Source organism: Crocuta crocuta, unplaced genomic scaffold (genome assembly GCF_008692635.1).
Source record: "Crocuta crocuta isolate KB4526 unplaced genomic scaffold, BGI_CrCroc_1.0 scaffold231, whole genome shotgun sequence".
NCBI classification, from domain to species: domain Eukaryota; kingdom Metazoa; phylum Chordata; class Mammalia; order Carnivora; family Hyaenidae; genus Crocuta; species Crocuta crocuta.
Window position 1 is genome coordinate 4229087 of NW_027528357.1, and position 71787 is coordinate 4300873.

General features: G+C 40.7%; 2 protein-coding genes and 1 long non-coding RNA gene across 5 annotated transcripts; 2 read left to right on the plus strand and 1 right to left on the minus strand.

Moving 5' to 3' along the window:
• Positions 1-1142: 1142 nt before the first annotated feature.
• On the minus strand, positions 1143-47913 carry LOC144223102 (uncharacterized). 3 transcript variants are annotated; one of them, XM_077753804.1, is made up of 5 exons: positions 47853-47913; positions 46136-46629; positions 45746-45869; positions 41513-42553; positions 1143-3828 (listed from the first exon to the last, which is right to left on the minus strand). In XM_077753804.1, the coding sequence occupies exons 2-5, from the start codon at positions 46547-46549 to the stop codon at positions 2075-2077; spliced, it is 3333 nt and encodes a 1110-aa protein (XP_077609930.1). In that variant the 5' UTR covers positions 46550-46629; positions 47853-47913; the 3' UTR covers positions 1143-2074. The 3 variants fall into 3 exon arrangements, with proteins under 3 accessions (XP_077609930.1, XP_077609929.1, XP_077609928.1); XM_077753803.1 differs by lacking the exons at positions 41513-42553; positions 45746-45869; positions 46136-46629; positions 47853-47913 and adding exons at positions 14108-14339; positions 15023-15076 and having other exon boundaries at positions 1143-4086; XM_077753802.1 differs by lacking the exons at positions 41513-42553; positions 45746-45869; positions 46136-46629; positions 47853-47913 and adding exons at positions 14108-14339; positions 14988-15045 and having other exon boundaries at positions 1143-4086.
• ZSCAN30 (zinc finger and SCAN domain containing 30) lies at positions 24211-34921 on the plus strand. The gene is made up of 3 exons (XM_077753810.1): positions 24211-24379; positions 29280-29778; positions 34816-34921. The coding sequence occupies exons 2-3, from the start codon at positions 29371-29373 to the stop codon at positions 34843-34845; spliced, it is 438 nt and encodes a 145-aa protein (XP_077609936.1). The 5' UTR covers positions 24211-24379; positions 29280-29370; the 3' UTR covers positions 34846-34921.
• Positions 40020-46716, plus strand: LOC144223109 (uncharacterized). The gene is made up of 3 exons (XR_013332569.1): positions 40020-40078; positions 45456-45725; positions 46181-46716. It is a non-coding gene; the product is annotated as an uncharacterized LOC144223109 (long non-coding RNA).
• Positions 47914-71787: the final 23874 nt, after the last annotated feature.

Below are 71787 nucleotides of genomic sequence, written 5' to 3' on the forward strand. Positions count from 1 at the left end.
GGGACACTTAACTGACTGACCAGCCACCAACTGACTGAAAGAAGGTGTCCCTGTTCTTTCCCCTTTTAATTTACTCTTCTGAAGGCAGTAAGATGATCATGTCATTCCTTTGTTCAAAGACCTCAATGGCTTTCCATTACCTTGAGAACAAAGTGCAGAAATATGAAACTTAATGCAGCCATAAACACCAAAAAGATGAATTGCCTGCTTGTTCGGCATCACATTCCTTAACAGTCTTTTCCCCTACTTCATTTTTTATTTCCATCTTATTCTGACTCTTTTAAGTACACGTCTTAGTTATTATTTTCATGAACTGTTGAGCATAAGAGCAGGAATTCTCTCTCCCCTTCAGCAGCACTCAGTAGAGTCTGACACTGAATGTTTATTGAATGAATGACTACATACATACTTCACATTTTTCTACTTGCTTGCTTCTCTGTCTGTTGACTACTCCTTTCGCCTTTATGCCTCTAACTTTCATCCTTCAAAACTCAAATTTCAAGAGCTCCACAAACTTTCCTTTTTCTTTCCAATCACAATCGAACCCTACCTCCTCTGAGCTCTTAAAAGTATCTTGTCTACCCTTGTGATTATATTGAGCCATGTGTTTTCTGTATACATCAGGCTTTATCATTTATGCTTTGTTGGGACAGTATATTCTTTGTGTATAGTACAAAACCTACAAAAAATACCTTGCACATAGTAAATAACAATGTGCTATAGTGAAATATTAACTGGATGATTACAGGGAATATTCAAAGTATACTAGTGGAATTTTAACACTAGATTTGTAGCTAATACTAGAAAAGCAATTTGAAATTTTTAAAAACATTTCTATTTCTTGGTTGAAAACTTTGCATATATATAGCATATTATCAACAATATGTCAGAAATCAACAAACAGGGGCACCTGGGTGGCTCAGTTGGCTAAGAATCCCACTCTTGATTTTGGCTCAGGTCCTGATCTTATGGTTCATGGGACCAAGCTCCACATCAGGCTGTGTGTTGAGTATGGAACTGCTTGGGATTCTCTCTCTTTGCTCCCACCCCCCACCCTGCTCACATGCACAGTCTCACTCTCTTAAAATAAATAAACATTAAAAAACAAACATAGTCTGATAAATGTTGCCACTTGAAAAAAATCAGTCTTTTTATTTTTAGACAGAACATGCTATACAAATTAGTCACATAGATATTACTTTAGCTCTCATTTTTGTTCAATCTATAGATGATAAAATAAACATAATGGAAAAGAAATCTTCACACTCCGATATATGGAATTCTTTTTTAAAAAAAATCTATTTCACATATTTAGGAGCTGTGATTAAATGGTAGGGAAGGATTTCAAACCAATCAAATTTATGGGCTACATTAGAGCAAAATAAGTCCGTATTTGCTGTGAATACTGCAGAAACTTGAAAAGTCATATTAATTAGGAAAACCAAAAATAGGCCAAAGAAAATTTTCTGAGAAAATGGGGCACTAGAGTTATGTAGTTAGTAAGCTTAATACCAGAATAGCATAGCATGTTCAAAAGAGGGAATTTAATGATAGACAATTAACATTAGCATAAGGTAGGGCTCTTCCACTGTCAGGAGATAAGTGGCATGCTGATTATCAGAGTGAATGCCAGTTAACATATGGAAGGGAATTAAGCTTTCCCTACACTTGCTAAAGTGACCTCTCTGATATGCAATGGGTAATTAGGGCTTTCTAAAGGTTTGAGATTATATTAGCACATTTCTTTCTGAGTTCTGATTGCAGACCCATCACACTGACTTTTACAATATCTGAATAGGTTCTGCATTAATATTGTTACACATTTCTTATAATGATAAAACTCTTCCCTTGTGGATTGTATTTGAATAAAAGACTAAAGGGCTTTTTTTTCTTTTCTTTTTACATCATAGACAGAAAATCTTTTCCATTGTTGCTGACATTCAGTAATATTTTTATTCACTTTGAAGTTTTTCCCAATTACAGGATTCCTCCTCACAATTTTTAAGTTTAGTAATGTCTGAGCTCTCAGTTAAACCTTCACTGTAAAAATTTCCTGTCCAGTGGTGTTTTTTTCTTAATGTAGCACAAGAGTTGAGCATTGATTAAAACCTTTTTCATAATCCTCAATAGCATTTCTAAGACTTTTTTCTGGTCTAGTGTCTCCAGTACTGAATAAAGTTGGTGTATACTCTAAAGCTTCTCCCACATTCATCACATTTAGACTGTCTTCCCCAGAATGGATTATCTCATGATCAATAAGATCAGAGAGCTGGCTAAAACTTCTGTTGCAATGAACACACCTGTGGGGTGTCTCCCTGGTGTGGATTCCCTGGTGTTCAATAAGTTCAGTGCATGTGCTGAAGGCTTTCCCACATGCATCACATTTATAGGGCTTTTCACTAGTGTGGATTCTTTGATGGTTAATGAGATCAGAGCGCCGACTAAAGCTTTTGCCACACTGATCACATGAATATGGTTTTTCCCCAGTGTGGATCCTCTGATGTAGGATAAGAGCTGAGCACTGACTGAAAGCCTTTCCACACTCCTGACATTTATATGGTTTCTCCCCAGTGTGGATTCTCTGGTGTTTGATAAGGTCTGAGTTCTGGCTGAAACTTTTGTTGCACTGTGTGCATGGGTATGGTTTTTCTCCAGTGTGGATTCTCTGATGAAGAATAAGGTCAGAACTCTGACTGAAGGCTTTCTCACAATGATCACAATGATAGGGCTTTTCCCCAGAGTGCACTCTCTGATGTTTAGTGAGGTCTGAGCTTTGACTAAAACTTTTACTGCACTGGTTACACCCATATGGCTTCTCTCCGGTATGTATTCTTTGATGTTTAACAAGGTCAGAACGACGACTAAAACTTTTAGTACAATCACTACATGGATAGGGTTTCTCTCCAGTGTGGATTCTCTGATGTAGAATAAGATTTGAGCTCTGACTAAAGGTTTTCCCACATTCATCACATTCATAGGGCTTCTCACCTGTATGAATTCTATGATGTTTTACAAGGTCCGATCTTCGACTAAACATTTTACTGCACTGGCTACACGAGTAAGGTTTCTCTCCTGTGTGAATTCGCTGGTGATTCATAAGATCTGAAAGCCTACTGAAGGTTTTGCTACACTGATTACATGGATAGGGTTTCTCTCCAGTGTGAATTCTCTGATGCAGAATAAGGACTGAGCTCTGATTAAAAGCTTTACCGCATTCATTACATTTATAGGGTTTCTCTCCAGTGTGAATCCTACGATGTTTAATAAGGTCTGAGTTCTGGCTGAAACTTTTGCTACACTGATTACATGGATAAGGTTTCTCCCCAGTGTGGATTCTCTGATGCAGAATAAGATCTGAGCTCTGACTGAAGGCTTTCCCACACACATCACATTTATATGGTTTCTCTCCAGTGTGGATTCTTTGATGTTTAATAACATCAGAACTCTGACTAAAATGTTTGTTACACTGGTTACATGTGTAAGGCTTCTCTCCAGTATGGATTCTCTGATGCTTAACCAGGTCTGAGCGCTGACTAAAACTTTTACTACAATGACTGCACTGATAGGGTTTTTCTCCTGTATGGATTCTCTGATGGATAATAAGATCGGAACTCTGACTGAAGGCTTTCCCACATTCATCACATTTATAAGGTTTTTCACCAGTGTGTACCCTTTGATGTTTAATAAGATCTGAGCTCCGACTGAAACTTTTAATACACCAAGTACAAGGATAGGGTTTCTCCCCAGTATGAATTCTCTGATGCAGAACCAGAGCTGAGCTCACACTAAAAGCCTTTCCACACTTATCACATTCATAGGGTTTCTCCCAATGGGTTCTTCGATGCCTAATAAGGCCTGTACTCCAAGCAAAGCTTTGCCCACATTCATCACAGTTGTGTTGTCTTTTTTTAAAGAGGTTTTGATCCTTTTCACTTAATTTATCTCCAAATTCACAGAATCCTCTGCTTTCAGAATCCTGGAGAACATCATCTCTGGGGTTGCCAGACTCTTCAGGCAATGATTTGATTTTTGTTGTAACTTCCTCCTCTGAAGCCACCTCTCCAATCTTGGTCTTAGTCTCACCATCTAGAACAATAAAAAATCCAAATGGAATGTATTCTCCATAATGTAAGAAAGTTTGAGGTGAAACAGATTTGTATTTACCTATAAAATGCCATCACAATAGGAGAGTGCTCCAAAACACTGAAAATTATCCTCCAAAAGAGAAATTAGGGAGAATCAATAAGTATTAGATCATAATAACCATTTATTGAAGTGGTTTACCAGATATGTTCTGTATATATTTGTCACAGGAGATCTGGGAATACTGAAACCTAGTTGTAGTAATTATGAAAGTTTGACTAAAAGCTAATACGCAAGCAATTAATTAACATAAGTAAGGTAAACAATGTGAAAGAGTATTTGCAGTGGGAGGGAGGAAGTGGAGGAGGAGGCAGTGGCAGCCTGGCTGTCACTGAGAGGACCACTAACCAGGCTGATCAGAGGCTGCTATTAGGGGAAAGAAGAAAGTATTAATGTCCAGGAATGGTCAGGACAGAATCTTGAATTTTCAAAAATAGGTCTATATAATCTCCCATCTCTTTTGTCCTGATTATTACAAGGAAGTGGCTATGAAAATATGATCCTATCTTGGGAAGAGCCATATTCAGTAACCAGACTTCCTAAATATAGAGTGTAAACCAGGAAAAGATCAAAAATCTCTTCTGAGTTGATTTTTGAGGAGGCCATTCCTATGCTTAACAATACCAGATGTCTGTGATGGTAGGAATTCCAGGGGAATTTTTGACTTTCAGCCCCCTGTTAAATGGTGTTTACTATAAAAGGCATACTATGGTCAGACTGCAAATGGTCTAGAGAGTTGAAAACATGGCACAGGTTAATTTCAAAGGCAAAAGTAAAATATCTCATGTCTCTAAGTAAAGGCTTCTTGCTTTACCAGAGGCAAGGGCATTGGAAAAAGTAGTTTATGGTTAAATCTAAATGTGTACTGACTGACTTAAGTAACATGAATGAAGTCTTATGGAGTTTACAATATACAGAGAATTAAAATACATGGCAAAAATAGCACGAGAGGAGGGAGGTACATAAAACGAAAATATTTTAAGATCTTTGGATTGTCCTAGAAATAGTAAACTAAGATAAAACTGTAATAAATCAAAAGTATATGTTGTAATAGGTTTAAGGCAGCCTATTTCAACCAGGGTTCCATAAGAGAATAAAGCAGAAATGATTTGCCCATTTTCTTAATTCTACCAAAGATGGTACACAGCTAGTACCATAATAGATAAGCATTGGTGCTTAATTCTTACAGAATAGTATCAGAAAAAGGCTGCTATGAGGTAACAATTAAGTACAATAAAAGGATGTAGAAACAATAAGCTAATAGAGAAAAAAATGGAAAAACAAAAGAACCTGATGTAAAATTGGGCAAAAAAGGAGAAAAAAAAAAGAAACGAAAGATGGGATAAATAAAAACAAATAAGAAGATAATATATTTACTTTTTTCTTCTTTTAAAAAAATGTTTATTTATTTTTGACAGAGAGAGACATAGAGCAAGCAGGGGAAGGACAGAGAGAGAGAGGGAGACAGAGAATCCCAAGCAGGCTCTGTATCACCAGTGCAGAGCCAAATGCAGGGCTCAAATTCACAAACTGTGAGATCATGACCTGAGCTGAAACCAAGAGCTGAATGCTTAACTGACTGAGATACCCAGGTGCATCAAGAATATGGTATATTTAAATTCAAACATCAACTATGTTATATGTAAATTAACTACTCCAATACAAAGCAAAGAAAAAGCAACAGCTAACAACATACTTAATGGATAAACATTGAATGCTCTTCTCCTAGGAACAAGGAAGCAAAATAAGGATACTCTCTCTTACCACTTCTATTCAACACTGTATAATCTCTATTCAATATTACTAGCCAATGCAACAAGACAAGAAAAATAACAGATACAAATAAGAAAAAAGTCAAGTTGTCTTTATTTATAGACTACATAATCATGTATACAGTAAATTCTAAAGTGTGTCAAAAAAGTTATTAGACCTTGTACATGAGTTTATTAGAGTAATATACAAAACCCAATTGCATACTAGCCATGAACAATTAAAGCCTAAAATTAAAAACTTCTTTTTGGTGGGGGGGGGCACCTGGGTGGCTCAGCTGGTTGAGTATCCAACTTCAGCTCAGGTCATGATCTCATGGTTCAGGAATTCAAGCCCCACACTGGGCTCTGTGCTGACAGCTCAGAGTCTGGAGCTGCCTGCTCAGATTTTGTGTCTCCCTCTCTCTCTGCCCCTCCCCCACTCATGCTCTCTCTCTCAAAAATAAATAAACATTAAAAAAATTAAACACAAGTGGTTTCAATGCTTTTATTCTCTTCAAACAAAACAAAAAAATTTTTTTGAGTAGACTTTGCACCCAACATGAAGTCCAACATGCTTGAACTCACGACCCTGAGATCAAGACCTGAGCTGAGATTAAGAGCCAGACACTCAATCAACTGAGCCACCCAGGTGCCCCTAAAATCATTTTTTAATTGCACCAAAAATGAAATATTTAAAAAGGAATTCAACAAAATATGTGTGATATCTTTATAATGAAAATTACAAAACATTGCTGAGAGAAGTTAAAAAAGACCTAATAAACAGAAATATATGCCATCATTTATGGAAAGATAGATTTAAATAGATTTAATATTAAGATGATGGAATCATTCCCAATATGATCTATAGATTCAACGCAACCCCAATGAAAACCTCAGCAGTCTTTTTTGTAGAAATTGACAAACTGATTATAAACTTTATGCACAGAAGTTTCTTGGAAAAGAAAAACAAAATTGGACAAGTTATGCTACCTGATTTCAAGTTTTATTATAAGTCTACAGTAATCAAAGCAGTGCATAATGTCAGATATATCTATAAATGGAATAAGACTGAGTCCATAAATATAGGTGCCTGGGTGGTTCAGCTGGTTAAGTGTCTGACTTCAGCTCAGGTCATGATCTCATGGTTTGTGAGTTTGAATGGCATCAGGCTCTCTGCTGTCAGCATGTAGCCCGCTTCGGATCCCCTGTCCCTCTCTTTCTTTGCCTCTCCACAACTCAAAAATAAATAAACATAAAAAAAAGACTGAGTCCATAAATAGATCCAAACATATATGTAAAATTGATTGCCAAGAAAGTTGCCAAGACAATTCAATGGTGAAAGGACAGTCTGTTCAACAAAAAGTGTTAGAACTGAACAATAAGATAAATTAGCCCTCTCTCCTTATGCTATACATAAATATTAACTAGAAATGTAATATAAATCTAAACAGAAAAACTAAAACTATAAAACTTCTAGAAGAAAACAAGGCATAGATGACCAAAGTTGATGCACAGACCTATGAGTAAATAAATCTGTGCTGTTTAAGCCACCCAGTCTGTGATACTTTGTTAAGTGAAGCCTATTTGAAGCCCTAGCAGACAAATAGAGCATGTTTTTGAACTCTATACATTTATAGAATTATATCACATATATTCTGTAACTTGCTTTTTTTGTTCAATATTATGTTTGGAAGACTCATCCATATTCATGTGTGTGGCTCTAGTCTGTTTATGTTCACCACTATAGTGTGACATATACCACAATTTATTTATTCATTCTCCTTCAATGGACAATAACATTTTGTTGCTTTAAGCAATGCTGATATGAATCTGCTGGTACATTTATTTCGATGCACACATCAAGTATTTCTCCAGGTTACATAAGCTTAGAATCAGAATTTTGGGGTCTCACTGTTGAGTGTACGAGTTCATATTGCTCTATATTCTAACCAATATTAAGTCTGTTCTTTTTTTAACCCATTGCAATCAGGTTTTTTATTTCCTTAACTCCATCAAAACCGCACTTACTAGGATTCCTAATAAGCTCTATCTTGACAAATCCAATTCTCAATCTTATTATTATTTGATATAGTCGATTACTCTCTTCTTAAAACATTTGTTTTATTCTTGCTAACATACCTTTCTTCTACTCTCCATACAATAGAGTGATCTTTATATGTTATTATCATGTATAAAATGCTCCAACGGTTTCCTTTCACACTGGGAATAAATTCCATGTCCTTACTATGGCTTGAAGGTCCCAACTCATCCTTTTTCTCTGTGTTCTCATTTCATTCCACAACCACCCCTATTTTCTGTCTACTCAAAACTGACCCTGTTCCTACTACATCAAAAGGTCCCTGGCATTTGCTATTCCCTCTGCCTGAAACAGTCTTCTCTCAGAAAGTCATGGGGCTTGTTCTTTCCTTCACTTCTGTCTCTAACCAACTGCTATCACCTCAGAAAGGGACAATACCTGGTGAGACCTGCATTTTTGAGGAGATAGATACCACAGTTGAATGTGCTGAAATAACCAATATGAGTAACTTGTAAGGTTATTTTTGAGTGAGACTCAAGAGTAAAAGAAGGCTCTGAAGAGGTCCTGGTTGCAATGCAAGTTGTCCTGTCACAGGACTTTATTAATCAGGATAACCAATGGTATTAGAAATGTCTGCAGCAGTCAGGGATGCTGTATTAAGCCTCTTGCAAGCTTGTAAAAGAGAACGACAGTGGAGTAAGGCCATACCCCCTTCAGCCAACAACCATTTTTTAGGTGAAAGGCAGACCCTGACTTGCACTTGGGCACTAACAGAGACTTCATGCTTGACCACAGAGCACCAAATGACTATTACAAACTGGCCATTGTGAACTAGCTATTTGATCCATCAAATCATGAAACTGGATATACAAACCAGCATTCCAATATAAAAGCAAGTCTGGAAGACAAATTCTATGTGCTAGTGACTTGGGTTGCCATAGTACCTTTTCCAATTGCTCCACTACCCCTCTCCATTAGCCTACATTCATGGCCTGATGGAAATTCTCTCTTACCAGTTAACAGAGGAGAAAAAGTACAAAATGGGTTTATAGATGGGCCTGACCAGTGTGTGGACACTAGCTGAAAATGATCTTTTACTTATTCCCTGACTCTGGAGTGACCTGAAACACACTGGTAAAGGCAAATCCTCCCAGTAGGCAGAATTTCATGTATACATCTGGTTGTCCATTTTCATGGAAGGCAATACAGCCTAAGATACATGTCTATATTGATTCATGGATAGTGACTAATGGATTATATAATTAGTTAGGTACCTCAAAGAACAAGGCTGTTAGACTAGAAATAAGGATTCTGGAAGAACATTTTGAGGCTAGGTCTCCTAGAATGAGGAAAAAAATGAATATATATTTGTGCCCTGGGTAAATACTCACCAAAGGGCATTCTCTGTAAAAAGCCTCTCAATCAGATGGACTCAGTGATTCATGTTATGAATGTCAATTAGCCTTTTTCACAAATGCTTGCCCAATGGATTTATGTACAAAATGGTCATGGCAGCAGGAATGGAGGCTATGAATGGGTTCAACAATATGGACATCTGCTTATCAAGGCTGATATGCCTATCATCACAGCTATATGCCTATGCAGTTAACTGCTGGGTCCAATACTGAGCCCCTAATAAGGTTCCTGGAGGGGAACTAGCCAGCCACTAGGGGACAGATTCATTACACTTGACCTCTTCTATCATTGAGAGGGCAACAATTTGTTTTCAAAGGACTAAATAGATAGCCCAGAAAGAAATTAGCATTGACTTAAGAGAATGTGTATTATTATCATGGTAATTCTGTACAATACTGTCTCCAAAGGAGTTATTTTATAGGGAAGGAAGTACAGCAACAAGCTCATATACGTGTAATTCATGGGTCTTACCACATTTCCCATCACCCAGAAGTAAGTTTCAATAATAGTGGAATGATATACTGAAGGCTCAGTTACAGTACCAGCCAGGCAACAACCCCCTGATAAATTTGGGGTGCTGTCATACAGGATGCAATATATGCCTTAAGCCAGAGGACAATAAACAGTGTTGCCTTCTCCACGGGCAGAATATATGGGAATAGGAGCCAAGGGTAAAGTAGTAATAAATATCTCTTCTTACTATATAACTAATAATCCACTTACATTATTTTTACTTTCTATCCCATAATCTTGGGTTTGGTGGTTTTAGGGTTCTGGTTCTCAGAGGAGAAATACTTCTACCATGGAATAAAGTCATGATTTTGTTAAATTTGAATCTGAGACCGCTTCCTGGCCATTTTGTACTCCTCATGCAGCTGAACCAACAGGCAAAGGAAGTATCATTCTACTGGCCAGCATGACTGATACCAATTGCTACTGGGGAACTGGCTGCTGCTATATACTAAGAGCAAAGAACAATATGTGTAGGCCTCAGAGGATTCAATGGAGGTGCTTCCCAGTTTTCTCATATCTAAATTGCCCAGTCAATGATAAACTGAAGCAATATGGAAGAGACAGGATCAAGGACTCTGATCATCCAGGAAAAAAGGTTCCTGTTACTAAACTAGGTAAAGAACTTTGCACTAAGATTCTGGCAGAGGGTACAGACAATATGGAATGGGTGATGGAAGAAGATAGTTATGATTATCAGTTTTGGCTTTGTGAATAGTAAAAACTATAGCAGTTATTTTAAGGTAATTATTCCTTTCCCCACTCTTCCTCAGTACTTATATGAAGAGCACCAGTGGCAGTGATGCTTATGTTTCAGATGGGAATATAATTTGATTACAAGTCAACCTGCGAAGAAATGGTAGCTTCAGAGACTGTTTTTCTGTTAAATTGGGAACATAATCCAAACAAAGAACAAAAGCAAATATTATAGATTAAAAGGGGTGGACTGTAATGGGATATTTCCCTTTCCGTCCTCTAGATCTACTGCTTACTTTGCTCTGTGCTTCAGAAGGCTGATACCAGTATATGGACTGCAGCTCTTGGGGTTCTGTGTCCTCTGGCTTGCAGTTAGATTTGGCCCAAAGTAGGAGGAGAATTGTAGAATGACCAGCTATCCTGGGTTGTCCAAAAACAGAGGTGGTTCTTGGGATATGGGACTTTTATTGCTAAATCCCAGGGAAACTGGGATCTAGCTCTTCACTCTACATTCTGGCTCTCTTCTTGCAGAGCCAGGAGCTGGCAGTGTTTCTTTGAGCAAAGGCCATGGCTCCTATTGGCAGTTCTACCCTACAACTATACTCTCCAGGATCTGGTAATTAGTCTCTTCCTTTGTAACTTTAGGACTAAAGGTAGCAACTGCTCCTCATTTTTTTGTTGTTGTTGTTTTTGGTTTTGGTCCAAGGTTGTTCTCTATCCTTAGTTAATTTCTATAATACTGCCCATCCTTTTCATGAAACATTGAATTACCTAATTTGCATTCAAACCATCTGTTTCCTGCTAGAATCCTGACTTATACATCCCGGTTTATTTTCTTCATAACTATTATCACTATCTATACTCTCATATATTTATTTATTTATTGTTTCTCCCACCAGAATGTAATCTCCTTGAGGGCAAAGGCTTTACCTTTTCAGTTCACTGCTACATGCCCAGGACTTATAATAGTGCCCGCAGAGAGTTAACACTCAGTAACTAATCATAGTATATGATTAGTAATAATTAATAAGCTATAGTCTGATCAACTAATACACTTTATCAACAATAGGTATTTGTTGAATAGTTAATTAAATTATTTGAAGGATACATTAATGTGAGCAGTGACTGTCTCTAGATGGTGGAGCTGTATATTAATTTTTGTTTTGTACTTTTCTGTATTTTATAAATGTACTTTATGTAATTATATTACTCTATAGTAAAAAAAAGTTATTTTACACATACTCTAAAAGACACAAACACATACAATATGTATATTAATGTATGTAAAACTGAAAGGAGACCCAATTCCTCAGTGATTCTCAGGAAAAATGAGAGCTAGATTTCTTAGAATAGATTCTTTTTTTTTAATTTTTAAAAAATGTTTTATTTATTTCTGAGAGAGAGAAAGAGGCAGCGTGAACAGGGGAAGGTCAGAGAGAGAGGGAGACACAGAATGTTAAGCAGGTTCCAGGCTCTGAGCTGTCAGCACAGAGCCCGATGTGGGGCTCTAACCCACACACCATGAGATCATGACCTGAGCTGAAGTTGGACGCTTAACCGACTGAGCCACCCAGGCGTCCTAGAATAGATTCTTTAGGTAAGACAAGTACCAAATACAGAAGACAGAAACAAAATAAAATAGAGATACTTCAAAACTATAAAGAGGCAGAAGATCTAGAGTAAAAGAAAATGACAATAGAGGATGAATTTCACAGGCAAAATGGCAGCCATGGGAAGACCAAAATCAGAAAGCAGCAAAATATGATGTGGGAATGAGACCCTGCAGAACATCTGAATAAAGTCAGGATTAACATTATCTTACTAAAAACAGCAGTGCACCAGTCCAGTCTGTGCTCAGAGCTTTATATACGGGAATATCATTAGGGCTTGTGGTGTTTGTTATAGTAGTAATCCTATCTCCAAATAACTATGCCCTTGTGTAGTTCTCTTCCACAATGACTCTGGAACTGGTCATGTGATTTCCTTTGGTCAGTACAACACAAGCAGGTTAGAAAAGTGCCTGTGCATTGCAGAGCTTTCCCACTCTCTGTATGGGAAACTGGCTGCCCTGTGAAACAGACTGGGCTAGCCTGCTGCAGATACATGACTCACACCATACCTGGCACGAACAGCCAGACATGTATGACTGCTACCAACTCAGACCATGGCCCTAGCTGAGCCACTAGGTGACTGCATGAGTGATCCCAGGCAACCAGGAGAAAAACTGCCCAGCTGAACCCAGCCTAAGTTGACGACCCACAGAACCATAGGTCATCATAGAAAATAATACGGTTTAAATATGTCTGATGTTTTGGAGCGCCTGGGTGGGTCAGTCTGACTTCAGCTTAAGTCATGATCTCCCAGTTGGTGAGTTCAAACCCTGCATCAGGCTGTGTGCCATCAGCATGGAGACCACGTCTGATTCTCTGTCCCCTTCTCTCTCTGCTTCTCTGGCTCTCCTCCACTCTCATGTGTATGTGTATGTGTGTGTGTGTGTGTGTGTGTGTGCGTGTGTGCATGTGTGCATGTGCACGCATGCACAGATGTGCTCGCTCTCTCTCAAAAATAAGTAAACATTTAAAAAAAGGTCTGATGTTTTAGGTCACTAAGTTTTGGGGTTCTTTATTATGTAGTAATAGACACAATCCTCAAAATAACCTCCAAGGTATGAGTTATAACATACTTATAAAATGGGGAAACAGAATCATGACAAAGCTAGTATTTGAATCCAGGCTGTCAGACTTCAAAACTTTAAACTATGTCCCTACAATACATAAAAAGGATGACCTGAAAAGATTTTTTTAGTGTTCATTTAGTTTTGAGAAAGAGAGACATAGCACGAGCAGGAGAAGGGCAGAGGGAAAGGGAGACACAGAATGGGAAGCAGGCTCCAGGCTCTGAGCTGGCAGCACTGAGCTCTCTCGGGGCTCAAACTCACAAGCTAGGAGATAATAACCTGAGCTGAAGTTGGAAGCTTAACTAACTGAGCCACCCAGGCGCCCCATAAAAGATGACCTGAGAAGATTTTAAAGGGAGAATATCAAACACTGACAGATTGGTGATAAAGTGGTTATAACAGGAAAAAAATGGGTAACTCTGGGGACTTAAGGAGAGGAGGGAACTCCATGAGAATCTGATTGCTAAAATTCACAATAAAGCCATTGTGATGTGCTTGCAGCACTACAGTACTGCCTAATATAGTGAAGGTAGGCAATGAAGAATACCAACAGCACTTGAAAACACTAATACAGGGGCGCCTGGGTGGCTTAGTCGGTTAAGCGTCCGACTTTCGCTTGGGTCATGATCTCGCGGTTGGTGGGTTCGAGCCCCGCGTCGGGCTCTGTGCTGACTGCCAGCTCAGAGCCTGAAGCCTGCTTCAGTCTGTGACTCCCTCTCTCTCTGACCCTCCCCTGCTCACGCTGTCTCTCTCTCTCTCTCCTAGAAATGAATAAAAAACATTAAAAAAAAAAAAAGAAAACGCTAATACAGCACCAGTAACAACCCTCCCCACCCTCTGAAACCATTAAGAAGGATAAAACACACTGCTTCTCACCTGACAGAAGGTGGTGTTCCTGAGATTCAGAATCGAAGTGGATCTCCATGGGCTGCAACTGGACACTTAACACCTCAGGGAGCAACTGGAGAATTACCATTTCCTTAGCAAGCTGTTCTTGTCCATATAGGAGTCTGAAGCCTGGAGGCAACTGGGCACCACTGGGCTTGGAAGAGAATCATGGTGGAGACTGGAGATAAAGTTTCTGAGACTAGACCACCAGAAACATCCCCTAGATTGAAAAGAAGTGAAGGAGAAAACAAAATCTCATTTAATCTCCAAGTGCTTTTCTCTCAGAATTTACTAAGCTTCCTCCCTCATCATCCAGGAGTCAGGCGTTCTTTGGACATGTACTCTCCATCCCAAGTCTAGAGACCTTCAAACATAACTGGAGGTTAATGCTAACTGAAATAAAGGCATACTGGAAAGATACCGCAGGGGAGGGAAATGAAAATTTTTGTTCCAGCGGTTAACACTGTATTGGCTGCCTTTACCATACCGAACTGACATTACGGATCCCTCATCATTATCTGTTTTTCTTTCCCTCTTTCCCTTCTTCCCAGCACTCACACGTGCAGGTTACTCTTTCCCGAGGCACGCTCGGCTCATCTGCGTGAACGCATCCCCTTCCTGATTCCACTTGCCCCCAAAGTTTCTGGTGTTCATTCAGGTGAACCCAAGGCCGAGCGGGCGCTGACCGGGAACCCAAAGCACACTAGGCCAAGGAGCCACCGAGCCCAGGAGCGGCGCCTGGGGGGACCCCGGAGGCCTAGACTCTCCATGAACACAACAAAATACACAGGGCTCCCTGGCGGCGCTGCAAGGCACAGGGGACATCACCCGAGTTCCTCGGCCTCCCGCGACCTGACACCACCCATACCCCGACTTGTTCTCCAGGTCGCTGTCAAGCCTCACATGCTGCGAACCCGCCATCGCCACGTCCGCTCTAGGAATCTGGGAGGATTGCTCAGCTCTATGGCGCGGGACCTCGCAAGTGCGCACACGCAAGGGGGCGGCGGCCGCGGCGGGCTGCGGGTCGCGGCGGCTGTTGGCCGAGAGAGTTAACCCGTGAACCTCCGCGCAGCTGACCTCAGCCCGGCCGTAGCTAGCGACCTGGTGAGCCAGCGACAGGTACCTCGCTGCCCTATCTGCCGGTTCTTGGCGTGAATGTCGAAACATCTTTCACGAAAGATCTCTGGGGGCAGGGTAGGTTTTCTGACTACGTAATGAGTTCATCCTTATTATCTTATTCATTTTGAATCCCCATTCCAAACCTTCCCTTCATATTCGCTCGTGTGCTTCCGTTCTAACTTTCTTCCTGCCCTCTCTGGTTTTTCCTGACCTCTTTGGTTTTTCCCTCAGAACAGTGGCATGCCTCCAAACCATCTGGAAGCTGTGTTAAAATACTTTTTACTGGACCTCGTCCCCGGAGTTTACCACTTAGTAGGTCTGGGAGCCCAGGTTCAGGTGCTTGTGCTGTTGGCTCTGGGACCACACTTTGAGAACCATTGCCCTAAAAATAAGTAATAATCAGCAATTCCTGAATTGCGGGGAAGCTGGAGTTTCATGTACTTTGCCATCAATGAAGGCCACAGGGTCCATTTCTAAATAGCTTACTTAAGAGGAAGTTAAAAAATATGTGGAGACAAATGAAAATGAAAACATAATAGTGCAGAAATCTTTGGGAGGCAGCAAAAGCTGCTCTAAGAGGGAAGTTTATAGCAATACAAATCTACTTCAAGAAACAAGAAAAGTCTCAAATAAATAACCTAATCTTACACCTATAGGAACTAGAAAAAGAACAAACGAGAATCAAAACCAGTAGAAGGAAGGATATAATAAAGACTACAGCAGAAATAAACGAAATAGAAACGAAACAGTTTTCTTGCCAGTATAATCTTCATTGTGGCTAAAGGATCAGGGTGAGAAGAAGGACCTGAAATTGGGGGGAGGGGGGTGCATATCACGATAGGAAAGGATATTGTTGTGTCCTTGGAAATATCTTGGGAAGTAAGGGGGAATTAGGAGAAGGACTGAGACATATGATTTAGGTTGAGATGTTGGGAAGGAGAGGTACAGGTTTGAGAAAGTGGTGGCTGGCTGAAATGATGGCTGAGGTACAAGTCGAGGGCTTTCTGTTCCAGCCCAAGACTGTTTTTCTGATCTCTGAAATCTTAGGGATGTACAAATGAGACCCTAATATCCCTGTAAATAACTTGTTTGGGGTCCAGTCCTCCCAAGAATGGAGTGCAGATACTTTTTTTTAAAAACCAGTTTTACTGTGATATAGCAGACAAGTAATAGTCAGCAAATATTTAGGGTAGACAGTTTGGTAGGTTTTGTCATATGCATGCAGTTGTGAAACCATCACCACAGTAAAAATAGTGAACACCTCCAGCAACCCGAGACGTTTCCTTCTATCTTGAGTTATCTCCTCCGTTTCTTCCTGCAGCTCCTAACCACTGTTCTGCTTTGTGTTACTATAGATTAGCTTGCATGTTTTGCAGATTTATTTAAATGGAATTACACAGAATGCACTCTTTTTTTGGTCAGACTTCTTTCACTGAGCATTATTATGAGATTTATCTATATTACTGTGTGTATTAGTAGTCCGTTCCTTTTTGTTGCTGAATATATATTCCTAATGGAATTTATCTATATCTATCTATGTATCTATGTATCTATGTATCTATCTATCTTCCTAATGGAATACTGTGTGTATAAGTAGTCTGTTCCATTTTGTTGCTGCATGAATATATATATTTCTAATGGAATTCCATTATATATATATATGATATATATATATCACAATTTATTTATCCATTCATGAGTTGATGGGAGTTTGGGTTATTTCCAGTTTTTTTACTATTACAAATAAAGCTGCTATGAACATTGGTGTCCAAGACTTTATATGGACATATACTTTTTTCACTTTCATGGTAGTTGTATGTTTAACATTTTAAGAAAGTATTACACTGTTTGTCAGAGTGGCTGAGTCATTTTTCATTCCCACCAGCAGTATATGAGAGAATACCATAGTTGACATACTACTTTTGACAAGTTTTTAGTAAAAGAGAATCAGAAAGTTAACCAAAGGTTAATTCTTATGTGCAAAGGTAAGGGTTTTATTAACTTTTTACATGGAAATAATGACGTGAACATATGCTTTGTGTGTTTAACGGAGAAAATCAAACTTTTTCAGATTGTGCTAGATTTGTTGCTTTGTGGAGTCTTACCAAAGATGTTGCATTCTGAGGCTGAGAAGCTAGCTTGGAATCTAAGTTTGATCAGTCAGCCAAAACAACCCTAGACCCAGTTGTGGTCCACACCAGCTGACTCTGAAGAGGTTCCTCTCAGTGAGGCAAAAAGAATTCAAAGGTTTCCAAAGAGATCAGGAGTGATAATACAGGCATGGGAAATGATATTAGATTCTCAAGAATGAAACTGATAGCTCACCCACCAGTATTCTGCCTCATTTCTGTTTCCTATTGCATTTCCTCTTGGGGGAAACTAGGCCAAACTGACAAATGTCTGATTTAGGCATAAGGTTCTGGAGCAGTGGTTCTTAATCCTTTTTGGATAATATAACTACTGTGAGACTAAGATAGAAACTACAGACCTCTTCTTCAGAAAGTTGAACATAAAGACCTAAATGTGAACTTTTGCTTATCATGTATTATATTGTATGAGAAATTAATTTCCTTTAGGCTATATAAGCAGTCTTCACAAAGAATTAATTTTAATCTAAAAATTAATCTCTAGGTACAGGTAAACAAGGGAAATAAATCCAAATTGTGAAGCTAAATGAAAAAATTAACTTTCCTTTTTGTCAAATAAATATTAACAAAGGTTAATAAGATATTAACAGCAGTAGGCTGCTGCTATTTGTTTTTTGAATGATAGATCTAAATTATGGACAATCCAACGTCTTTGAAATGTTAATATGCATGTCCAATTGACTGTGACTTTTTAAGAACAGAACAAGTACTGAAAACTGAGATTCAGAAAGTGAACTAATGGCCAGTATAATCAGTTTCCAAGGTTCACTTTGACAGAGATGAGTGGGCTTATATCAGAAACAGCAGAAACAGCAGAACTCCCCAAGACCTAGAGTCAAATTCAAACCAGATCATTTCTTTTCAATCAGTGAGGTCACTGGCATCAGTCTGAAGTCTTCAACTTCAAAACCAAGTCACAGCAGTTTGAACGACTCTTGGTTTGTACTTAACATATTATTGTGGGTTGAATTGTGTCTCCCATCACAATTGTGTACCTGTTAATGTGACTTTATTTGTAACCTGGGTCTTTGCAGATGTAATCAAGTTAAGATGAGATCATACTGGAATAAGGTGGGCCCTAACCCACCAGCTGGGGTCTTTATAAGAAAAGGTAGGTTCATACTCAAAGGAGACTCACAGAGGGGAGAGGACACCAAGCGAATGTGGAGGCAGTCATTAAAGTGATGCATCTACAAGGCAGAGAACAGTAAGGATTGCCAGAAACTGCCAGAAGTTAGGAAATAGGCATGAGCCTTAGCACTTTCAGAAGGAGCATGGTCCTGCCAGCACCTTGATTTTGGATTTATAACCTCTAGACTGTGAGAAAATAAATTTCTGTTCTATTAAGCCACTCTGTGCCACCAGAAGTGAGGTGCTGCTTTAACAAATGCCTAAAAATGTTGATGTGGCTTTGGAATTGGGTAATGACAAGAAACTGGGAGAGTTTTGAGGCCCATGAAAGAAAAGACCTAGTTTGTCTTGAAGAGATTGTTGGTATAAATATGGGTGTTAAAGGTGATTCTGGCAAGGGCTTGGAAGGAAGGGAAAAGGACAGTAGAGCAGTTTTATGTCATCTTAGAGAATACATATATTGTCATGAACAGAATTTTGCTAGAAATATTGAACATTCAGTACACTCCTGGTGAGGTATCAGACAGAAATGGAGAACACATTATAGGAATCTGGAGAAAAGGTGATACTTGTTTCACAATTAGCAGAAACTTAGCTGAATCACGGTCTACTGTTGAGTGGAAAATAGAACTTGTGAGTGATGAACTTGGATATTTAGCTGAGGAGCTATCCAAGCTTTCCAAGTATGAAAGATGTGTTCTACTTTTTCCTTGTTGATTATAGTAAAATGTGAGAGGAAAGAGATAAATTGAGAAAGGAACTGTTAAGCAAAAAAGGAATCAGTACTTCATGACTTAGGAAATTTCCCAGCCTATCCTTGCTCTGGAGACAAGGCCATGAATATAGCTAGACAAAGTTTTGGTGAAGAGATTGGGTATGTGACTCATGGATCCAATCAACTTATCTCAAGAGAAACCAGAAACAGAAATGGGGGTACCCAAGAAGGATCTGTGGAGAACCCTGCATATAACTGTGGGGACCCCAAATATCCATAGAAGACCAACATGGTTTTTGAGAATGTTATATCACCAGATATACCACCAGCTTGGACTGAATCAGACAGAGACAGGACAAAATGAAGGAAGACTTCTAGGATTCTACATGCAGGAAATGGGGTGCCCAGTGAGGGGGTCCACTTCTGAGGGCTGAGAGACCAGAACCACCTCAGATGAGAGGCACTGATGGAGCTTCTGTTGTTGCAGGAGGCATATGAGCAACAGAATAATTTGTGAATTCTACAGATATTTGGAAATTAAACAGCCTATATCTAAATAACCTGTGCTTCAAAGAAGAAATCACATAGGAGATTAGAAAAGATTTTAAACTTTGGGTGCCTGGGTAGCTCAGTTGGTTGATCATCCAACTCTTGATTTTGGCTCAGGTCTTGATCTCAGGGTAGTGGGATTGAGTCTCAAAGCCAGGCTTCATGCTGAGTGTGGAACCTGCTTGGGATTCTCTCTCTCTCTCTCTCTCTCTTCCNAATGAAATGCAACATATAACATTTTATGAGATGCAACCATAGCAGCATGTAGAGAAAAATTTATAACTTTAAAATACCTATATTGGCACACCTGAGTGACTTAGTCGGTTAAGCGTCCAGCTTCTGCCCAGGTCATGATTTTGTGGCTCATGAGTTCAAGCTCCTCATCCAGCTCTGTGCTGACAGCTCAGAGTCTGGAGCCTGTTTTGAATTCTTTGTCTCTCTCTCTCTGTCTGCCCCTCCCCACTCATGCTCTCCCTCTGTCTCTCTCTCTCTGTCAAAAAAAAAAAAAATTTTTTTTAAATTAAAATAAAATCCCTATATTAGAAAAGGAAATCTCATATCAGTAATCTAAGCTTCCACCTTAAGAAACTTGAAAAATGTCAGCAAACTTAACAAAAAAGGAGAAGGAAGGAATTAATAATGATTAGAGTAGTAATTACTGAAACAGAAAACAGAAAAACAATAAAGAAATATCAATGAAACCAAAATTTTACTCTTTGAAAATATAAGCAAAAATTGACAAGCCTTTAATAGACTGATCTAGAAAAAAAGAGCAAGATCAACAAAAACAGAGAAGAGGGGACATCACTACCAACTCTGTAATGATTTAAATGAATATAAGGGAATACTATGAATAACTTTATGCCAACATATTACACAACATAAGTGTCATGGACAAATTACTTGAAATATACAAATTATTAAAAGTGACTGAAAAAGAAATAGAAGATGTGAATAAATGTATGAACAGTAAAGAAATTGAGTTAATAATGAAAAACTTTCTAACAAAGAAAAACACAGGGCCACTAAATTCGATCAAACGTTTATACCAGTCTTTCACAATCTCTCCCAGAAAATAGAGAGGGCCGGTAATTACTTTGATAACAAAGCAGACAAAGACATCACAGGAACAGAAAACAATATCTGGAAAAGAAAACCAACCAATATCTCTACCTATAAACACAGAAGTCCTCAATAAAATATTAGCAATCAACTTCATTAATATGTAAAAAGAATTATACACTGTGATTCAGTGGAATTTATCCTAGTAATACAAGGTTGGTTTAACATCCAAAAATTAATGTATACAGAGATTTAAATACTTCACTTTCAATAATGTTTATCAATAATAGAATGAATGGATATTGGCATAATCATACAATGTATTATTAGAAATAAAAATGTACAGTGTTCTGTGTACATATGTGCAAAACAATATGAATGGATTTTACAGTGTTGAATGACTGACTTAAAGTGCATATTGAATTGCATTTACATACAGTAGAAAAAGAGGCAAACCAACCTATCGCGATCAGAGTTCAGTGTAGTGGCTGTGTTTCAGGGCTGGAGGAGGGTGGGGACTTGAGAGCAGAAGGGGGGACTTCTGAAGACTGATAATGTTTCTTCGCTGGAGTACTGGGACAGGAGGATGTTCCGTTTGTGAAAATTCAACAAACTGTATGTGCATTTATTTACTTGTAAAATCAGCATTACTGACCAATACTGTTTGGCTGTTCTGCATTCAGAGCATCAAAACACAGACCAAAATGTAGCATTTTTATTATAATGCTTCATCTTATTTTCTGAGACAACTCCACCTACCTATCTAGCATCATTCTCTCCCCATCAGCTTTGTATCTCTTTTCTTCTATCTTCAATTTTTCTTCCTACTCACATTTTACCTTTTTTTTTTTTTGACAAATCTACTAATTAGATCTCTAGTATCTTTAAAAAACAAACACCGTTCAATCTTGTTGCCTAGTCCCACCAAGTGTCCTTTTTTTTTCCCTTCGTGCACGATCACATTTCTCAAAAGAAACTATTACGTATTTTCAGTGTCTTATCATACACTTCTTAACCCCTGGCAAGTACATTCCACATGTAACATCTTTCTCCAGCCCTTCTTCCGCCCCTCCCCTAAATAACAGCATCACCTGAGTTCTCACCTCTTCCAGCTCTTTGCCCCATCCGCTAGTCACCAGTTCTCTCTCCTGAAACGCTCGTTTGACTTTTATGATTTTTGAACCATCTGGACCCTCCTCTTCTGAGAAGCTCCTCCTCTCTCTCTGTTCTTGCCCTTCCCATCCCCCCACATTGGTATTTTATAATTCCCTGTTTATTTTCCAGAAGATCTCCCTTGGCGATGTCATCCCCTTCTCTACCTTCAGTCATATTTTCAGATACTAGCAAATCCTACGCTAAGTTCATATTTATAAATGCCTGTCTTCTTTTTCTTAACTATTTTCCCCTTTAATCCACGCTACTCAGTATGTCAGATACCTCCCCAAAGTATCATTAAGTCCGTGTCACGTGTAAACGGCCTACACTGATTACTAAATGGCGTTCCTCTTTTCCGAGCCTGGCATTTCAAACTCTCCAAACCTGACACCACTGTATCCTTCGGCCTAGGTTCCAGCCAGCTAAGATGCTGGGCTAATTCCCCAGCATGCCCTGAACTTCCCACTGCGGTGCTCTTCCTCCGGCCACTCCCATAAATCAACATTTTAGTCGTTAGACAAGACTCGGCTTGAGTAGCGCCTTCTATGAGAAAATTATTCTCACTCTCCTGCTGCGTCCTGGCCCTGCACGCCCTTGCCCACGACGGCAGCGTGGATTCTCCACTTCGCACCCTCGCCAAGCCTGGGGTGGGCCCTTCCGTCCCCACGCACTCCACCCCAAGCTTCGAGAACTGTCACTGAAGACAGGGTTTTGTGGTGTACGAATGTGGTCGTGTCCGCCTCTTCCCCAAACGTACAGATGGAGGGTTCTATTTTTATCTCCTTGGAGATAAAGCTCTTTCTTCCTGTATTTCTTTTTTCTTCTCTCCGTCGCCTGTCAACCATTTTGAAGCGGAGCTGTCCCCACCCGGACCCTCGCAGAGACGTACCCCCTCCCGGCTTCGCACCCCTTCTCCCAAGGCTCTGTGCTGCACGCCCGCCACAGAGCTGCAAATTTGCAGTCCTCCGGCTTCCTAGAGGGGCGCGCCCGCCCCCACTTCCGGCGCGCGCGGCTCCAGCCGTTCTGCACCCTTCTTGGGGTCTGTCCCGCGGCCCGCTGAGCGAAGGGTGAGTGAGGCTGTTCGGCAGCGCGGCCCCGGGTGCTTCCCAAACCGCCCCTGTCCGGCCTCTGCCCTCCCCGCCGCTTTGCCTCAGCCTGGCCCTGACACAGGCAGAGGCTGCGGTTGTACCAGGTGGCCGCCCCTCCTCGAAGCTTCTGTCCATCCGCGCATCCGTCAGTCGGGCCATTTCTTCATGCATTTGTATGTTTGCCTGCCCATCCACCCGCCCTAGTGCCCTTTGACTTCACAAGCTCTTACCGTGCGCCGCCGTGTGACAGGCTGCAGGCTGAGGAGTAGGAGATGAATTGATGGAATCTTTCCTCCCACTTCTCAAGCAGCTAGAGCTCGCTCTTGAGTCAGGTCTCAACTGACCGTCCTGACTTCCCCAGTCTAGGTTAGATAGGTTCTTTATCAGTCACCCTCAGAGCCCTTTCTACTTTCCCCTTTGTAGTTCTTATCACGCATAAGTTAGGTAATTATGCGTCCTGTTTAACGTCTGCCTCCCTACTAAATTTTTAAGTTCTGTAATGACAAGGACACGGTCTTGTTTATAATTCTTTGCTCAGTGCCTAGAGCAGTGCCTGCACAAAGTAAGCATTTTGTAACTATTGTTGAAGAAATGTGTGGAAAAACACCTCCTGGAAAGGGCTGTTGGTTTGGTGGGGAAGGCAGATGTGAAAAGACAGTGTGGCAGAGCACATATCTAAGAGTATGGACTCTGGAATCAGACCGTTTTGTTTCAGAGCAGACCGTTTTGTCTGGACAGAGCAGTCCAGACTTCACCACTTCTAAGCCATGTGACCTGAGACAAATTAAGTAACTTCTCAGTTTCTGTTCAGTAAAATAGTAGAACCTAGACCATCAAGTGCTGTAAAGATGAAATGAACAGGTAGACAGTGCTTGATTCTACAATAAGAATCAGTGTTTTTTGTTACAACATAGTAAGCAAACAATGCATACATTATAATAACAGCCATGCTGCAGCAATTTTGTCCAAAAGTGCCCTGGAGGTTCTTGGGTTACTTGGCCTAAAAGCTAGCTGGGACCAGGATCTCACCTCTCAGAGGGAAGGGCCATATCTAAGCTTCCAGCCCTCTCCACAGGAGTTCCCTAGACAACTCTGTAAACACTGGCACTTAATAACATAGGATGACGAAGCAGTCGACCTATAGTCCCCACTGACAAGGCTGCTTTCATAACATTGACACTGAGAAGGTGAAAGGAGATCTTCCCTGAAACAGCAGCACCTCTCTCCAGACTTCCCTTTTGTGGGATGATGGAAGCATCACAGGACCTGTGCTCATTTCACTGACCCCTAGCTGGTAAGTTTCCCCAATCACGCCTATTCTATAACCCATGCCTTGTGATGTGGATTTGCCTTTCCCTTGTCCCTTAACTACTGTGCATTGAGAACCTGCTATGGGCCAAGTGCTTTAAAATGGGTTTTGTTATTATTTAGCTATGTTGAGGCCAACAGATCAGGAGATGATTGCCACTGAAAAGATAATTTGTTGCTCATAGTTTCCAAGAGGAGGGGTCATGCCATGCCTCACATGGTCACATAGTGAAATCACAGGATCAGTCAGGATGCCAGGTGAGGGGAAAGGGGGCAGAAGCCTATATTGTAGTTTCTGTGGGAAGGAATGGGCGAGGCAGGGTAAACAGGTTTGAGACTGGCTAGTTTGAATAGCTTGTGTGCTCTGAAGCATAGGGCTTGTCCCTAATTTTATGGCCTCTGACCCTCAGTGATTAGGGCTGGAGCGTGGTGGCCCTGGATGTGACAGCCCAGTACAGAGGAGGTGGTGGTGTGGGCTCTGGGTTGTTTGCATATGAAAAGCACACATGTAGGTGAGTTTATTATCCCTGGCAATCTCTAGGAATCTAGTTTATTTCACAGTCCTGCAGTGAAAGCAAGGCTCAGATGTGAAAACACCAGAATAAAAAGATATGCTTAATACAACCCGCACTACTCTAGATGTCTTATGTTTCTTCCAATTCCTATAATAACACTGCAATGAAAGTATTATTAACTCCATTTTTAGGAGAGGAAATGGAATCTTAGAAAGGTTTGGATGGTGACTGCTGTCACACAGCTAGTAAGAGGCTGTGCCATGATTCCAAACTGTTGTATCACTTGACTCCAAAGCTGGTGTTCTTCCTGTGAGCTAAGTCATCTTCCTGCACTATGAGAAGTGCCATGGACACATTTTTTAGTCCTTATTAGGCATTTGACAGTGCTGACTACTGCCTCTTTGAACTCTTTTTTTTTTTTTTACTATAGTGGTTATCATTTGTGTGTGTTTTGTGTGTGTGTGTGTGTGTGTGTGTGTGTGTGTTCTGTGAAACGCATTGGATTGAGTGATAGTGATAAAATAGTAAGCAAAAATGTTGATGTAACTTACAGTTTTTATTGTGGAGAAGGTAGATATTAACCCAATAGTCCCACTAAAGCATAAAAACTGGCAAAATGAGAGAAGCGCTCTGAGGGAAAGGATCAAAATTCTCTTTGACTGTGTCTCTTATGACTCCTTGACTGACCCAACCCTGCCTGCACATCAGAATTACTTGCAGAATGTTTTATAAATATAAAACCCCACATAGGAGGTTCTGACTCAGGCTGGGGGTACAGGTCAGGCATCTGTAAAATGAGTACAATCAGAGAGAGATTGGCTAAGGGTTTGTTTTTGCTTCTGCTTTTGCTTTTTAAAAAACTGGTCAGAGGAACAGGATAAGATTTGCAATTTGAAAAGGTTGGTTACAGTATGAGCAGACTGTGTGTTACTGTATAGTGTGAGAGGATGGTTGTTGGGATGAAAATGGGGGTGGCAGAGATGGGGTAGGGCAGATTCTGGAGATAGGCAATAAAATCAATAGGGCTTAATCTGCATTAAATACAGGAAGGAGGTGTTAGGGATGCTTTCAGGTTTCTAGAAGTGCAGCCAGATGGATGTTCCTACTTCCTGAGAGGGGCTCCTGGGAGAAGAGCAGATCTGGAGTGGGAGGAATCATCAGTTGCTCATGAATGTACTGTTTGAGGTCCTTTTGAGAAAATCAAGAGGCATTATGGGAGTGAGAAACAGTGAATAAATAGGGCTGGTGCTCAGATGAGAGATCCAGAGTACAGATGCCTGGGAGACAGTGAAAACAGTGGTAGACTTAATGGCTAGCCTATGGAACTCAGTGTAGAGGAGGGTGGTCCTGTGAAGGAGATGGAGAAGGAAGAGAGACAATGCTTTATGATGGAAAACTTCCCTTCAGTCACATACCCATGGAGCACAAGTTGGTGAAGCATAGTATTTATAATAAGAACTTAATAGTGTCACTAACATACTGAAATTAAAGGGCAAGATCCATGACATAGACCAGTGGTCACTAAGTAAAGGATGCAACCCTTGATAAATGCTATGAACACAACGATGCACAGATCTGATGATGCATTGTTAGGGGATTTCTTAAATGCCAATTATCACATAATAACTAAAGAAATGTGTTTAGTATTTTTCAAATACTAAAAAAATTAAGAGGGAAAATATTCCTGAATTTCTCTGATTAGGAAACGCTGCTTTGTAGGTATCTCAGACCTAATTTTGTCATAAATAGCTTAAGAAACGATGATACCACCATCATTTCAGTGTCTAGCACCAGCCAGAAACCCAAGTCCTTGACTCCTCTCTTTTCCAAACCCTGATCCAGTTTGTACCTAACTCTCCTTTCAAATCTCCTATCTTTATCTTTGGCTCCCATAGCTCAAGACTTCTTTGCCCAAGTGGTAGCAACAGACCCCTTTCTGTCTCTTCTCCATACTCCTTCCGGAGTGCGCTGACAGACATTTCAGCCATCCCCGTGGCCATCCCTGTGCGGATCAAATGCAAACTCTGCAATACAGCCTGTCAGACCCTCTGTAGGTGTCTCTTTTCTCACTATTAACTATGCTCAGGCTCAGGCTCTCCAGCCTGTTTTTTGTTTTTTTGTTTTTTTTTTTTAAACCATGGCTTTACATCAGAAGCATTTGGGGCACTTATTGAAACATTACCCACAGAGATTCTGACTTCAGGAAGTCCGTCTTGGGGCCCGTGCTCCATGCCTGATTCTGAGTCAGAGGAGACAACCTCTAGTTTGGCCATCCTAAAACACCTGCAGTTTCATCAGTGGGCCATATCTTCTACCCACTGTTGTCTTTGACTGAGTGACCTTACTTTACATCTTCACCTGGCTTAGGCTTACTGTTATCAGACTCTGCTGATGTGTCTCCCGCAGGCAGGCAAGTCTCCCTGGTCTTAGTTGTCTTTCTCTGTGTTACCTTGTCTGTTTCCCTCTATCCTTGGATTTACCACACTGTATTTGCCAGTTTCCCTTTTGCTCTCCCACATTATGGAGTTTTTGAGGGCAGAAAATCACTTAAAATAAATAGTATCAACCAAGATTGTCCTGGGTTAACCCCTATCTGGAATAAAAAACAAGTGCTTTAGAGTCTTGCAATCCTAAGTTCACATCTTTGCTTTGCTATTTACTAGGTTGGGGCCTTGAGTAAAGTACTTAACTTTTTTATTAATTTTATTTTATTAGAGAGAGAGAGCGAGAGAGCGCAAGCAGGGAAGAAGGGCACAGGGAGAGATATAATCTTAAGCAGGCCCTATGCTCAGTGTGGAGCCTGATGCAGGGCTTGATCCCAAGACCCTGGGATCATGACCCAAGCCGAAATCAAGAGTTGAACACTCAACCAACTGAGTCACCCCTAAATTACATAACTTTAAAAAATCTAAGTTTCTTCATCAGCAAAATGGGGATGATAATATTTACCACATAGTATTATTGTCAAACCCCAGTAAAATAGTGTTTGTAAAGTGTCCCTCCCATAACAGGTAAATTTTTTTAAATGTTTATTTATTTTCTTTTTGAGAGAGGGAGAGAGCAAGCCAGGGGAGAGGGGTGGGCGGAGAGAGAGGGAGAGAGAGATTCCAAGCAGGCAGAGCCTGATGTGGGACTGGAACTTACGAACTAAGAGATCTTGACCTGAGCCAAAGTCAAGAGTTGTAAGCTTAACCGATTGAGCCACCCAGATGCCACTATATATCTTAAAATTGTTATTATTTTTTTAATGTTTTATTTATTTCTAGGAGGGAGAGAGAGAGAGAGTGTGCAGGGGAGGGTCAGAGAGAGAGGGAGTTACAGACTCTGAAATAGGCTCCAGGCTCTGAGCTGGCAGTCAGCACAGAGCCCGACGTGGGGCTCGAACCCACGAACCGCGAGATCATGACCTAAGCGAAAGTCGGACGCTTAACCGACTAAGCCACCCAGGCGCCCCATCTTAAAATTATTTTTAATGTTTATTTATTTTTGAGAGAGAGAGAGAGAGAGAGAGAGAGAGACAGAGTGCAAGCAGGAAAAGGGCAAAAGGAGAGATAAAGAATCTGAAGCAGGCTCCAGGCTCTGAGCTGTCGGCACAGAGCCTGACCCAGGGCTCGAGCCCACAAACTGTGATATCATGATCTGAGCCCAAGTCAGACGCTTAATCGACTGAGCCACCCAGGTGCCCCAATAGGTGTTTATTAAGTGCAAATTCCCTTCTTTGGGGGAGACCCCGTGAGTAATAGAGCTCAATACTCTTGTTGCAGAATCTGGTTCTGCTGCTTACAGGCTACGTATCTTTTTGGTCAGCTTCTGCTTCTCAGTAGCCTCATTTAGAAATGAGCATAATATATGATTGTCCTTATAGAATTATTAGGGAAATTAAATAAATTTATGTTCAATTAATCCAGCTAATGTTTGGCATCTAGTAAGTCCTCAAATAAATGGTGATTATTATTCTGAGAAGTAGTAATATACTACAGTGTTTTTCCTGCTTTCCAAGATCTAAAAGCACTATTTGTTATCTGCTATGTTAACGCTGGGATTATTTCCAAAGGTTGGTTTTGGTGATTCTTAAATTTTCTATTTCATATTTAGAAAAAATCCTGAATCACCATTAATGTATTATTTATTTATTTTTATTTTTTATTTTATTTTTATGTTTTAAGTAAGCTCCATCCCAACATGGTACTCAAACTCATGACCCTGAGATCAAGAGTTGCACACTCTACTGACTAAGCCAGCCAGGCATTCCTGTATTGTTTATATAGAAGCTCCCTTTTAGTCACTTTTCTTTAGTCACTGTCTGGCAACTGGTCTTCAAAATCCTGTATTTGTATTCTAAACACACTTTTTCCACATTGTCCACCTCAGGAGCTTCCTGAAGAATTGGAATTCTTAGGCACAGACTTCCATTCCCTCCCTGCCTCAACTGGGCAGCATTTCCAGGCTGTTTCTGCCCAGAATGTCAGGAGAAGCTGCAGCCTTGGCCTACCATGCTCCAAAAGAACAAGAAGGACTTATAGTTGTGAAGGTTGAAGAAGAGAATTATGTTTGGGGGCAGGACTTTGGCCTTCAGGGAGACACCTGTGGCCTGGAGACCTTCCGCCAGCGGTTCAGGCACTTTGATTACTCTGACTCTGCTGGGCCCCGCGAGGCTCTGAACCGGCTCCAGGAGCTTTGCCATCAGTGGCTGAGGCCCGAGGTCAACTCCAAGGAGCAGATCCTGGAGCTGCTGGTGCTGGAGCAGTTCCTGGCCATCCTGCCTGAGGAGCTGCAGGCCTGGCTGCGAGAGCACCAGCCTGAGAATGGAGAGCAAGCTGTGACTATGCTGGAGGAGCTGGAGAAGGAGCTTGACGAACCAAGGCAACAGGTAAGAAGTAGGTGTTTTTGTTTTACCTATTTAAGTTAATAGGGAAGCCATTATGAATGGTCTTAATGTAGCTATCAGAAAGTTACAAACTTTTTGTCTTTGGGGCTATCCTTTGTCTGGGGCCAAGGCACCAGGACTTTCAGTCCTGTTGTTTTCTTTCTAGTCATCTGAATGAATTTCTGGCTCCAGCTGCCTTGTCCCACTGTTCTAGGGTTTTTGTTTTGTTTTGTTTTGTTTTTTTTCTTCTGTATCCTCAGAATCATAGTGCTGGTACTTGATTACTCCTAGGACACAGCTCATGGCCAAGGAATGATCTGGAAGGAAATGACATCCATAGGAGCACTGAAAGCTCTAAGTATACAGCTCCAGCCCTTGGAGAACCAGTGCAAGAGTGAGACTCAAGAGTCCCAGGGATCCCATGAGGGAGGTGAGGAGTCATAGTCTATTTAGGGTGAGGATGATGGTGGGGCTATCATCTGTGGCATAGTGCATTTTCCTAATGACCTTCATTTGTGGCTTCATTAAGTCTGGAGGAAAGGCCCCCCTTCATGCCTTGAAATATTCTTACATTGGCTTTGCCTAGAATCTGAAATTCCAAGATAATTTCTAACTTTGGGTTAAGAATTAAGGTCTCTAATAAAATTCTCGAATACCCAAAATATTCAAAGACCAATATACTGTTTTGTTTTTTTTTTAATATTATGGTCCACTGGCAAGGCAGTCTCTAAGATGGAGATGAAGAATATATCAGTAATAGAAACTACCTAATAACTTGAACAGGGAAAGTTGAATATAAAGAATTACTGACTATAGGAGTGCCTGAGTGGCTCGGTCGGTTAAGCATCCGACTCTTTGGCTCAGGTCATGAACTGTAAGATCATGCCCCACATTGGGCTCTGTGCTGACAGTGTGGAGCCTGCTTGGGATTCTCCATCTCTCTCCGCCCCTCCTTTGTTCTCTTTCTCTTTCTCTCTCTCAAACTAAATAAACTTAGAAAAAAAATTTTAAATGAATTATTGACTATAATGAGGTTAGTTACTAAGTGGTTAAAGAAAACAACCCTAAAGAATACAGGGATAACATATATAGGGAATCTTTAGGGCTGAGGCACAGTACCCAAGGAAGGAGCACATCTGTGACAGAGTACCACATCTGCCCCTCCCCTGTCAGAGCGGAGATCCAGAACTTGGAGAGGGCACAGCTGTGGTCCATTGGATGGCTGGATGGAGATATTCAGTCAAGTGCTGTGCTGCCAGAACTTTCTGGGAAGCTGCACTTAAGGGTGCCAAGGAAGCCATTCATGAGGTGCAGGGGGAGGGTGTGTGTGCTGTGGTGCTGAACACAGTGAGAAGACGCCCTCTGGGGTGCCAAGAACCCCTGTGGAGAGGTGCCATGACACTAAACTTGCTGGGAAGGCATCCATGGGGATGGTGCCTCTGGGACCAATTGGAGATGAGCAGGTGCTGCAGGAACAAAGAGAGCACACCAGCATCAGGAAGAAAAGCCTCTTCCTTCTCCAGTGTCCCTCCAACTCACACTCTGTTGTTGAAGCTCACATCATACCAGCTGGCCAGGGAGAAATGGCAGGGCATTGAAGGGTGGATTTGAAGCTGAGAAGCAAAACATTAATAGCTGGTATAAACCTCAAGGATTAGAACCCAAAGATTCTTTGATTATGTTTTTGGCAAAATCATCCCTATGGACAGCAGATACATCAAGGTTATTAGCTTGTTTTCATTAAACTTTTGTTACATCTAACAAAACTTCTGATTTCATCTTTGCCAACTTCCCATGAATCTTGGCTATAGTAAGAAAATGTATTTGTTCAGCCTGGTTTGTGTGACAGTTATATTACTCATGAATTCTCACTCTGATTTTATTGTTCAGTTTCATGATCTTAGTTAATTAGAGTCTACCCCAAGAGGTAATTTGTTTCATTGTATGATGATAAAATTAGGTATATGAGGTCACAAGGTCAAGAGTCAGACCCTGGACCTTGAAAATTCACCAGGGGAATCCATACTTCTATACACCGAGGCCTCTGGGAAATTCCCTCCCAGCTTTCTCCAATGGGCCACTAGCCAAGTGAGCCTGCTTAAATATCTCCTGTATCAACCAGGGTCTACATTAAAATGGATTTAAAAAAATCTTCTCTGAGTCCCCTGCATTAAAGCAGTAAATATCTAAATCATTTAGGATAGATTATTTTGACTTCCTTCTTTTTAAGGTCTTGAGAAACAGACTCTGATATAATTTCTTAAGGCTTTCATGAGCCTTTTCATATTTTTTATAAGCTGAATTGTGCTCCCTGCTCAATTCACATGTCAAAGCCCTAACCCCCAGTATCTGTATTTGTGACTGTATTTGGAAATGGGGCCTTTAAGGAGGTAACTAAGTTTAAATGGGATTGTTAGGGTGAACGCTAATCCAGTGTGACTGGTATCCTTATAAGAGGAGGAGACTGGGACACAAACAATACAGACTGAGGGACAACCGTGTAAGGACACAGTGAGTCATGAGCCTTAGAAGAAACAAAAGCTGCTGACACCTTGATCTTAGACTTCCAGCCTTTGGAATTGTGAGAAAATTGACTGTTCTTTAAGCCTCCCAGTCTGTGGAATTTTTTTATGTCCACCCTAGCAAACTAATACAGAACTAAAGTTCTTGACTGAGCCCATTTGAAATATTCCTAGTTTTAATTTCACCCTATTTCCTTTGGTTTGTTTAGCAGAGTCCTCACAAAGCACAACCTGTATTCGAAGGTAATGAGTATGCTGCCCTTTGACCCTGTTTTAACTGAGCATCCACCGCCTCTGATTCCATCTGTATTCCATTTCTCTGGTCGTCTTAGCACATTTCTCTGGACATGCTTCAGTTTCTCCACATTCATTTGAAATATGGAGACAAAAAAAAATTAATGAGAATCTGATTAATTTAAAATATACAACAGATTCATTTCCCAGCTCTCATCTATTGCACTGTGTTCTTGTTTGTTCCTTCAGAGTGGCACATTATGATGTTGACTGATAAATCTCGTTGTGCTGTTCTCTTTTCAAGTCTTAAGGGTGTTGGTGAGCCCTGCCTCGGAAGAATTAATGTGGAGCATTTCACATCGTTCACCTAGGTTGTGGTTTAAAACACTGGAGGGATCCACCTTGATAGGACTGTACAAGTCACCATGTCATTTTTGCAACCTTACACCCTTGGTTATAATTTTTCCATAGATTCTTCATAAACTTAACAGTATGTCTTGCCAGAAGAAGAGCCTTAGACGTGGAGATTTAGGTGCATGTGATTTAAAGTAGGGTGTGCTCTTCCGGAGAAGTCTGTAATGGAGTGAGAGAAGCAGGGTTATGATGTGGTCTTGGGTAAAAACTAGCCTTGGATTAATCTCTGGGGGTTTGGGGTACCCCACCCCCCAAGCCTAACTGCACTGCTGAGTTGTCCCTTCTTAGGGTGGTGGGGGTCGGGCAGCGAGGGTGGAAATAAAATCCTGGGACAGGTAGTTCTCATCAGCCAGGGTACCTCTCCAGAGAAGAGGGCAACTGGGTGGTTAGGAGCCAACACTCATAGCAGCTGGGCAAGGAGGCACCCTGAAGAAAAGCGGGTCTGGGTGGGCAGTGAAGGATCATCTATATAATATTAAAGCTAAAAGCATGTTTGTAAATGTGCAGTTAAAGACCACACTCCTAGTTAAAAGGCTTTGAGATCACACAGGCCGCATGAACAGGTAAGGAAAAGAGCAGAAGGGACTTAGGGGAAAACTGCAAGCCTTGGTGTTGACCATCTTTGAATCCTGGCTCTTGAATTATGAATTCTATGGCCTTCCATAGGTTATGTTGCCTCTCTGAGCCTTAGTTTTCTGGTCTGTAAACTGCATTTAAGGTTAGAGGACTTTTGGTTTATAGCTATTTACTAGTGAATTATCATTTAATTTGCTGATTGGCCATTCGTATTTTTTCCTTGGAATTCTGTGTCCTTTGTCTACTTTTTTTTTTAAATGTTTATTTATTTTTGAGAGAGAGCAGGGGAGGGGCGGAGAGAGAGGGAGACAGAAAATCTGAAGCAGGGTCAGGTTTGAGCCTGAGGCAGGGCTCGAACTCACAATCCATAGGATCATTACCTGAGCCGAAGTTGGATGCTTAACCAACTGAGCCACCCAGGCACCCCAGAGGTTAGAGGACTTTTAGGAGGATGAAAGTAACTGAAGAGTTTTTTAGATTTTCACCCTCAAAATAATTCAAGTTGCCTCAGCCTTCATCTAATAGTCTCCTTCTGAGCTACTAAAAATCTCGAAATGAGAAGGGCTTATTGTGTGAGAGCTGGAAGTTTGGCTCCAGGCAGTCACAGCTGTCTCTTGTTTCCATCTACCTTTGACCATGTATGCATAAAGAAGTGAACATACAAGACTCTTATCTGACCCCAGAATATTCCTTTTTTTATGCTGTGTGTCTTATCCTATTTGCTTATAATCATTTGATCTACTTAGAACCTACCAGAACCTGCAAATGCCTTAATGCATTCTAGCTCCTGTTTATCTACCTCTGCCCAGTTCTAACCCTGAAAGCATTTCCTAATCGTATATCCTGCTCTCATGTTTTTTTAGGAGCACCACTTATTCAAGAGCCTTAGACCTCTCTCTTCCTCCTGAGCACTCCCTGTCACCTCTTTTCCTTTCCCTCATTACCAAAAAAAACGCATCTTCTCCTCTAACCCAGGACTGTCTCCTAGCTTCCTGGTCTCTTACTGCTACTCCTATTTATCACTGTCTCCTCCAACTGATGTGTTTCCCTGCTTACCATCCCTCCTTTCCAGTGCTGACTCTTTTTTGTCCCCCTTACTCTCTGAGGCTGCCACCTTTCACACTACCCCAGGCCCCTTCTCAAAATTCTGGATGGGGAAGCTAGTTCTTAAGAGATTTCTTCCTAATAGGTAAATACCTATTTTATTTGGTTATTTTCTATTCTGGTTATAAGAGGTTCCTTTCTTCCAACATGGGGATCAAATGACACTAGTATTTTCTATTCACATTTTTAGATGGCAAGCTGGTGGGTGATGAAGTATTAACAACAACAGAGCAAGAAATTTTTGAATGTGTAGCATCAGCAGCCATGATATCACCAGGAAGACTCCCTGGGGAAACTCCTTCAGGACAGATAGTTGAAGAAGCTTTGGGAGGCCTGGACATCTTTGAGAAGCCAAAAGGAACAGTTCCAAGGAACAAAATGAGTCAGCTCCCTTCTCAGGAAAGACATCTTAATCTGACAGTCTTCAATAAGAAAATCTCTACAGAAGAGAGTGTCTTTGGATGTAACGAAAATGAAAGGACTCTCAGTGTGAACTCAAATGTTGCAACACGTCAGAGAGTTCACGCTGGGGGAAAGGTCTACGAGTGCTTGGACTGTGGGAAAACCTTTTGCCAGAGCTCAAAGCTGATTAGACATCAGAGAATTCATACTGGAGAGAGGCCTTATGCATGTAAAGAGTGTGGCAAAGCTTTTAGCTTGAGCTCAGACCTTGTTAGACATCAGAGAATTCATAGTGGTGAGAAGCCCTATGAATGCTGTGAGTGTGGAAAAGCTTTCAGGGGCAGCTCAGAGCTCATTAGGCATCGGAGAATTCACACCGGAGAGAAGCCTTATAAATGTGGTGAATGTGGGAAAGCCTTCAGCCGGAGCTCAGCCCTCATTCAGCATAAGAAAATTCACACTGGAGACAAAGGCTATGAATGTACTGAATGTGGTAAGACTTTTGGTAGAAGCTCTATCCTTATTGAACATCAAAGAATTCACACTGGAGAAAAACCTTACGAATGTAATGAATGTGGAAAATCCTTCAATCAGAGCTCAGCCCTAACGCAGCACCAGAGAATCCACACTGGGGAGAAGCCTTACGAATGTAATGAATGTAGGAAAACATTTAGGCATAGGTCAGGCCTTATGCAGCACCAGAGAACTCACACCAGAGTTTAAGTCTTGGGTAAGAGTTGTACACTTTTGTAATACTAGGGATTCACTTTAGGGGTGAGACTGCACCAAAGTAAGAAGTTTCCCAAGAGCAGGGTTTCTGTCCTTTTTGTCTGAGTCAGTACTTACTGTACAAGCAGATCCACACAGATGGTTGTTGACATGTTGAATGAGCACTTACACAGTAAGGTCAGATTTGGGGCAGAGATCCTGAGAGAGCTTTTTAAAAGATGGGCTAAGAGGTGGTGGCTCCAATGGCAAGGATCTCTGCCCAGCAAGAACATCGTGCGTTTGGCAGTTGGAAGCTTGTGCTGAGAGTCATTCGGTTCTCTGAAGTGTTGAACTGTGAGGTTATGAAATGTTCAATTATGTCCTGGATCAGTTTATAGCTCATTTTGCCCCCTTGCCAGTTCTCTCCCCAGCCCTGAACTTCCTGACTTCAGCTGAGGTTTATTTATTGAGCACTTGCTCTGTGCCAGCCATCAGGGGCAGTCATGGCCATTGCCCTCCCAGAGTTAAGGGCTAATGGGATACATATATATTTATTAAACAGGTAATTACAGTAAAGTGTGATAAGTGTGTTGGCAGGATAAATCTAGGATCCTGTCAAAATACAAGGCGGGGAGGGGGTACCTAACCTGGCCTAGGAGTCACTAAAGGCTTCCTGGATGTGATGAAATCTCTGTTGAGGAATAATGGTGTGTACAAATTGGGCAGATCAAAGCAAGAGGGAAGAGAACATTATAGGCAGAGGCTATAGCACATACGAAGGCATGGAGAGAGGATCTAGAGATGTCTCTATCAGGACTCCTCTCCTGCAGGAATTTGTTCTCGTAGACCCTGGTTCAGAGGACATGTGTTGATTCCTCTCTTTCTGTTTATAATCACAGATTTGGGTAGCCTATCCCAGACCCAGAGTGACCTAAGAGACCTTGAGGTACTCACAACAGTGTGATGGTAGACTTTGGTGCATCATGTGGAAAAAGGCATGTATGTACACCAAGGAAAAATACATATTGTTGGTGTCCCATGATCCTAGGGCTCAGGAAATGGGAAGCTGACAGGAGCATAGGAGTGAGAGGTCTGCCTTCCTAGGGTCTACTGTTCCTCATTTCCTGTCCCCTCCCCTTAGCACCAGATAGAAGATACTAAGCTACTTAAAGGCAATGAATACTTAATGAACTACCCCCTTAGATTCCTCAAAACTCTACTTCTCTAATTTTTATTTTGGCACTTTTAATTAACTCACCATTAATTGCTGAAGGCAATTCGTATGTAAGAGGTTTGATTTCTCTTCTAAGGTATCCTGATTTCCCTTCCAGATACTGTCACTTCTGAAGACTTGGTGATCAAATCTGTTATGGGTAACAGGGGAGGTGAAATTGGGGGAGGGGACTGTCTTTATGTCCACAGGCTGGGGGATTGTCATTGAGTGAGGTCAATCAGAAGTCTAGAGAGACCCTTCAAATGGTTGGAGTTGCCTTTTCCTATAGGTGACAATCAGATGATTTCATGTTAATTTTATTTAATAGACCCCCTCCCATTGTGAATTAATTGTAAACATTGGTAATACAGAAAATGAGAAAGTAGAAATCACCTTCAGTCCTAACACCCACAAAAATATTAATATTTTGGAGTACTTTCTAGTTTTCTTCCCCCAACCCTAGTATTGGTATAAATCTTGTTCGGTAAATCATTTTTAGTAACTGATTTTAACATTTATACTTTGAGATCTACTTACACTGTTTAGTGTTAGAATGTACTACAAGATATAATAAAATTTGAATTTTAAGTTTTGCTTTGAAACGGTTTTTTTCTAGAAAAGGGAGCATGGTAACACGAGTGGAGGTGTGCTGGGGGAGGGGGTTGTGGCAAGAGGTCAAGGAATTGGCGTTCCTAACTTTTCTTTTCCTTGGCCAAAAGGTCTCTGGAAACTGATAGCTAGTCCCTTGGGCTGCTGTCCACCAGGTGAAGCCACAAAATTTAGGGGACAGCTGGTTGAAAAACCATGGGAACCAGAGCAAGTAGCCTCTTTAAACACACACAGACATTGCGTCCACCAGATTCACTTTAGGAGCAGGAGTCTGGGAGACTGCCCCAGCTTCCCCTCCTCTCAGCAGGTCCTTGATAGAAACCTGTGCAGAAAAACCCCATGACTCTTTAGATTTGTGATCCTTTGCACCAGCTAACAAGATAGCTGCTGCTGCTAAGGCTACTGAGTAGCAATCTCTGACCCATCAAAAAGCAAGGGGTGGGTGGTCATCAGTGAGGTCTACCCATTGGGATCACCCTTCCTCTTGGCAGAAATGCTCTCCAGGTTGGTTTCTTCCGCATGGGAAATGTTTTAATTGGCAATCTCCCTCACTTTGAGGATTCATTTAATGGGGCAAAAGAAACAAAGGTGTTCATGAGGGAGCTTGAAAAGACCAAGGTCAGATTTGCTCAAGTTTCCAATCCTCAGCCGAACAGTTAATTGCACTCGATGGAAATGAGGAGGGAGAAGGCGAGAGGCAGGGAACTGATATTAAGCAGCTTGCCTAAACTGCACATCTTTTAAAATTCACAAATCTGTGCAAGACCCATTTAAGATAAACATTACTTCCCCTGAACGGCCTCTATACCAAAATATATGAGGGCCCTGAGCACAATTTATTTACTTTCTCTGGCAAGACTAGAGAAGAAAATCTATATTGGTGCTCCTCTCTTTCATAAACATATAGAATGTTGAAGCTTTAACTATAGATAATCTACTCTAGCTCCTTTAAATTGTGAGGTGACTTGCCCATGGCTGCAGAATTCACAGACAAGCACTAACATGAACAAGAAAGCTCTACTTCGAGCCTGCTTTTCTCAACAACAGATAACCTTCATGCAAATAACTTGTATTTGAACGGATATTTTTAATTTATAGAGGGCTTTTTTTGTACACTAGTGAGATGGGTGTGTCTGCCACTGTTACTTAACAATGATGAAATCATGTGGGAGTTAACAAGTTAACCTCCCAGGACTTAGGAGGGACAGAGATGCTACAGAAACCATGTACTTAGAATTTCTTGACTACCCTGGGCTTTCATTCCTTTAACCTTTTCTCTAGGTCTAGAAGTATGTATTGTAGGAGAGTTTGGGAGACACCGAAAATCACAAGAAAAAGTTAAATCACCTATAAATTTATCACCATATAGCTGGTATAGCAGTCTCTGATTACGTATTTCCAATATTTTTAATGTATAAATATACTTTTACATGGAGTCATACTGTACATGTTATATTTTTACCTAAGATACGCTGTCATTTCTTTTGACATCAATCAACATCACTTTAACAGCTTTTAAGACTCTGTATACATTCATGATGTTTTCTGAAGCATACATTTCCAGGTAGAATTTTAAAGTCACAAGGCAATGCTTAAGGCTTCTGGTATTGATTGCCAGAGACAGTATCTATTCACATCTCACCAGCAGCACTGAACTCCCAGGTTCCCTGAATCTTCGTCTGATGAGGGGAAAAAAAGTGCCATCTCAACTCCTGCTTTAATACACATTTTGCAAGGCTGACCATTTGTCATCCATTGGCATTTGTTCTTTTGTAATTTACTTACTTAAGGACAATCTTTTCTGATTTTTCATGGGGAGAGACTAAAGATAAGTGGCTCCACAGAAGGGTGCTGGATTCCTATTGCCTGGGTTCAAAGTCTAACCTCACCACTTTTTAGAGATAGAGGATATTGACTAAGCCATGATCCTAAACCTTCATTTCCTCATCTGCAAAATATGAGCTGTTGGAGAAACAACAGATACATATATACAAAGCCCTCAACAAAGTACGTATTATGTTTCTTACTGTTAAATGTTAAGAACTCTTTATAAAGAATCTCTCCCTTTTGTAATATGTTTTATCAATTCCTACTTAACAACTGCCCTACACTTTTCAGTTTGAGTCTTCATCTTGAGAGGAAAACTAAGAGTTGAATATGAATAGCTCTTACCACATTACTTTGTTATCCTATCTCCTTGTTTTCTCTCTCCAAGCGTGGGCATTTAGTCCACCTGCCATTCTTACTGGTTAGTACCTGCTCATCTACAGATGCCCCAACAAGAGTGCTGTCTACTTATCCTCATGAAAATTCTAGATTCCCATAGGATTCTAGATTCCCATAGATTTCTGTTTTTGGTAAGATGTGTTAGAACTCTGACCTGTTTGGTATTCTTAACATGTTTTTCTGTTGCTGACTAACCTATTCACCTTTAAAGCATTGCACTGAGAAGCACCAGTCAAGGGATACATTTCCTGATGGATCCGTCAGAGGAGAGCGGTCTCTGGATGGACCATAATTGGTATGTTGCCATTGTCCTTAACAAAATTCACAAAATACTGAAATACTTCTGATAGAAGACACACTGAATATGTGTGAGGTGCCTGTCACTCTGACATTTTTTACCACCTGAGCCCAAGGGAGTACACTAGAAGTGTGGGGGTGTAGCCCCAGAAACAAATGTGGTAGCCATAGCAGCTTCTGACCCAGAGCCTTGGCAGTTAGCAGGACAAAGACAGCAGCTCTGACAGTCTTAAAAACCAGAGGAATCTTCTGTTTAGGAAAAGGGAAGATTCAGGACTCCAATAGATGCTTAACCTCTTAACCACTAGGCTCGGCTCTTTCTGACCCCCTCAACCCCCAATGTCTAGCTTAGCCTACAGGCAAGGGGACTAGTTATTAACCCTTCCCCCAGCTCACAAAAGACAGACAGCTCCTCTCTACCCTGTGGTCCAAGAACTCCAGGTTTTGTCCAGTAATAGAAGCTTCTCCACTGCCTCCTGTTTTACTACCAGCACTGCTTCACAGGTTCTGGCTACATCCATGCTTCTCTTGACAGACAGGGCTCCACCTCAAAAGGAACTCAACAGGAATGCTCCACACAAAACAGCCTTTTAATTTATCAGACGTGCCAGACATTCTTCATTCTTCCTGACCTTCATCTATTGTTCCCTCTACTGGGAATGTTGTTCCCCAGCCTGCCTGTTTACTTTCCTAACTCCTACTCATCCTTCAATCATTTTTTTCGAAACTATCCCTGATCCAGGGTTGGGTCAGGTACTCCTAATGTCACATGGCAGTGATCATACCAGTGTCCCTGCCTGTCTGCCTTGTCCATTAAACTGTAGAGACTATCTTTGCCACTATATTCCTAGTGCCTGGCACAAAGCAGGCCCTCAAAAAATAGCTGTTGGATAAGCTAATTTTTTTTTTCCCACTACCTCATTTCTGGGCTGTCATAGGCTCAGTAAATCACTGATGAACTGTTTCTCCATCTGTCTTGCTGCCCTGTAACTGGCCTTAATCGGTCAGTAAATTTTTTGGATTCCTGAGACAAAATGTCCCTTATACTGTCCACACCATATCCCAAAGCTGGTATGTGGACAATCAGATGCAGTGACACAGCCTGGGTTGCTGTACCCTCTTCGTGACATTCTCATGGAAAACGAGGTTTCAATGTTATATTCCCATTTTTCTTATCTCCTGAGTATTCCTAACGGTAAGAGAAAAGCTAGAAGCAGTGATTCTTCCCATCTGCTGTTCTGATTAGTCACAGGACAAACTTTCAAGGGACAATTTGCAGTAACATTGAGAAGTGCTGCACTAACTCAGAATGACTCAAGACCTGGTAGTTTCCCAGCCTGGAGTCTTGTTCCAAAGTAAACCCTTTCAACTAACAAAGATATAAATCTGACCAAAATATTTACAACATTCACTATATTCACAAGTTACTTTACAGTATGGACTCTCTGATGGCGCATAAGGACTGATCTGTGCCTGAAAGCCTTCCCGCATTCATTACATATATAAGCTTCATCCCCAGAATGGATTCTCTGATGCTGAACAAGGGCTGAGCTCCTTTTGAAAGTTTTGCCACATTCATTACATTGATAAGGTTCCTCTCCACTATGAATTCTCTGATGTCTGATGAGGTTTGAGCTCAGACTGAAAGCTTTTCCACACTCATTACATTCATAGGGTTTCTCCCCACTATGTATTCTCTGATGGGTTATCAGTTCTGAACTCTGCCTGAAAGCTTTTCCACATTCATTACATTCATAAGGTCTCTCTCCTGTATGAATTCGCTGGTGTCTAATAAGCTTTGAGCTTTGGCTAAACGTTTTCCCACACTCATTACACTCATAGGGTTTCTCACCAGTGTGAATTCTTTGATGTATAATGAGATATGAACTTTGACTGAATGCTTTGCCACATTCGTTACATTTACAAGCTTTTTCACCAGTATGAATTTTGCGATGTCTAATGAGGGCTGAGCTCTGATTGAAGGCTTTCCCACATTCACTACATTCATATGCCTTCTCACCACTGTGAATTCTCTGGTGAATAATAAGATATGACCTCAAACTAAAAGCCTTCCCACACTGGTTACATTTATAGGGCTTTTCTCCAGTATGGATTCTCTGATGTTGTGTTAGAGAGGAATGCTGCTTGAAGCTGTGCCCGCATACATCACATCTATAAGGTCTCTCTTCTGTAGGAACTTTCTGATAAGTTACAGAGTTTGTACTTAGAATCAAGCTACTCTGAGGCTCATGATGGTCTCTCTTTCCTAGGGATTTGTGTGTGAAGATTACGTGACTAATGCTGTCCCCTTGGGAAGGGGATCTTCTTAACTTCTCCCCTGCAGCACTTCCTTGCTGCCACTCTAAGTTGCTCTCATGTTCACTAACTCCTCCAGATGAAGGTTCCTGGGGAAGTCCTTGCGACTTTTCTCCCGAAATGTCCTTCTTTGTTGCTGATTCACTGTTCTCACAATCTGAAATGACAGCAGCAAAAAAACAGACTGTTTTATTTCTCCAGTCAGTCTTAACAGCTACTTTCCATGTGAGAGGAACTACAGGCTTCTATTTACAAAAGAGGTCACTGTCCACATACATCTTTCTTTAACGTGCCGTACTAGGGCCCTCTTCCTCTCGAATACTAAGGCCTATGTCTACACTTTGAAGTTTATTCTTTCCTACTTCCTCTGACACTTCAATTGATCAATTACCCACTATTCGTTTCCTATTATTTTCAACCTGTTTCTCTGCTGACTCCTATTCATCACCATTTAAATATGCTCAAATTTCTCATTTTTTTTTAAAATCAAGCTCCTTGCCTACATGTCTCCCTTGTGCAACCTCACTTCCATTCAGAGTAAAGCTGATGCTTCTTCTTCTTTTTAAGTTTATTTAGAGAGAGAGAGAGAGAGACAGGGAGAGGGAGCACTCGCACACACATGAGCATGAGCAGGGGAGGGGCAGAGGGAGAGGAAGAGAGAGAATCCCAGGCAGCCTTCATGCTCAGCACAAAGCCCAATGCAGGGCTCAATCTCATGAACGAGATCACCACCCGAACCAAAATCAAGATCAGATGCCCAGCCAACTGAGCCACCCAGGTGCCCACAGAGTGAAGCTTTTTGAAAGAGTTATCTTTAATTATCTCTGTTCTACAATCTGGTTTCTGCCTTACCAGTACACCCCCTCTCCACCATGCTACTTTCATCAAGGTCACCAACTTCATAGTTGCTTAATCCAGTAAATATTTTCTGGATCTTATTTAGTTGGCTTCTCTGTAGCACTGACACTGGGGACCACACCTTTTTTTCTAGAGACATTTCTCTTCCAGCTGAATTAGCCTGATTTCTGGGGGTGTTCCTTAGACTTAAGGTCAATCATTCAAACACAAGGTCCTTCAGATTCTGTTCTGGGTTCTCATGTATCCTCACTCTACAAACTCTCTATCACCTAGGTTTCAATCACTACTTAGGTTATAAGCGAATGTCTCCCCAGGTCCCCAGTTCTATCCCAGTTCTAATAAGCTCTAGACTATCCAGTGTTGGCTGGGACATTGCTTATGAATACTTCACAAGCCCCCAAATGGCCCAGACTAAGCACATTATCAGGCATATCTTTTTCTCCTTTATTTTCCCATTTACATGAATAGCACCATCATTAACCAAGCTGTTCAAGACTAAAACCTGCTATCATTCTCAACTCTTTTCCTACACGCTCCACTTTTAACCATGACCAGCTACTGCAATGCAACTTAAATGGTGGTCAACAGGAGGCAGCTTTGATCATCCCCATCTCTCACCTTAATACGTATTAATTTATTCACTGTGGCCATTTAGATTACAACAGTCTCTAACTGGACTCCACTCTCACTTTCCTCTAATCCATTCTCCACTCTGCAGCTAAGTTCTAAAAGACAAATCTAATCAACTACCCCTTTGTCCAAAACCTTTCAACTGTGCTCCACTGCAATGGTTCAAACTACTTAAGATGTCCTACAAGTTTTCACAGCCTGGCTCCCCTTTACCTCTCTGGTTATGTCTCAGCATCTCTCCCCTATGAATTCTCTCTTCAGGTTAAATTGAATCACCTGAGGGGTGCCTGGGTGGCTTAGTTGGTTAAGCATCCGACTTTCACTTAGGTCATGATCTCGCGGTTCATGGGTTCGAGCCCTGTGTCGGGCTCTGTGCTGACTACCAGCTCAGAGCCTGGAGCCTGTTTCAGTCTGTGACTCCCTCTCTCTCTGACCCTCCTCTGCTCACGCTGTCTCTCTCTCTCTCCTAGAAATAATAAAAAAAAATTTTTTTTTAAATTGAATCACCTGCAATTCCCAGAATGGGTTGTATTTTCCCACCTTCAGAACTTTGTGACCTTTGCTTGTGTGGTATTATAATATAGGACATATATATTTGGTCTTCATCCTCAGTTCCTGGCACAAAGCTTTAAAAACCCTTGCAATTTCTTTCCTAAGAGGTAGAGGTGAGCGGAGTGTCTTTTGTTATCCATAATAAGCCCCCATCAACCAGTACCTCAGTTTATGCTAATGAGGTAACTCATGGAGGGGTAGGGGCTGGCTGCCAAAGGAAACAAACATATTGATTAGAAGGCTGGAACTTTCAGCCGGGCCTTCTGACCTCCAGGGAGAGGGGCTGGAGATTGTTAACCACCAACGGTGAATGATCTAATCAACCATGCCTATGTAATGAAACTTCTATAAGAACCTTAAAGTGGCTTAGAGAGCTTCCAGGATGATGAGTGCATCCAAGTGCCATAACAGTGGTGAACTGCTAACTCCACGTGGGAGAGAAGCTCTTGTGCTCAGGACCTTTCTGGATCTTGACTTAAGTACCGGTTCACCTGTGTCCTTTATAATAAACTGGTAACAGTAAGCAAGGTGTTTCTCTAGTGCTGTGAGCTATTCTGGCAAATTATGAAACCTGAGGTGGTGGTCATGGAATGTCTGAATGGCAGCCAAACTGGAAACAAGTGTGGGTAACCTGGGGATTCGTTACATGCGATTAGGATCTGAAGCAGGGGCTAGGGAGCGGGGCAGTCTTGTGGGACTGAAACTGTACCTGTTGGGGCTGCGCTAATTCTGGTGTGTCAGAATTAGTGTTGCTTAATGTGAAGGAAAACCCCCACATGTCCATTGTCAGAAGTGTTCTGAGTAGAAAAAACCTTTTCCCATCCTATTTACCTAGTTTTCTCCTTACTCATTGTTCAAATCTTAGCTTAGATGTCTCCTCCTCCAAGAAGTACTTCTTGAGCCTCTAAGGTTGGGTTAGGTGTGTTCATATGTGCCCCCATAGCATCTAGAGCCCACTTTTATTCTAGAATTTACTATACTATTTTGCAATTGCCTTTCTGCTTGTCTACCTCATCTAGATGTAAAAGTTCCTTGAAGCAGAGACCCAGAGCCTACCACAGCAGAAGACATTAGTATCCTATTAAGTTACATAATCAAGGAATAAATGAAAAAATGACAGGGACACTGACACAAGGAGGACTGGCTGCATTTCCTGAGGGCTGAACACACAGCTGCTGACGTGAACACCCCTGGGCTAGAGTAATAAAGGGGAGGCTCATATGTGGCATGTTTGTAAAATGGAACTGCTTCTGTATCCTCAAAACTAGAGGCCTGATAACAGTTCCCAGGTGAGTTTCTATTTTCTTACCACTTTTGGGGGAAAGGCGAGGTTCCCAGGGTTTCAGCTGTGCCTTTAAAGGCTGGAGTGGGATGTTTGTTAACTCCTGGGATGTTCCAAGACATGTCAGATCCTTCCATGGCACTGCTGGTCCCTGAAATCAGTTAAAACATGGTTAGCTTTGTGAGAAACTCTCCAGGGAAAATGCTCAGTGAAAATGTGAAATAGGTCAATGACATCCCCAGGGATGAGCAACAGGCAAAAAAAGAACTATTTAAGGCTGGAGACATGTATGGGCCCAGTGGTCACTTCAAGGTATGGTTCAGTACAGACAAATTTGCTTCCTCCTTATGAGGACACTACATGCTCCGCTCTGTAAATGACTCTTCCTTACAACAGAGCACATCTCCCTGTTCCTACCTGCTGCCCTGGATCATCAAATTCCCTCTCCAAATCTTCCAACAGGGTCACAGCTTCCTCGCCGCTTGTCGGACTATGTTGCTGAACCCAGATCTGCAGCTCCTCAGGCAGGATGCTCAGGAATTGCTCCAGCACCAGCAGCTCCAGGATCTGCTCCTTCGTGTGCAACTCCGGCATGAGCCACTGATAGCAAAGCTCCTGGAGTCGGCCCAGAGCTTCCCGGGGTCCAGGTGTTTCCTGGTAGCAAAACTTCCTGAATTGCTGGCGAAACAGTTCTTGGCAGGATCGGGTACTCCCACTCTGCTTAAACTTCTGACTCCAGGAAAGGCTTTCTTCTACTTTCACTAGTATTAGTTCTTGTTCCTGAGGATTCTGAGGTACCAGGGTTGAAACTGCTCTAGATTCCACAGCCATTCTGGGTTGAACAGCTTAGCAAAGCACTTACTACAACTGGGTACTGTACTTCAGAGTCTCTTTGGGTAATTTCTTCTTGCCTGAAAGATACAAAAGCACTGTTAACTTAGTAGTGAAAACCAAACCCCTAAGAATTTATAATAAAGATCAGTCATTTCAGTAATGCATTGAAAGGGAACAAGTTTGAGACTGTAACTAAATAATCAAGCAACAAACTAAAAGTCACTCATCCCATTTGTCTTCCATAGTGGAATTTCTACCACTAACGCTCTAAGAAATTATTTTAGAAGCAAAAGAATGCAGTATTAACATGAATCACATACTGAGAAATTTCCTTTTCAATTCTTTCAATCCTGTTGGTATCAAGGAGAAAAATCCGTCTTTAACTTGTCTGTAAAACTTGGAGAACTCCCTTTTTAATGAAGTATAACCCTCAGACTTCCAAGAGTAACCTATCTAGAATTTATTTTTATTTACCTTCTAAGGCAAATAAGAATGATTTTCATTTATAGTAGAAACATTTAAAAAAATTCATATTGAACAGGTGTTGATTTAAATAAAAACATTTTGATAATTGCCATTTGATCAAATTTGGTTTTCAATGCATTTCTTCAACAAACATGGAGGCACTTACACGGGCTCAGTCGTGAGCCAGGCATAAGAATACAAAGATTTACGCTTGTGAGTAAATGAATTTACAAAAGAATTAACCAGGAAGTGTTTGTTAAACATTTACCGTGTGTTCAAAGAGGTATCAATTATCACAAAGGCACAAAAGCAGCAAAAAGGTCAATCTCCGTTCTAAAGCTTAAAATATACGGAAGAAAACATTTTTTTTTTTGGGTAAAATACGGGAACAGATAATTATGTATTAAATTTTGCGATAGAGGACCTGATTCTAGCTAGGATGGGTGAATATCGATAGGAGGGTATGTCCTTGAAACAACAGGTCAATTACAATTTGATCCTAACAGTACCAATAACTTCAGCGATCAGACGTATTTAAGTTAACATTTAGATTTATTAAGCCTGCCCGGCCGCATTAGCCTGTATATCTTTGTATCCCGGCTAAACCACAGCACTGGCGAAGTCACGGGGTGGGGGAGTAACTGCCCTCTCCGCTGGAAAGCAAGGGCTTGAGCTGGCCTCCTCTGGTCCCCAGGACGCTCAGAAAAGCCGCCCGGACAGGGGGGTCACGACCCAGGGAGGACAGGCCGGAGAGCAGGGCTCGTTCACCTTGCGCCAGCCGCCAGAGCCGCGGGCCCTCCCAGCCCTCCCTCCGCTCGGGGCCCGCGTCCCTCACCGGGAAGCCCAGCAGCGGCCAGAGAGCAAGCACCCGACTCCGAGCGGCCAGCCACAAAGACCGGAAGTGCGCGCCAGCGGCCTTCCGCTCGCGCATCCTCGGGAGCCTCCGTGTTCCCCGCCCCGTGCTCACAGGCAGCCAATCAGCGCCGTGGATCCTTCGTTCCCACTGCCTTCCATCTCTGGCCGGGAGCCCCGCGGAGCGTCGAGGCCTGGGTGTGAGTGAGTCGTGTGGCGTGCGTCCTTCTGAGAGGTCGCCCCACTTCAGAACGCACTGCTCCCAACCTTGGCTGCCTCGTACTCTGACGTACCACCGGCACCGCCCCGTATCATCTCCCCAGCAGTTTTCTAGAAAAGTTTTAAGATTTTCCTGTGATTCTAGTGCGTTTCTAGTATTTCCGACAAGAGTAAACACGTGGATGAACAAGCTGAACAAAAAGTAACAACCATTTCTTTTGCTCCTCCGCATGCATATTATTTTAGCCTTACAGCAGCTCTGTGCGGTGTCTTTATTATGCTCACCGTACAGCCATAGACGGTGCCCAAAGTCAAGCATCGCGTGAACACCGACACCCGAGTCCCCGTCGTTCAAGAAGACTGGCGTCCCAGACTACGACTGTAACGGAGGGTTTTCCCATTTTTTCAGTGGAATCCAGTCATTTAGACTTAGCATATAAATTTTTCTTGGCCATTTAGTAGATGAAAAATGATGCTTCATGTTGTTTTAACTTCAATTTCGTTTAGATGAAGGAGTTTGAGATTAAGGTATTTTCTTGTCATGTTTATTGACTATATATGGTTCTTCAAGGAAATGGCTTTTATCATTTTAAAAATTGAAGTGTTGCTCTTTTTCTTTAAATTTGCAAGACTTTTTTTTTTACTTGCTAATGATACCAACTCTCAGTTTTTACAAATATTTTCTTTGTATTTTTAAAATTTTGGTACAAGGTGATGCATACTTAGAAACATCTTTTGTGAGCTAAGACAATTAGGACACACATATTTGGGGAAAATAATTAGCTTTTAGTTCTTAATCATTGTGAACCAACTATAGTAATTTTATAAATCAAGAGAACAAATAATATTAACATATGTTTCAGTTTTCTGTTGCTGCATAAGTAAAACAGCAGGTGTTTTATTGGTCACAGTTCTGTGGTCAGGAATTCAGGGAGGGCTTAGCAGAGATGGCTAGCTAGCTCATGCTTTATGAGGTGTCAGCCCCCAAGGCTTAACCCAGACTGGAAGGTCCGAGAAGGCTTCACTCACATTGCTGTGGTCTTGGTGCTGGAGTTACTGGATTCTCCATAAAACCTCTCTCAATGTAATCTCTATCATTCAGGAGCTTAGCCTAAGGAGTTTAGCACTTTATATGGTGCAGGGCTTTCAAAAGTGTGAAGAAAGGGAACAGGCTAGTTCTCTTAAGACCTAGGTTTGAAATTGGCATTACATTACTTCTGTGGTGTTCTGTTGGCAGAAGGATTAGACACATGGGAAGGGGAGATAGACTCCACCTTTTAACAGGAAGAGCAGCTTGAACATAGAAGGACATTACCCTTGCATCCAGTCTACCACAGTCACTTATATGGAGAAGTCTACTGCTTAGGAGTGGAACTGTTGAGAGAGGAATGCTTTCAACTGTAGTGATAGAAAACCTTACTAACTTCCTTATTGTTTAAGCCTTTTTACTATCCCAGATAGCTAACATGTGTAAGGCCACCCCTGGGATTGGGTGTCAACTAACTAAATATGGCAAATATGGCTTGACAATGTTTTCAAGGGGCCAGGTCCTTTCCCTCTTTTGGCTCTGCTGTTTTTTCTTAACTTAAAAACAAATGTTTTTAATGTTAGCACTAGCAGAGGAGAGGCGGAGAGGGAGAATCTCAAGCAGGCTCTGCAATCAGCATGGAGCCTGACATCGGTCTCAATCTCACCCACCCTGGGATCATGACCTGAACCAAAATGGAGAGTTGAACCAGGTGCCCCTGCTCTGCCATTTTTTAAGTGTGTTGGCCTGTTTTCCAGTCTGGCTTCCCTTATGGTCTTAAAATGACTATCTTAGTTTCAGATTACAGATGATAATCAGAAGCAGAAAAAGAGAACTTATATTCTGCCTCTATTTATTTATTTATTTAGAGCAGGAGAGGGAGGGAGAGAGAGAGAGAATCGCTAGTAGGCTATGCACTGTCAGCACAGAGCTTGACATGGGACTCAGCTTGACATGAGACTCGATCCCATGAACTGTGAGATCATGACCTGAGCTGAAACCCAGAATCAAATGCTTAACCGACTGAGCCACCCAGGAGCCCTTGTTCCGCCCTTCTTTAAGACCTTGAGGGTGTTATGCTGAGTGAAATAAGTCAGGCAGAGAAGGACAAATACCATATGTTTGCACGTATAGGAGGATTGGGAGGAACTTAACTGAGGACCATGGGGGAGAAGAAGGGGGGAAATGGTGGGGGAAAGGGAAAGAGGCAAACCATGAGAGACTCTTGAATGCTGAGAAACAAACTGAGGACTGATGGATGTGGGGGGGAGGGAGGAGATGGGCATGGAGGAGGGCATTTGTGGGGATGAGCACTGGGTGTTATATGGAAACCAATTTGACAATAAACTATTTGTAAAAAAAAAAAGACTAATGAAAACCTTTCCCTTAAGCAGATTTCCTCTCATATCTTTTTACTTAAAGTTGCTTCAACTGTCTGTACCTATCACGAAAAAGGGTGGTGAGGCATCCATGATGGGCTCAGGCCAATTGAGATTCATATCCCACATGTGAGGTGGGGGCAGCTTCTTCTGAAACACAATGTGGGGAAGGTAAACAGAATTAGGATTATGTTAAAAAGGCAGAAATGTTAAGGGCAGTGTAGGAGGGCTGACAACACTGATTCCATCTTTGGCCTCCATCTAGTTCGTGCCCTCGTAGTGACCTCCCTTGGGACTACATGGTTCAGGCCCCATGGAGGTTAATGCATGCCCTGACGTGAATGATGGAAGGCTTGTTCTGATTGTCTCTAAAGTGATGCACAGAAGTTTCCACTTTAGAAAACTAGTAGAGATAGCACTGGCACACAGGTGACACCACCTGAGATAATTACCCTGTGACCTCACCACCATGCCCCTGGCTCTATAGAAGCTGGGAATTAAGGTCTGGACTTAGCAGGAGTAGCTGCATAGTACTTTGGATCCTCTGTCTGCCGGATTCTCCCTCTAAATTACCCTGAGTAAGAGTCTGTAAAGGTAATGGGGTAGCTTGTATCATTTTTCTGGTCTCAAAGTGCCTTCTCAGTTTGGAGGATACTTTACTGACTCTCATCTGCCTTCTAACAGAATAAGGGGATAAATAGATGAATGTTGAGTGTGTAATAGTAGCGTCTACTTTAGTAGGTAACCTGATTTCACCTATATAGATAAGAAAGTGAGATACTAAGAAAAGAAATTAATATTCTTGTTATTCCTTCTAAGATGGTGCATATATTTAAAAGATAAACCAAATACTTAGCTGCAAGAGGTGTACTGGAGATCTATAGCTAATGTGTAGGACTTGGTTAAAATTCCCAGTGGGATAGCAACTCATTATTTTAGCCAACATTTTCCACTTACATGAGATCTTAGTCTGTTTGGGCTGCTGTAACAAAATTACCACATAGACTGAGTGGCTTACAAGCAACAGAAATTTATTTCTCACAGTTCTGCCGGTTGGAAAGTCTAAGATCCAAGTGTTGCAGATTCAGCATCTGGTGAGGCCCCACTTCCTGGTTCATAAACCCGTAATTGGTGAGTAAGGCCATTTATTCAGTAAATTTTAACTGCTTGAATTACTGTATCACATTCAACAGTGCTCTCTTTCAATTTCATCAAGTGAGATAAACTCCTTGAAGGTAGGGTGCCTGGGTGGCTCAGTTGGTTAAATGTCCAACTCTTGATACCGGCTCAGGTCATGATCTCACTCACAGTCCTCAGGCTCCATGCTGAGTAGGGAGCCTGTTTGGGATTCTGCTCCCCTCTCCCCCTCTCCCCCTCTCTCCCTCCCCCTCCTCTGCTTGCTATCTCTCAAAATAACCTTTAAAAGAAAGTCTCTTTGGGTACCTGGATGGCTCAGTGGGTTGTGTCCGACTCTTGATTTCAGCTCGGGTCATGATCTCATGGTTTGTGTGTTTGAGCCCCCAGTCAAGCTGACAGTACAGACTAAGTCTGCTTGAGATTCTCTTTCTCTCCCTTTCACTGCCTCTCCCCCACTTGCGAGTATGTACTCTTGCTCTCTCTCTAAAACATAAACATTAAAAAATATAAAGTCTCTTAACTGTAAACCACTATTTGATGATAAAGGATAAAGAAAATGGCCTCTGATGCTAAAGGGAAATGGATCATTCCTTTATTCTCCACATATTATTGAATGTTAGTTTATGTGAAACTCTGGTAAGAAGAGTGAGGGATTGAAATGAAAGAAAAGATAATTTTTCTTACTTTGTTTACCACTATAACTCCTGGAATATAAACTCCATAAGGGATTTTGTTGTTTCCATGGTGTCTGTCCAATAAGGCCTAGCCTACAAACATACACGAGCCTATAGTAATTACTATCACGGTAATTAAAACAAGGAGCCCTAAGGTGACTCTAATGCCTTAGCAGCCTAAGCAAGCAAACCGAAACCTAAATTAGAGTAGGTGACTTTAAAAGCCCTGAAATTAAGAACTTGAAACTTAACAACAGCTAATCACAAATAGCTAATAGGCCTCTCCAATGGCAACAAGCTCAGCTGTAGCCAATCAGAATTTCCTTGATTTGCTCCTCCGTCTGTGCTAGAAGCCACTTCCTTCGCTCCTGCTGGTGGAGTGACTCCAGCCATTGACGGCTTGGCGCTGCCTGGTTAGCATTGATGTTTGCTCCAAAAAACTCTTCAAAATTTTCATCTACCTCAGTTTGCCTTTTAGCAGTGCTAAAACAAGTAATAAGTATTTGAAGCGTTCAAAGATGGCAAGTATTCAGAAAGGAAAATTTTGAAAATATGCCTAGACTATTTGAACCCAGGATTTATTTTATTTTATTTTTTTTAATGTTTATTTCTAGGAGAGAGAGAGACAGCGTGAGCAGGGGAGGGTCAGAGAGAGAGGGGGTCACAGACTGAAATGGGCTCCAGGCTCTGAGCTGGCAGTCAGCACAGAGCCCGACGCGGGGCCCGAACCCACGAACCGCGAGATCATGACCTAAGCGAAAGTCGGACGCTTAACCGACTAAGCCACCCAGGCGCCCCTGAACCCAGGATTTATTTTAATCAGTTACAGTAAAAGGACAGACACGGTGACAACTGCCTTTGAAAAAAGGGTTTTTTTTTGTTTGTTTTTTTTTTACAAGTCTCTAGAGGATATGAGGCCTTGCATGCCACACAGGGCCATGTGGGGTGACTCACAGGGAGAACTGGAGAGCAGGGTTGGGGGGAGCAAACTGGAACCAAACTTTTTTTTAATATGTTAGGAAGTAGCTGGGGGGGGGCGGTGCGGGATGCTCCCTACTGAGCAGAGAGCAAACATCTGGTTGACACCTGTGGTTGGAGGGTTTGTAATAGATTTTTCTGAGTGCCTGACAATGGAGGTGTTTGTAAAAACAACAACAACAAAATCTTTGGACTGTTAGCATGACCCTGTGACTCCAAGATGCCAAATCATCAGTAACAGAAATATAAAAAATGCTTATTACACTGTATATTCCATTACTGGTACCATGATGTCACCAGTTGAGCTTTGTGTTTTTAGAGACAGATAATAGATGTATTAACAGAATAAGACAGTGTTTATTTGTAGTACCCAAGACAGTAAACAGAGGTCTTATTTACTAAGTTGTTTCTCTTTGCATCAATGTCAAAGCCCTTGGGGTTGCTCATGAGGTACTTCCATGAGCTTGTTGTGCCTAGAACAGAGTTAAAGCTACAGGTGGACTCTTCCTGTTTTACTTCTTCCCTTCCTTTTCGGGTTAACCACAACTGACAGATCTCATCCTGCCTCTTAATCCTGTCAGCCACTTCAGAAAGGTCTTCTGTTAGGACTCTGTTCTGCCTTAGGGGTGATCCCATAGCAATTTACTCTAAGATTAGTGGGGGAAGAGGTGATGCCTTTCAAAGTATGTGGAGTATGAGTAATAAAAGGAACGACTTAGCTAAAGAAGCAAACTGAAACATTTTCTAATGGTTTTGTGGGCAGGAAACGTGAGGGTCTGGAGAGAAAGCTTTTTTTTTTTTTTAATAATTTTTTAATGTTTGTTTATTTTTGAGAGAGAGAGACAGAGCAGGAGCAAGGGAGGGTTAGGGAGAGAGGGAGACACAGAATTTGAAGCAGGCGTCAGGCTCTGAGCTGACCTCACAGAGCCCGATGTGGGGCTCAAAGTCAGGAACCATGAGATCATGACCTGAGCCGAAGTTGGAAGCTTAACCAACTGAGCCACCCAGGCACTGCCCCACCTCCCCCTCTTCAAAAAATTTAAGAGAAAACTTTTTTATTTTTATTTTTTTAATTTTAATGTTTCTAGGAGAGAGAGAGAGAGACAGCGTGAGCAGGGGAGGGTCAGAGAGAGAGGGAGTCACAGACTGAAACAGGCTCCAGGCTCTGAGCTGGCAGTCAGCACAGAGCCCGATGCGGGGCTCGAACCCATGAACCGCGAGATCATGACCCAAGCGAAAGTCGGACGCTTAACCGACTAAGCCACCCAGGCGCCCCGAGAAAACTTTTTTTAAAAAGCTATGGGACTTGGGTACTAAAAGACATTCACTTCATTTCATTTTAACTGTTATTTGTGGGAAAAGGGACGTGTTAAGAATCTAATTTGGCTGCGCTTATAATATTTGCGCTTATAATTCTTTTGTTGTAACAATCATTTATTTTACTTTTTTAAAAATGATTTTATTAAGTCACCTGTACCCTCAACATGGGGCTCAAACTCACAACCCTGAGAGTACCCATTGGCTTTTTCTCTGACAGTGCCTGTCAGAAATTGATGAAAAATTAATTTTTAATCTCGTTCAGCAGCATGGTGATAAATGACTGACCAGTTTATATACAACCCAGTATTCAGGCCTCTTGAAGGCCAAATACATTGTTTTAAAATACTTGTCAGAAGGTACAACCTAATTTGCTTACCTTTTCTGGATTTGTTTTGCTTTTAAAAATTCATTATTTTATATTAGGCTTTTATGGTTAGAATTTTATTGCTGCAGGTAATAACATGTCCCTTATAAGTGGCAGCTTTGGGTGATATTAAAAAGATTCAGTTGAATATCTTTTTGTAGAACTTCTTTTATATAGTCTACCAGTGTGAAATTTGTGATCACAGATACGGAGATCACAAGTTGATTTCCAGCACCAGGAGTAGAAATGGGTGCCCAAAGGGACATTTGGGGCCAGTACTTTGGGGAGGATGGGACCAGTGGGAATGGGTAGAATAACATGCTGTTTAGGAGTTTGGCTTCTGGAGCAACACTACGTTCAAATCCCTGTTCTCTCAGTTTTTAGCTCTGTGACCTTGTGCAAGCTTCTTAAATGTTCTAATCCTCATTCTTATGTTGTAAAAAAACAAGGAAAGTGATAGTACCTACTTACCCCATAAAGTTGTGAGCATCAAGTGAATAAATACACTCAGAACAGTGATCGATGAATGTGTATTGTTGGTATTCGAGGAGGAGGGATTGCATTGGTGAAGAGAGGGTGGAGGCCAGAAGAAAGAACAGTGCTGTAGTTCTGGATTTGTCTGATGGTAAGAATTGGGTCTCTGTTAAAAATACACATTTCTAGGGGTGCCTGGGTGGCTCAGTTGGTTAAGTGTCTGACTTCGGCTCAGGTCCTAATCCCACGGTTCGTGGGTTCGAGCCCCTCATTGGGTTCTGTGCTGACAGCTCAGAGCCTGGAGCCTGCTGCTTCAGATTCTGTGTCTGCCCCTCCCCCCACTTGTGCTTGGTCTCAAAAATAAATAAACCAAAAAAAATTAAAAGAAAATACATGTTTCTAGGTCAATTAGAACATGAGGGAGGGTTCTAGGAATTTGTTTTTGACAAACACCTCAGATAATTCTTACTATCGAATTAATTTGGGAAGCTGGTATGGTAGAGTGTAGACTTCAGAGTGAAACAGATGTGGATTCTGATCCATTCTTGACACAATTATGTCCAGATGTCCACATGTACCAGGGATTGCTTTAGGTGCTGGGCATACAGCAGAGATTAAAACCTACCAAAATCTCTTACTTTTGTCCTTCTAGCCTTTATAGTCTATTGGGATTCCTGTTCTAAGATGCCAATCGGGATTTGTTTGTGTGACTTGAGTGAACTATTTAAACAATAAAAGCTTTTTTTTCCCTTGTCACACAAGCATTATGAGTTCATTAAAGGAAAAAATAAATCAGAAACACCATAGCCCAGGGAGCATGATCCTGTTGGAGAGGGAAATCCTTAGCTGCCTAGAGGCCTGATATTTACATTAAGTGAAAGAGTTTGAGGAGGAAAGTGGTGGGGCTGGTGGTTTGGTGGTGATGAAGATATCCAAGTGGTTTTACCTTTAAATGGGAAATTGAGCCACTTGACCACAGAAAGGCCACTCTGACCAGATTTTGTTTGCTTGGGTTTTTGTATTTACTGTCCAGTGGCCTGGGTGGCAAACCTAATAGGTTGTTTTGACAAATCCCTTCAAAATTGTCCTTTGAGAGGAAAATTAGGGCAGCTGAATTTTAGTTTTCTCTTCTTCCAGGAAGATCTGAGCAAACAGGAGAAAATATGTTTTCATTGGTGGCTTCTTTATATATTTACTTTTGAAAATGGTTCTGTTGCTCCCTTGTCAGGTTAGCAGCATGACATGAAGTACATGACAAAGGTTTGAATTGGAGTTCAATTTAATATAACCAGTGTCCTGCCTACTTTTAGGGTCAAAGTAGGAGCAGCAACTTTATTTCATTTACTTTGTTTTTATTTTTACAATTTTTAAAAAAGATTTTATTTTTGGGGCGCCTGGGTGGCTTAGTCGGTTAAGTGTCCGATTTTCACTTAGGTCATGATCTCGCGGTTCGTGGGTTCAAGCCCCGCGCCGGGCTCTGTGCTGACTGCCAGCTCAGAGCCTGGAGCCTGTTTCAGTCTGTGACTCCCTCTCTCTCTGACCCTCCCCTGCTCACGCTGTCTCTCTCTCTCTCTCTCCTAGAAATAAATAAAATATATATATATATTTAAAAAAAAGATTTTATTTTTAAGTAATCTTTATACCCAGTGAGGGGCTCGAACTTAAAACGGCAAGATCAAGAGTTGCATGCTCTACCAACCAAGCCGGCCATGTGTCCTTTAGTTTGAGTTTTTTAGTAAATGAATTAAGGAACACTAAGATCAATGTAAGAATGCTATTTAATTCTGTAAAAAACAGATTAAAGTTTAAACAGATACTCCAAAGAAAACAATATTTTTATCCTTAGATTTACAGGTTCTGGACTTATTTGATACTGGGCTTGGTAGTTTATTACTTCTCCCTACTTTTGGTGCTTCTGCTGTAAGTACAGGATAAAAATCATTAAAAACAAAAAATATGGTTTGGACATTGCTATTGGGGGAAATGGAGGTGTTCTTTTCAGTGACATTTGAGACTGATAATGCTTGCCTCTTTAAAAGCCAAAGCTATCACATTTTTGCACCTTCTAAATGTGCTGCACAATTAGTAAATTAGTGTAATTTACTTTTATGCTAAAGTATGAGTTTTTGAAATTGGAAATAATAGAGATAAGGCTACATGCTTAATCATGACTCAAGCTGACACAATCCAGTTCCCTGATACTATTCCTCTAACATTAAACTTTTGAATATAGTGTGACCTTGTAACTACCCGAACCTTGCAATGGGCTTTTGAATCCTTATCCATTCTGAATAGTATTTGTCACTGCTTATAGCCTATCTTTCTTTCCCCCCTCTACCACTCCATCCACACTTTGCCAAGCTAGCTCCTCTTTTCTACCTACTTCTTTTATACAGGCTTCTGCCACGCTCACGATCGATGTTCCTCTCTTCATATATATTCCATCTCCAGGAAATGATTTCACTTTATTTGTATGTAAATGTTCCCTACATTTGTTTTCCCATTCCTGACGTATCTACTAAAGGAAAATTTTTTCTTTACTCATAAGACTTCTGATACCAAATGTGTGGGTTTTCCACATCCAGCGGTATTCCAGTTCCACAACTGATGTCCCACAATTCAGTCCATTCTGAAGCTAGCTGCTCCAAGATGGCACGGACCCTGCAGGTGAAGGGCTCAGCCCCACAAGACTGTTGCTTCACTTCAGAACCCAATCACAAGTAGTGGCTTCCCGGTTTACCCACACTTCGGTCCAACCTGGGTATACGTTGGAGGTTCCCACAGCCCTCGAAAGGTTTGATAACTTGTTATGATAGCTCACAGAAATTGAGGGGAACACTTAATGATCTTGGTTTATTGTAAAGGATACAAATGAGCAGCCAGATAAAGAGCTATTAGGGTGAAGGTAGGAAGAGTCCTGGGTGTGGGAGCTTCTGTTCCCACAGAGTTTGGGTTGTGCCATCAACCTGGAAGCTCTCTTAATGCCTTTGTTTAGGTTCCATTTCATAGCTATGGTTGATTAAATCATTGACCGCTGATGATTAACTCAATCTCTAGTATCCCCTGCCCTTTCTGGAGTTTAGAAGTAGGGAGCAAGATTGAAAATTCCAATTTTCTAATCAGGTGGTTGGTTCCTCTGGCAACCAGGCCCCTGTGTTCCATCTCATTAGTATATATGCTCAAGGATACTTGAAAGGGGCTTACTGTGAATAACAAGACTCTTCTCTCACCCCTACCACTCAGAAAATCCCAAGGGTTTTAGGCTCTGTGCTCCTAAAACCAAGGAACCAAGGATGAAGACCAGATATTTATTGCTTGTTACATCACAATGTTACATCTAAAGCCCCCAATCTTAATTCCTGATTTGTATGAATATCAATCCCAGTATTAGTGAACAGTCTAACAGTGTTTCAACATTCACACAGCCAAGTCCAATAAAACTACCTTCCTTAATTTTTAATCCTATTCTCAATAATGAGTTGTGGAATTATAATAGAGCAATTGCCTTAATTTACTTTAACTCCCCCACCCCCTCTTTTGCACTTCATAATGTCACGACTAACCAGAAATTTAGGGCCAGTGTAGGGGAAAATTGGTAAACTGTGGTCCTATTGAATTATCATCTGAAATAGCTCAAATCTGTTGTCTTTACCTTTCCACCATTTCAATTCAGGCCTTTATTGTCTTTCTTGTAAATAGATTCTTAATCTCCTTGATTCCTGTCTGTCCTCTTATTCCAATGCATCTTTCAGATTGCTGCCAGAATTTTAACATGAATCTGATTCTGTAATCATCCTATTTGTAAATCTTTGCTGCCTTGCCATATCTGCAGAATATAAGGTACATATCGTTACCATTTCATTTGACATCTTTCTCCATCTGGCCAGTATTACTCACCTGTGTACTTGGGCACCAAACTGATGTTCCATTTCTCTCCTGCTATTGTTAAACTCCTTTGCCCTTGTCCTGACTTTAATAACATAGAGTTTTTGGTTGAAATCTTCAGCATCCTTCAAGGACAATGTATAGGTTATTACCCTGTGACGCCTTGCTTAGCCCTTAGGAAGGGCTCTGTTATCATTTGTTCCTCTGGACTTACAATAGTATTCCTTACACCTGCAAAGCACTTGAACATATTATTAAATTGAAAGTACTTATTTTTTTTTTAATTATCCTTAAACGTTTTTATTACTATTCAGTTCTTTGGTAAATTTCCTTTGTTCCATTTCTTAGCAAACCAAACTATTACCATCATCATTGTCCTCCTCACTTTGACACACATTGAACAAATGTCTGGACTGCTTGCATACGATTGGGGTAGACTGGGGTACAAAAAGATCTAACCATTGGTCCTGCACTTATCAACCCAGTGAACTGTATAGTAGACCTGGAATGATGGTAGGTGATTGTGCTTCTCCCAGTGCTGTGCTGCCATCACAATATGAAGATGATCTGCTATATGAGTCTGTTTCCTTTGAAACTCAAGGTTGTAAACCAATTCATACTCAACACATTTGTAAGCTTAGTGGCTACTCCTTTACATAATTTTAAACAAGTCTTGAGCAAATTATGTGCAGCTAAGCAAGTCTAATCTAAACTGTTTTGTATTTAAGTAGCAACTGATTTTTCGGTCTCCTAGGAAATTGCATGGAAATCAGGGACTCAAGTAATAACCCTTTAAATAGAGAATGTGTCAGGATCTCTTAAAGCTTTAAAATCAAGGATAGTTTACCAGCTTGTGTAAGTAAGCATGACAGCATGGTAGAAGGAAATGATGTTATGAAAACACACAAGTGGGGCTCCTGGGTGGCTCAGTTGGTTAAGTGTCCAACATGGGCTCAGGGCATGATCTCACGGTTCATGGGTTCGAGCCCCGCTTCGGGCTCTGGGCTGACAGCCAGCTCGGAGCCTGGAGCCTGTTTCAGATTCTGTGTCTCTCCCTCTCTATCTGACCCTCCCCTGCTCTGGTTCTCTCTCTCTCCCTCTCTTTCTCTCAGAAATAAATAAAATATTAAAAAAAAAAAAAGAAAACCCAAGTGAATGCATTCTGCTAGTGACTGAATCTAACCAAACCAACCAAAAATAAATTCAAATAAGTAATTGTTAATTTTTAAAATGTAACTTGCCCAACATTTTACTATAATTTTATTAGTCTGTAAAGGGATTACATGCTAGTCAAATCCTATAGGTATCATAAAATATATGAAGTTGTTGAATGTTCATCTAAATAGAAGTTCCTATGCCATGGGATAGATGCCTCTATTTTTACTGAAGTGTTTACTTGTACAAAAAATGAGTAAATTAATCGACCTTAAAATCCTCACTAGTTTTTGTAGTTGATAGTATTATTATTGTTAGTATCTGAGAATAATGTAGTTATATAAAAAGAGCTAATAGTATAAACACTAAAGTTTATCACCTATTAATTATGTTTATTTAGAAAGGTCATCGAATGTGCATATTAGAAGTATTCTGGAATATTCAAATAGTTGTCAATTTCTTATTTCCCAAGCTCTCCTTGTTCTTTTGTCTCTCTGGCTTTGCAAGAATCTTGCTAGTTTTATGTTGTGTTACACCTTTTGTATGTTAACGAGCGATAATTAGCAATAGTGGTGACACTGGATCTAGTTGTAAAATGGATGCAACCTTAAATTACCTTTAGCTTTGGAAATACAATTTGGCTGGAGCCAGCAGAGTAAATAGATTTTTGTTTATTCACAGTTGAGTACTTTGTTTTTCCTGAGTATTCAGAACTGCCAGTCTGGGGATTCTTGAGACTTTTCCCTGGAGCATGCTGCCACCTGTTGGCCAGAAAACACAGGGCAGCCCTGCAGTGGGATCCGAGGGAGACTGCAGTATCCTTTCTCATTCCCACTAACATTTAATGCTTTCAGAACATAGAAAATAGTATTTTCAATATCTAAGGGATTCATCAAATATTGGAATTAAAAAGAAAAAATATTACAGCCTAAGTAACCAAATAATCTGGGGCACTTGGCGCAGAGTTTCATGAATACAAAGATACTATAGAGGAGTAAACTCTTAACACCCCTACTTTTGAGTTGTATAAAGACAAAAAAATTAGCCTTGGAAAGTTTTATAGTGAAACTATTTTTTTAAATGTGTATTTATTTTTGAGAGACTGAGAGAGACGGAGCACGAGGAGGGGAGGGCAGAGAGAGAGGGAGACACAGAATCTGAAGAAGCCTCCATGCTCTCATCACACTACCAGCATAGAGCCTGACACGGGGCTCGAACTCACGTACTATGAGATGATGACCTGAGCCAAAATCAAGAGTTGATGCTTAACTGACTGAGCCACCCAGGTGACCCACATTGTCAGATTTTATCCAAACTGTATTATTCATTGTGAATTTTCCTCTTTTTTTCTTCTCCCGAGGAAAAATACATAAATTTAGAAAAATGGTGCACTATTTCCAAAATTAAGATGTAAGCAATTTAATAACTAAAGCTTAGAAGTGCATAGAGGGAATGCAAGTGTGCATATTTATAATTTCTCTGGGTTTAATATTCAGTGTCTTAGTGATCACGTTTGCTTTTCACGATCACTTACCAGTACTGTGAATGTGTTATTTCCTGTCTTGTAATTTAGGTTAATGTTCTGTAAAGGACTATTCCCTTAAGTTGGTTTTCATTTCTTTAGATATGTAAGTTTCAAGAATATAATTGTCTACTTCTAAATTTATTTGAAATGAAATTTATTTAAAATGAAAGGGCGGGTTACCAAAATGAAAGGGCGGGTTACCAGCCTGAAATGAATGAATGAATGGATAAAATAAACAAATGAAACAATGAGTAAATAAGCATGCACACTGTGCACACACAGTACACAAACACACACAGATCATGAGCTGTTGGAATATTTCTCTCAAGCGTTAGGTTACTGCTGTAGTGAACTGTAGCTCTTGTTTGTTTGTTTTTAGGTAGGCTTTGTGACCAGCATGGAGCCCAATACAGGGCCTGAACTCAAGACCCTGAGTTCAGGACCTGAGCGGAGATCAAGAGTCAGGTGCCTAACCTACTGAGCCACCCAGACGCCCTCTTTGGTATTTTCTAGTATTTCTAGTATTTTCTTTGGTATTTCTCCTTCCTACTGCAGAAGCCACTTTCTCTTCACTGCCAATGGTCCACTTCCATTTTTGTCTTTTTCTTATACTTTATGTTCCTTTAACGTAGTATGGTCTTTCTAGATCTCAGAATTTCATAAGAATTTGTTGTTAATGTCTTTAAAATTAGCTAAAATGTTAGATGATTGTTCCTATCTTGAAGTACATTGTAACTAATTTTTTAGACTATTGAATGGGAAGTCATCTTACAGCATTTTGACCCACTGGCTCTTCATAGCATCTTAAAACTTCTAATCTCTGATAAGGTGTTTATCAAAATATTCTAAGTCTTTTTTAAAACTTTTTTTAATGTTTTATTTATTTCTGAGAGACAGCATGAGCAGGGGAGGGTCAGGCTCCAGGCTCTGAGATAGCTGTCAGCACAGAGCCCGACGCAGGGCTTGAACCCACAAACCACGAGATCATGACCTGAGCCGAAGTCAGACATTTAACTGACTGAACCACCCAGGTGCCCTGGGAGTATTGTCTTAAAAAAATTGCATGGGATACCTTTTAATAGTTGTTAAAATGAATACAATAACCTTTGAAAATCTACCTAAGGGGTGCCTGGATGGCTCAGTTGGTTAAGCATCTGACTTTGGCTCAGGTCATAATCTCCCAGTTCCTGAGCTTGAGCCCCACTTTGGGCTCCATGCTGACATGACAGAGTCTGCATGGGATTCTCTTTCTCTCCCTCTCTGTCTCTGCCCCTCACTCACTTGTGCCCCCCCTCAAAAAAATAATTTTAAAGAAAATGAAAATCTACCTAAAAGTTGTTTTCATTCCAAGTTTAACATATATTTTTTAAAGATTCTAATAATAGTTATAGGAGCACCTGGATGGCTCAGTTGGTTAAGTGTCCAACTTCGGCTCAGGTAATGATCACACGGTTTGTGGGTTCGAGCCCTGCATTGGGTTCTGTGCTGACAGCTCAGAGCCTGGAGCCTGTTTCCGATTCTGGGTCTCCCTCTCTCTCTGCCCCTCCTCCATTCTGTCTTTCTCTGTCTCAAAAATAAATAAACAAAAAAAATTAAAAATAGCTATAAAATGAAAAATATTTGTTACCCACTTGGTTCCCCCTACCTGTCTACCTTCTGGAGAGCCACTATAAATGTTTTATATATCATTTTAGAATTTCTTTGTGCATAATAAGCAAATAAGATATGTTTTACCTCTTTTACCCAAAAGGTAGCTACCATATACTGTTTTCACTTTGCTTTTTTAAAAAAAAAAAAAATAAGAACATACATAGAGATCTTTCTGTATTTAAAGAGCTCTCATTTTTTTATAACTACATAGTATTTTATCCTGTAAAATGTATTAAGCCATTATATTCAATCAGCCTCCTACTGATGGATATTTAAGTTGTTTTCAGTCTCTTGTGACTATAAACACTGCTACCAAAAATAACTATATACATTTAAACATAGGATATTGACTTTTTTGTGAATGTTTTTCCGTGTGTGTGTGTGTGTGTGTGTGTGTGTGTGTGTGTGTGTGTTTGAGGCTATTTTCCATGCAGAACTTTTTTGATTTTTTTATATAGTCCGTTTTGTTGATGGTTTCTTCTGTGGCTTCCTTACTTTGTATCATGTTTAGAAAAACTGCCCTTACTTCAAGGTTATACATGAAATCTTTTTCTTTGAATACTTTTATTGCTTTATTTTCACATCTAAGCTGCCGATCCATTTAGAATTCGTTCTGATGTAGAGTGTGGGTCTAACATCTTTTTTTCTAGCTGGCTATCCAATTGTTATAACACAATTTATCAAATAATCCCGCTTTCTCCAACTAATTTAAGATGATACCCTTTTCATATACTTAATCCCTATATATGTTTGATTTATTTCTTGGTGTTCTGTTGTTCTTTTTTTTTTTTTTAGTTTGTTTATTTTGAGGGAGAATGAGTGGGGGAAGGGCATAGAGAAAGGAAGAGAGAATCCCAAGCAGGTGCCATGCTCAGTGCAGAGCCTGACACAGGGCTTGATCCCACGGCCGTGAGATCATGACCTGAGCCCAAACCAAGAGTCAGACACTCAACCAACTGAGTCACCCAGGTACCCCTCTTCTCCTGGGTTTATCTGGCTAGATATATATGTCAGTTTTCCTAGTTAACTTTTGATTTGTTAAACATTAATATTTTTTGTTTGCTTTTGTTCAGTGAGTAACGTGGGGTTGTAAGCATTCTGTGCTTTGAGAGGCATGTTTTGATTCTCAAGTTAAGGTATGAGTAAAATCAGAAGATAGAGCTGCCTGTGCCTGCACCTTGGTATGGTTAGTGTCTAATCCTTGGGTGTTCATTCTCCAGGCTAGTGTTTTCTTCATGTTAGATGCTTGAAACGTTTTATTAGCCATGTAGGTCCCCAGATATTATCTCTACAGTCTGGACATGAACAGATGGTGTAAATAATCAAAAATTTAAAATGGGCTTGGTTTTGCCCAGCTCTACAACACAGAAAAATCAGAAAGTCAGTTTTTTTTTTTCTTTAGAATATATTGTTAGTTCTTACATAACTTAGTAGATAATGTTACTTCATTTCATGGATGACAGAACCAAGAGCAGATTGGTTAAATGAGCCCAAGTTCACTCAGGGAGTGGTGGAACCTGGATTTGAACTTAGGTAGGTCTTCGTTTTTTTTGTTTTTGAGATCACTACAGATTCACAGGAAGCTGCAAACATAGTACAGGGAGGTCCTGTGTGCCCTTTACCCAGTTTTTCCCAGTGGTTACATAACATGTAATAAAACCAATAAATAAAACTAGGCAAGGGGTTATATCTTATGTAACCACGGTACAATATTAAAACTAGAGCATGGGCATCAGTACAATGTGGGTGGGTGTATATATGTCATTCTATAACATGTGCACATTTGTATGACCTCTATAGCAATTAAGATACAGAACTATTTCTTTACCACAGAGATCCCCCTCATGTTATTCATTTATACTTATCACCCTTCCTCCCTTCATGACTAATCCCCCTCTTCTCCACATTTATAATTTTGTCATTTGGTGAATGTTACATAGTGGAATAACATAATATGTGACCTGCTGAGATGTGTTTTTTTTAAGCCAGCATAATGTCTTTGAGTGCCATCCAGAGTGTTGTGCATAGATTGTTGTAGATAGCATATAGCTGGGTTGGGATTTTTATCTCCTCTGCCAATCTGTTTGGTGAATTTAGACTGTTTTTAATGTAATTATTTATTTTAATGTAATTATTTAATGTAATTATTGGTGTTAGGGCTTAAATATTTTTCATTTTGTCTTTCTCCATTTTGCCTTTTGTAGGTTACTAAAACATTTTTTTTTTTTTTTAGAATTTCATTTTGATTTATCTATGGTGTTTTGAGTGTATGTCTTCATATAGTTTTCTTAGTGATTGCTCTTGACATTATATTACATATATATAACTTATCACAGTCTACTGGTATTGACACTTACCAGTTTGAATAAAGCATAGAAACCTCTATCTCCCTCAGTTATAATGTAATTGTCTTAAACACTTTCTGTACATCCCTCTATATACATTGAGAATCACATCAAATAATAGAAGTTTTTTTGCCTCAAACATAAAACACAATTTACAAAAGAGGTAAAGGAATGTCTATTGTAAATTTTTTAATGTTTGTTTATTTTTGAGAGAGTATGAGCAGAGAGGGGGGAAGGGGAGGTGGGGGATAGGGGGAGGGGGAGAGAGAGAATGAATCCGAAGCAGGCTTCAGGCTCTGAGCTGTCAGCACAGAGCCCAATGTGGGGTTCAGACTCATGATCTGTGAGATTATGACCTGAGCCAAATTCAGACACTTAACCAACTGAGCCAGCCGCCCAGGAGCCCAAGGAATGTCTATTGTATGTATCTAAATTTTTTACTCTTGTTCATTTTTCCTGATGTTCCAAGTTACCTCCTGTCATTTTGTTTCTGATTCAAGAACTTCTTTTAGCCATTCTTTGGGTGTAGGTCTACTGGCAACAAATATTCTTATTTTTCTTTCCTCTGAGAATGTCTGATTTCTCCTTCATTCTTGAAGGATATAGATTTCTTTTTGTAATTGAAAAACATTCAGTTTTCTTATGTGTGTTTTATATATAATACCCAGGGATTTTCTCTGTACTTAGGAGGAATAGGGAGAAGAACATTTATACCATCTTGTCCTGGAACCAGAAATGCATGGAACAGCTTTTATTTATTTATTTATTTATTTATTTTTAAAAATATTTTTATTTATTTCTAGGAGAGAGAGAGAGACAGCGTGAGCAGGGGAGGGTCAGAGAGAGAGGGAGACACAGACTCTGAAATAGGCTCCAGGCTCTGAGCTGGCAGTCAGCACAGAGCCCGACGCGGGGCTCGAACTCACGAACCGTGAGATCATGACCTAAGCGAAAGTCGGACGCTTAACTGACTAAGCCACCCAGGCGCCCCATGGAACAGCTTTTAATTTTTTATTATTTGTATTCAAATTTGGAAAATGGGTACTCTCTGCATTCTCCAACATATAGTTGACTTTTTTCAAATATTCTAGAATTATCGCCAGTGACATTAAAATCCTATGTACTAAAGTCACCAGAAAGTGATGTCAAGAATAAAGCTTAAGATACTTGATGTAGGAGCCCCTGGCTGGCTCAGTTGGTAGAGCATGCAACTCGATCTCTGGGTTGTAAATTTGAGCCCCACATTGGGCGTAGGGATTACTTAAATATAAAACCTTAAAAAAAAAAAGACATTGGATGCAAAATCTAGATAGATTTCTAGGGAGTGTAAAATGACTTATCAAAAGAAAAAGAGATTAGAATACAAGTAGAACATGGCAGCTGAATGTATCCAGTGTTTGTCACTCATTGTATTTTGGACTGATTACTTCTGGGAGCTCAAGGAAATAGCCCTTTGTGAAAGGAAAGGACCTAAGAATCATTGAGGACTCTTTTCCAAATTACACGTGCAGACCTTCAGTGAGACATTCATTTGTGTTGATTGGAGTTATGTAATTCCTATTACCCAGGGTATTCTAGTTCCCTTTGTTAGTGTCTAATCTAGTGCCAGACTCCCCAGAGACCCTGAATCTGGCAAGGCCACAGGAAGATGAAATGCATAGTCGTTTCTTANACAGTCCAAGCTGTTTTCTAAGTTTTAGGCTTAGGTTTAATCAAGTCCAGCCAAAATTCTTCCACCCAGGAGCTATTATCACATTCCTCCTTTTGAAAGCAGCTCAAACCACGGAATTGCTGGCAGCCACATCCAATCCTTTAGAAACAAAAAATTCTTAGAGCCTCCCAGTCTCTAGCTCTTACTTCCTTTTTCTGTTTAACATGTTTGTACCGTTATTTGGGAAACAGCAAAAAAATTTGAGTTTTAATTTGTCAATCCTCAATTTAATGCAAGATAACTTTATGCTAATAAAACAGATAGTGAATCTTGGAGAAAGAGTAATTGGGAAACTGTGTAAGGGGATTAATACAGAGAAGTATATATCGACAGACATTAATATATCTCTATTAATCCCCTTATAAACCAGAGTTATGTGTATGTCTGTATGTGTGTGTATATATGAACATCTGGTAGAAAAGGAAAACCTGAAACAAAACCCAGGAGATAATGGCAGTAACCTCAGACTGACTGACATTAAAAACTACCAATTTTTATTTATTTAGATTTTTTTTTTGAGCTGCAACTCTTTGGAAAAATTCAAAGCTGGACTGAGCCATAATCCCTTCTGTCCACATCTGTTTCTTCACCTTGTTTTTATAGCTGTTTATGTGAGAAAGAAAATAGTTGAAGATCTATATATTCTACTTGCATCTTGTCAGAAATATCTATGGTTTTGTTTGGGATCTCTTTGTTATATATGATGACTGATAGCCACTTGCAGTTTAATAAACAGATACTTTTTCAAGTTGTGTTGGACAGTTCACACTAGGGAAGGCTTTATAGAGCTGATCATGAATGGTACAGGATGTCCTTATTCTGAGCAAAATTGAGAAATCTGTGGAGGCTTGCTTGAAGCAGTCCTGGTTTTTCTTACCTGAGTTCACCCATTTCCATCCATGAGCCCTGTTCTGAGGCCTGATTCTACTTTCCCATGGCTGTCAAAGACCTGGTTTTTGCTTGTTTGATATAAACACTTGGGTTTTTGTGAATTATGGAAGCCACTTCTGGGAGGAGAAGGGCTCGAACCTGAACAAATCACTGGAGTCCAGCCGTCCAGAGTTCTCAAGAGAAGAGCTGAAGCTAAAGACCTTCCCTAGCTGGGCCATCAATCTGAATCAAAAAAGTACCTGTTCATTAAATTGCAAGTGGCCATCTGCTTGCTTAATCATGTGCTGCTTTTTAGAATTTTGGGCTGATCTTTATTGTCTGGTCTGGCCCCTTTTACTAATTAGCCTAAACTTGAGCTTTAGGCGAGCCTCTTCCATTTGGTTAAGCCATTTGAAGGGGAAAAATGTTATTCTAAAGTTTACAAGGACTGGTTATTCAGAATTTGAGTTGATATTTGGCTTTTGTGGAGTACATTTGAATACTCCCATATGAATTGTTATATTTTATTCTTTTTCTCAGCTTGGCAGTGTAGATAGTAACGTTTACATTTAGGGTTTCTTAGAGCTAGATAGTATTCTTTGTTTCTTAAGATACATATTGTAAAAGATTCAGTTGTAAAGTTTAGATAACCAGGGTAACCGTTTGGTCTGCATTCTTTTGCTATGTCTGTAAAATACATGTTTGTGTGGGATGGGCTGATATCTAAATGTAGCAAATAAAACTAGAGAATATTTCCATAATGTGATGGGGTGGAATGTGGAAATGAAGGAGGGAAGCTTCTTAAGCAAGATGGAAAACCCAGAAGCTTGGAGTCAGATTTGAATTAAACATTTAAACATTCTGAAGATGATATCCGGTTTGGGAATTGTTTATAATTCCCAAACAATTGAATGTTTATTTCACTAAGCATAATGTTTTCAAGGTCCATCCATGTTGTTGCATATATCATGCCATTTAGGAAAGGAATTCCAGGGTTATGGGGACTCAGGGCATGTTCTGGAAGGGGGATGCCTTTATGTGGGGAGGAGTGGAGTGAGAGGAAGATGAGAGCAGAGGCCCAGGACAAGATATAGTACATGGGGATGGACATTGCATCATTTATTGAAGCAAGTAATTAGAAATATTGAACTGCCTAACAGTAGAGGAAAAGTTGAGTATATCCCTTTCATAAGCCACTAAACTATAAGCAACAAAACCCTTAATTTTGGGGACTCTATAGCAACATGGAAGCTATTTACTGTAATATCTATTGTGAAATATCCAGGCTGCAAAATTGAATGGACGCTATGAATTTAACTACATAAAACCTCAACTAAAGGAGGTCTGCGTCTAGGAATTTATCCCACCAATATACTTGCATATCTGCATTAAGATTAGAGTACCAGAAATGCTGGTTGTGGCCTTGTTTGTAATAATAAAAAATTACAAATCAGTGATTTAGTATTCTACTGGGACTAGGTAAACTATGCTACATTCAAACATTGAAATAATATGCAGCTGTTAAAAATAGTGAGACAGCTCTAAATACACACATACATATATATTTTTTAATAAAAGAATAGATCCCCTAATCTTCTGTTTCTCTCATACTGTCACACTGTTAGAAATTTGTTTTTTAAAATCCAGCATAATTAATGTATGGTGTTATATTAGTTTCAGGTGTACAATATTGGGATTCAGTAATTCTACTCATTACTCGGTGTTCATCACAAGGGTACTCTGTAATCCCCATCACCTATTCCACCTCTCCCCTATCCCACCCCTCCTCTAGTAATCTGTCCTCTGTAGTTAAGAATCTGTGGGGCATCTGGGTGGTTCAGTTGCTTAAGCGTCTGACTTAGGCTCAGGTCATGATCTCACAGCTCCTGAGCTCAAGCTCCACATAGGGCTCTGTGCTGATAGCTTGGACCCAGAGTCTGCTTCAGATTTTGTATCTGTCTCTCTGCCCCTTTCTCACTTCTCTCTCTCTCTCTCTCTTAAATATAAATAAAAGTTAAAAAAAATGTTTCTCTTTATTCCTTTGTTCATTTGTTAAATTCCACATTTAAGTGAAATCATACAGTATTTGTCTTTCTCTGACTTCTATTGCTTAGCATTATATTCTCTAGATCCCTCCATGTTGTTGCAAATGGCAGGATATCATTCTTTTTTTATGCCTGACTAGTATTTCAGTGTGTGTGTGTGTGTGTGTGTGTATGCCACTTCCTTATCCATCTATCTGTGAATCTGTGTTTTCATATTCTTTGGACAAGTACCCAGTAGTGGAATTACTGGATCATATATATGGTAATTGTATTTTTTTTTAAAAAAAAAAGTTTATTTTTGAGAGAAAGAGCATGAGTAGAGGAGAAGGGGAGAGGGGAGAGGACAGAGAGAGAGGGAGAGAGAGAATACCAGACAGGCTCTGTGCTGTCAGTGCAGAGCCTGATGCCGGGCTCCGGTCCACAAATTGTGAGATCATGATCTGAGCTAAAAACAAGACTCAGATGCTTGACCAACTGAGCCACCCAGGAGCTCCTGGTAATTGCATTTTTAATTTTAAAAAAGTACTTAAGTAATCTCTATACCCAATGTGGGGCTTAAACTCATGACCCTGAGATCAAGAGTTGGATGTTCTTCTGACCAAGCCAGCCAGGCATCCCTGTTTTTAACTTTTGAGGAAACTTCATTCTGTTTTTCATAGTGGCTGCACCAGTTTACATTCCCACCAACAGTGCAAGAGGGTTCCTTTTTCTCCACATCCTCACTAACTCATGTTGTTTCTTCTGGTTTTTTTTTTTTTTTTTTTTTTTTTTTTTTTTTTTTTTTTNGCATCTTATCATGTCTGTTGGCTATCCATATGTCTTCTTTGGAGAAATGTCTGTTCATGTCTTCTGCCCATTTAAATTGAATTATTTGGGTTTTTTTTTTTTGGTGTTGAGTTGTATAAGTTCTTTATTTTGAGTACTAACCTTTTATTGGATATGTCATTTGCAAACATCTCCTTCCATTCAGTAGGTTATCTTTTAGTTTTGTTGGTTGGTTGCTGTGCAGAAGCTTTTTAGTTTGATGTGGTGCCAGTAGTTTATTTTTGCTTTTTTTCCCCTTGCCTCAGGAGACCTGGCTAGAAAAATGTTGCTATAGGGCTGTTGTCAGGGAAATTACTGTCTCTGCACTCTTCTAGGATATTTATCGTTTTAGGTCC

Excerpts from the sequence above, each read along its gene's own strand:
- ZSCAN30 (XM_077753810.1), top strand. The coding sequence starts at position 29,371 with ATGTCAGGAGAAGCTGCAGCCTTGGCCTACCATGCTCCAAAAGAACAA. Across the intron at positions 29,779-34,815 it reads TTGACGAACCAAGGCAACAG|ATGGCAAGCTGGTGGGTGAT; the intron begins GTAAGAAGTAGG and ends TCACATTTTTAG.
- LOC144223102 (XM_077753804.1), bottom strand. The coding sequence starts at position 46,549 with ATGGCTGTGGAATCTAGAGCAGTTTCAACCCTGGTACCTCAGAATCCT. Across the intron at positions 45,870-46,135 it reads TTGATGATCCAGGGCAGCAG|GGACCAGCAGTGCCATGGAA; the intron begins GTAGGAACAGGG and ends AACTGATTTCAG. Across the intron at positions 42,554-45,745 it reads TCGCCTTTCCCCCAAAAGTG|ATTGTGAGAACAGTGAATCA; the intron begins GTAAGAAAATAG and ends CTGTCATTTCAG.